Source organism: Oncorhynchus keta, chromosome 7 (genome assembly GCF_023373465.1).
Source record: "Oncorhynchus keta strain PuntledgeMale-10-30-2019 chromosome 7, Oket_V2, whole genome shotgun sequence".
In the NCBI taxonomy this organism is placed as follows: domain Eukaryota; kingdom Metazoa; phylum Chordata; class Actinopteri; order Salmoniformes; family Salmonidae; genus Oncorhynchus; species Oncorhynchus keta.
This window is the reverse complement of record NC_068427.1, coordinates 25,206,562-25,262,087: the sequence shown is the minus strand read 5'-3', so window position 1 is coordinate 25,262,087 and position 55,526 is coordinate 25,206,562. Positions and strand designations below refer to the sequence as shown.

At 42.4% G+C, this 55,526-nt stretch overlaps 2 protein-coding genes across 5 annotated transcripts; one reads left to right on the top strand and one right to left on the bottom strand.

Moving 5' to 3' along the window:
• Window positions 1-8,861: 8,861 nt before the first annotated feature.
• Window positions 8,862-10,983, top strand: LOC118386202 (gap junction alpha-8 protein-like). The gene is made up of 2 exons (XM_052522349.1): window positions 8,862-10,025; window positions 10,374-10,983. The coding sequence occupies exons 1-2, from the start codon at window positions 8,868-8,870 to the stop codon at window positions 10,509-10,511; spliced, it is 1,296 nt and encodes a 431-aa protein (XP_052378309.1). The 5' UTR covers window positions 8,862-8,867; the 3' UTR covers window positions 10,512-10,983.
• Window positions 10,984-14,235: 3,252 nt separating this feature from the next.
• Window positions 14,236-53,195, bottom strand: LOC118386201 (nectin-1). 4 transcript variants are annotated; one of them, XM_035773732.2, is made up of 10 exons: window positions 53,052-53,195; window positions 36,351-36,437; window positions 35,439-35,786; window positions 31,525-31,830; window positions 27,682-27,784; window positions 19,626-19,774; window positions 15,967-16,069; window positions 15,801-15,843; window positions 15,643-15,703; window positions 14,236-14,740 (listed from the first exon to the last, which is right to left on the bottom strand). In XM_035773732.2, exons 2-9 carry the CDS (start codon window positions 36,424-36,426, stop codon window positions 15,677-15,679), a joined length of 1,155 nt encoding a protein of 384 aa, XP_035629625.1. In that variant the 5' UTR covers window positions 36,427-36,437; window positions 53,052-53,195; the 3' UTR covers window positions 14,236-14,740; window positions 15,643-15,676. The 4 variants fall into 4 exon arrangements, 3 of the variants coding, with proteins under 3 accessions (XP_035629625.1, XP_035629626.1, XP_035629627.1); XM_035773733.2 differs by lacking the exon at window positions 53,052-53,195 and adding an exon at window positions 52,857-53,045; XR_004826164.2 differs by lacking the exon at window positions 19,626-19,774.
• Window positions 53,196-55,526: the final 2,331 nt, after the last annotated feature.

Genomic DNA, 55,526 nt, shown 5'->3' with positions numbered 1-55,526 from the left:
AACGAAAACCGAAACAGCCCTATTTAAAAAAAAAAATTAAAATTAAAAATAATTTATTATCTTCAATACCATTAATTCTTTACAACTCATAATTTACATACATACTCAAATAATGGTATTTTAATTAAATTATTTAAACTAAACATAAACCCAAAACAAAACCTCAAGGGAGCATCTTCCCTCCCCGTCACCCTACAAAATACCTTTCCCTATCTCCCCGTCCCTAATCTATCCTCTTACAAATCTAAATGACACCCAGCCCTAAACCCCCCTTCCACCTCTCCCGAGCAGCATGCTGCCCCCACTTCCTCTCCTCCCTCTTCATCCTCCCCCTCAAATCTCCTTCCACCCTCCTCACTATCCCTTCCACCCCCCAATCTCTCCCTGTCTTCACCATGTTCATTCCTTGCTTCCCACAGCCCCCGTTTAAAGAGACTCATGAGAAGCCAGAGCAGAAACTTGTCCCTATCCGTCCCTCTCGCTCTCCCTACACCCCTCTCTAACCTGGCCCACGTCAATTCAAAATCCCCCTTTACCAAACCTAACAACACCCGTGCCCTAGCCCATACTACTCCGACAAAGGCACAGTCCCAAAAGACATGGCGCACAGTCTCCTCCCTGCCACAAGAGGATCTTGGACAGGTGGGGGATTGCACCAAACTATACCGGTACAAGATGGAACGTACCAGCAAACACTTATGAAGGCTCAACCAATTCAGGTCCTTGAGCCTGTTGTCCAGACCCCGTGCCTGCACTCCCTCCCAGACCACTTCCGAGATGCCCACTACAGGCGCCGGACTCCCTGCCTTTCTGACCTCCTCGTACAGGTGCCTATGATCTAAACCTACTCGGGCAACTTCAACCTCAAGGTGCGCATGCAGCCACTTGGCCGCATGACCAAAGTGCCACGGCAGCTGTTCCGCCCGAGGACCCGTGTTAGACCACACCATTATGCTTCTCGCCTGATACGAGAAAAACACCCGCAGGAGGTAACCGGACGGGTGTATCACTGGCTGAGCAAGCTCCGTTAACAAGAAAGAAACTAAAATTGTGTCCAGCTTGAGGGGGAAATCGCACCTGCCACTCCACATAAACTGAAACACAAGCCTCACTAGAGGCCTCCTCAGACAAGCCGGCAATGGGTAGATGTATGCCAAATACAAAAGAGACGGCAACACATCCACCTTTAGGACCAGGACTTTGCACATAAAAGACAAATACCTAGCTTTCCACATTGCTAGCTTCCTCTGTACCACTGCGATACGCATGTTCCAGTTTAGCGTAGCTGAGCCGGAGGTCTCAAAATGGACCCCGAGAATCCTCAGGGCCCCCTCACAGAGACATAACCCCCCCAGGCACATCCGTTCTACCGCGCCATCTTCCGAAAAACTTGACGGAAGACTTTGCATGGTTCAGAACTGCTCCCGACGCTCGGGTGAAATCCCCAAAGATGGCAAGGGACCTTGTCAGGCACGAGTCCTTGCACAACAGCAAGGAAGTGTCGTCGGCGTACTGCGTCATCTTAACACGCAGCCCACCACTTCCAGGGATCAGCAAGCCTTCTACCCCTGTGTCTGCCCTAATGGCAGCCCCCAGAGGCTCCATGTACAGAACGAAGAGGAGAGCCGAGAGTGGACACCCCTGCCTGACCCCAGACGAGAGGTCAAAAACGTCACCCAAGTGACTATTTACACTAACTCGGCACCCCGCTCCGACATATAATGTACGAATCCATCCTATAAACTTCTCCCCAAATCCTAATCGACCTAACACTCTGAATAAAAAGGATCTATTCACGCGATCGAAGGCTTTCGCCTGATCTAGCTGTGAGGGGAACGGCACCTCAGTACCTCCAGGCTCTGATCAGGCCCTACACCCAAACAAGGGCACTGCGTTCATCCACCTCTGGCCTGCTCGCCTCCCTACCACTGAGGAAGTACAGTTCCCGCTCAGCCCAGTCAAAACTGTTCGCTGCTCTGGCCCCCCAATGGTGGAACAAACTCCCTCACGACGCCAGGACAGCGGAGTCAATCACCACCTTCCGGAGACACCTGAAACCCCACCTCTTTAAGGAATACCTAGGATAGGATAAGTAATCCTTCTCACCCCCCCCCCCTAAAAGATTTAGATGCACTATTGTAAAGTGGCTGTTCCACTGGATGTCATAAGGTGAATGCACCAATTTGTAAGTCGCTCTGGATAAGAGCGTCTGCTAAATGACTTAAATGTAAATGTAAAATCTAGCGCTGCTACCATAAAAGAGAGTCCTCTATCTTCAACCCAAGCGATGGAGTCCCTGATTAACTGTAGGTTCCATCTAATAGAGCGGCCCTCTACCCCGCACGTCTGATCCTCATGAACGACGTAGGGAAGGGCTGTGCGCAACCGGTCTGCTAAAACCTTTGCAAGTAGCTTGTAATTTACACACAGCATGGTCAACGGCCGCCAGTTGCCAAGGTCTGTTACTTCCCCCTTCTTATATAAAAGTGACAGCACACCAACAGCCATTGATCCCCCCGGGACCCCCGTCTCAAGGATGGCCTTCAAGACTTCGAGGACCACTGGTCCAAGTATACCCCAAAACTTGAGATAAAACTCAGCCGGCAGCCCATCCATCCCAGGCACCTTCCCTTTTCCCATCCTTCTAAGAGCGCTCTCAACCTCTTCTAGTGAGATCTGGGCCTCCATCACTTCTCTAATGTCCTCCGGCAACCGCCTGGACAAGTGTTCTAAAAACACATTTCCCTGCTCTACATCTATTTCCCTTTCCTTAAATAAACCTTTGAAATGATCAGTTGTCACCCTGACCATATCCTCTGGTTCTCTAACTATACTACCATTTTCTTCCCTAACACCATGCATTACCTCCCTACTCTGTCTTGCCCTAACCAACTTAAAGAACATAGCAGAACAAGTCTCATTATGTTCTAGAAAGCCACTATGCGCACGCTCCAGGAAAGCTCGAGCCTTCCGCTCCTGCAACTCCCTGAGCTGTGCCTTTAGGGTTGCGGATCTCTCCCAGTCAAACGACCCGCCGAGGTTGCCTGCCTCGTATTCGAGTTCAATTAACCTTTGGATACGATCCACCTCCCTCCTCTCCTCCCTTTTTTCCTCTTGCAATACCCTATTATCTCACCTTAACTAATTCCCACCACTCTAACACCCCCTCGCACATGGACCGGAGGCCCTCAAGCCTCCAAAAGAAACCATAAAACCCGTCAACAAAAGCCTGCTCCTACAGCACATCCCGATCTAGCTTCCAGTACCCCCTATCAAAGAGGCAGACTGGCGACCCCACCTGCAGGAGCACCCCGTCTTGATCCGAAAAGTAAACAGGCAACAGCCGCCCAGACAACTTACCCAAAGACCTGGGTACAAAAATATAGTCGAGCCTCCGCTCAACCCCCCTGGAGTTGCGCCATGTAGGACCGTCCATTTTCGGAGTAGTGTGCAGACCACCATCTACCAGACCATGGCAATCCATTAGCCTAGCAATGGCGCCCGCACTGCTATCCCCCCTCTTCCTAAATCTGTATTAAAATCCACCCCTATCACTAATTTCCTATTTGTGACACACAGGGGCGTCAGACAGTTCACCATCTCCCTCCTGTCTGCCACCACCTGTGGCCCATACACCACCACTAATCTAAATTTACAATCCCTTATCGTGACATCCACCCCGATAACCCTCCCCTGCATTACCACAAAAGAATCCTCCACTTTTACCCCCCTGTGCCCACACAAAATCCCTACCCCCGATGAGTGCACCCCCCCAACACCCCAAACCGACTCCCCCTTGTCCCACTCCTTCTTAAACCTACTAACATGCCCTCCATCCCTCAGGTGAACCTCCTGTAAAAAACAAAAATCAAACCTCACACCCTCCAAATAACTAAAAACCGCCCTCCTCTTAACAAAATCCCTTAAACCCCTTACATTTAAACTAACAAAAGTAAAATTAGACCCCATGAAAAAATAAAAACATGTAATACACTCAAATTCTAAACCCAGACAGAAAAAAAAACAGGAGACTCACCCGATGCTCCCCTGCTACATATCTACCGGTGAGAACACCATCTGTACTCCCGACATCCCCCCCTCTTCCTCCATCACACCATCCCAGGATGCAGGAATAGTGTTTGGCTCCGGGGTGCCCTGCACCCTGGGTCTACCCCCACAATCCTCCCCCTCCCCAGTGTTGCAGCTGGTTTGGAAAAAAATTGTGGAGGCTGAGTCCCCAAACAAAAAACTCCCCACCTCCTCCTGTACCCAGTCCTGAGTCTTGTTAGGTGTGTCCCCACCCAACAGAAGTTGAGGGCCTGGGGAAACCAGCAGTACTCTGGTCATGAGGCGTGCTTCCTTCCCCTCCTTCCCCCATCCCCCGCTCCTGCTCCCCCCCCAGCCGCAGACGCATATGACCTCTGACGGGCCGGGCACCCCCGCCACAGGTGTGCTGACGAGCAACACCCATGGCACGTCTTAGGCTTGTCACAATCCCTCGCCTCGTGATCCTCAGATGCACAGAACCTGCATTTTCTTGTACTGCACGAGGCGAATATGTGACCGTAGGCCATACAGCGCCTGCAAAATTGGGGCTGACGTGCATAAAACAACGTCCCCCTGTCAGCCCCTAGGGAGAACATAGCAGGAGGATGGAGGTAGCCACCATGTCCCTTTGGGTCCTCTCTGAGGAGGGCCTGGAAGCCTCTCCTCCCATTCCAAAACCCAAGGGAGTCTTTGAGGTGCCTTGCTGAGGAGACGTTATCCATGTATCTCCCCAGAAAAGCCCTCACCTCTTCGTCCTTAACGTAAGGGTTGTAAATGTTGACAGTTACAACCCTAAAGTTATTCTTCGCCAGGCTTGTTATTTCGTAGTGGCACATCGGCCTCTCACCTCCCACTGCTCTTGCCCTTCTCAGGATATCATCGTGTTTTTCCTCTGTATATAGTGCCACGTCGTATGCTCCCTCCAACGAGTTGCCTTGGAAACAAAACACGTCCTTCACCGTCAGCTTTAGAATCCCCATCAATATTATCCTTCCAAAAGATTCCCGTCCTAAAGGCTCCAACTCCTTTTCCTTCCAAGCAAACCGAATCGTGTTGGCCAGCCCAATCCCAGGGACCGACCGTGTTGATGTATTTAGCACCATCTCCGCAAGGAGAATGGCGCTCGTTCTCTTCTTCCAAAACAAGTAAAAAAGAAAAACCAAAGTGACCGAGCCTATCTGGTGAAACTCCACAGAGACAGGAACAATCACCCACAAAACACACAGTGAAATCTAGGCTACCTAAATATGGTTCCCAATCAGAGACAACGAGAATCACCTGACTCTGATTGAGAACCGCCTCAGGCAGCCAAGCCTATGCTAGACACCCCTACTCAGCCGCAATCCCAATGCCTACTAAAACCCCAATACGAAACACAACAAAATAAACCCATGTCACACCCTGGCCTGACCAAATAAATAACGAAAACACAAAATACTAAGACCAAGGCGTGACACTATGCCCTAAATGAATAGTTTGTGCATAAATCTCCTATTGAGTACATTAACCAACCCTGGGTCATGAGAATGAGATCGTGGAGGGGAGATTTCAAGTGTAAATCTAAATAACAGTTCTGTATAGGTTGCATAAAACATCACCCATTGACTGCGACACAATTCTTTCCCCTTCCGTTTTAGCACTGCACCAATGGTTTCCTCTGGAGCACAATATTTCAACAGTTTAGTTAACACACAAACAATTCATTTATTCAAATAAACCTTTCCCATGTCTGAGTGTGGTTTGAATGTATCTGCCATCTCAAGTATTGGCTTGGTGAGAAGTAGGACTGTTCAAAGTGCAAATATGCAGGTGTTATATAGTATACAGTAGTCACTCATCTTTTTTGACCGTTTTACATTTATGATCAATATAATGGCACTCAACTGAAAATGCTCATGTTTCTGGCAGTAATATACAGTGGGGAGAACAAGTATTTGATAACTTGCAAAATCGGCAGTGTTTCCTACTGACAGAGCATGTGGAGGTCTGTAATTTTTAAAATCATAGGTACACTTCAACTGTGAGAGACGGAATCTAAAACAAAAATCCAGAAAATCACATTGTATGATTTTTAAGTAATTCATTTGTATTTTATTGCATGACATAAGTATTTGATACATCAGAAAAGCAGAACTTAATATTTGGTACAGAAACCTTTGTTTGCAATTACAGAGACGATACGTCTCCTGTAGTTCTTGACCAGGTTTGCACACACTGCAGCAGGGATTTTGGCCCACTCCTCCATACAGATCTCAAATCAAATCAAATTTATATAGCCCTTCGTACATCAGCTGATATCTCAAAGTGCCGTACAGAAACCCAGCCTAAAACCCCAAACAGCAAGCAATGCAGGTGTAGAAGCACGGTGGCTAGGAAAAACTCCCTAGAAAGGCCAAAACCTAGGAAGAAACCTAGAGAGGAACCAGGCTATGTGGGGTGGCCAGTCCTCTTCTGGCTGTGCCGGGTGGAGATAACAGAACATGGCCAAGATGTTCAAATATTCATAAATGACCAGCATGGTCGAATAATAATAAGGCAGAACAGTTGAAACTGGAGCAGCAGCACAGTCAGGTGGACTGGGGACAGCAAGGAGTCATCAAGTCAGGTAGTCCTGGGGCACGGTCCTAGGACTCAGGTCCTCCGAGAGAGAGAAAGAAAGAGAGAATTAGAGAGAGCATATGTGTGTGATATTGGATTGCTTCTTGTGTAAATATTTTCTGTCTGGATTTTAATGATTTGGGGGGCAATGTGATTTTCTGGATTTTTGTTTTAGATTCCATCTCTCACAGGTTGAAGTGTACCTATGATAAAAAATTACAGACGTCTACATGCTTTGTAAGTAGGAAAACCTGCAAAATTGGCAGTGTATCAAATACTTGTTCTCCCCACTGTACATCTATATTAGCCACAGACAAGTCATGTATTGTATTCCAGACTGTAAGTATGAGAATGTGTGTGTGTGTGTATGACAGGTGATAAACATGCCACTGCGACCGGCTGTGTCACCTCCAGAATGATGAAGCTCTGGCCTCTAACTGCCATCCTGTTCTTGTCTCCTGCTCTAATGCCAGGCTCCTGAATTATGGCCATGTTAACAACAGGGTCAGGGAAACACTGGCATAGAGTGTGAGAAAAGTTGCCTTGTTATATATGAATGATGGGTGTTTGAGTTTGACAGTATGAAGCTCAATGTAATTGTGTATGTATTGTATTTGAATTTCATTTATCTTCCTGTTCCAGGCACTGGGTTGAGGTAAATACAATGTAGAGAATGTTGGAGGGTTTTCAAATGTTATAAACCCTTAATTTGAAGTAATTCATGAAAAAATTTAATTTAATTTGACAAATATGCTACACATCTGTTAAAGTGCTCATATATTTTTTTATTAGCATATAATGTAATTATGTTGTAGATGAGTCTTACTGTAGATAGAAAGATAAAAGCGAGCCATAAAGCGTTGACATTTTTGCCTTACCTGTTCCTGGAAAGATGTTTTCCAAAATAGAGTCCTTGCTACATTTCATTTCAATCAATAGCTGAAATTCTTCACATTCTGGACAGATCATTCAAACCTGGGACACTAACTATGGCATGTATGGAACACACACATGACATGATTCTTACTCAGTTCTTAGTCATAAACTAGTCACCAAAGTAATGTAGATGAAAACTGTGAATTCTCATTACAGTACTGTTGTCTTGCTTACCATCTCGCCTAGTTATCATTTATAGCCTAATCAACCCGAATGCATGACACATATCATATACTGTGAATTGTATGAGAATATGAATTGTTGCAATTTAAGTTATTTACAAAAAAGTACATCTACAGAAAATACTTTCTCTCCGTAGAAGACTATAAAATTAAGCTACCATTCACAATTAATAGCAATGACAATATGACCATGGATGAAATGACAACAACCAAAAACCAAGTGCAGGTCCACGAGGAAATTCACCCCCATCCCCCCACTTCTCATAGTGTTAAAGCCTGACTCGGTCTCTGCAGGCCGATAGTAGGACAGTGGCCAGTCAGCTGCTGTGGTTCGGTCTGTGTGTGTGTGTGTGTGTGTGTGTGTGTGTGTAGGGCTGTATTGAGGAGAGCTGCAGAGGGGATGTACTCGGTGCCCTGGCTCTGTGGTGTCCATGTTGCTTTGGGAGCCTCAGGCCTGCTCCCATACATCCCACTCTGGGTCTGTTGATCCTATTGTCTCCTCCGTCACCACGCATCGCCCGGCGAATAAAGGCTGTCTGGCTCCAAGCTTAAATATTGCAGCAAACTAAAAACCAACCCTCAGAGCCGATTCATTCACATCTGCTCAGTGGGGCAACAAGGACAGGGCTTTAGGTGGGAAAGAGGGCAGAAGTCTACTTTTCCCTGCCGGGTGCCAAGAGAACAGGACAGGACACTGCAACTTCGCCGGAGCCGCATCTGTGGCAAGTTAACTATTTGTTAACATTAAACCAAATATCATACCTTACAGATGTAAATATGTGGGTTATGAATGTGTTATTGCTAGTTTTCATGGAGGGTTGATTTGGTGACTAGTGGAACGGTGCTTTAGTGATAGGCTGTGCAGAGGGACTTTAACTCGACAGATCGCTGTTCTTTCGCCATTATTCAGATTTTGTCATGCAACAGCTTTTTAGCTGAACAAAGACATTGCAATAACCGTGTGGTGAGGGACAGGAATTTTGGAAGTTCTGCTGCTTTCCACGGGGCTGTTTTTAAAACCTCTCTCTGTCTTTCTATTTCCTCCACCCTCTCTATCCCCCTGCGTCCACCACTTCATTCTATCTACAGCGCTACGGACCGATCATGGGTGACTGGAGCTTTCTGGGCAATATTTTAGAGGAAGTGAATGAGCACTCAACGGTGATCGGCCGGGTGTGGCTCACGGTCCTCTTCATCTTCCGCATCCTCATCCTGGGTACGGCGGCAGAGTTTGTGTGGGGCGACGAGCAGTCAGACTACGTTTGCAACACGCAGCAGCCCGGTTGCGAGAATGTGTGTTACGACGAGGCGTTCCCCATCTCCCACATCCGCCTGTGGGTTCTGCAGATCATCTTTGTGTCCACGCCATCTCTGGTGTACGTAGGCCATGCAGTGCACCACGTCCACATGGAGGAGAAACGCAAGGAGCGCGAGGAGGCCGAGCTGAGTCGCCAACAGGAGCTGAGTGAGGAGCGGCTGCCACTAGCGCCTGACCAGGGCAGCGTGCGCACCACCAAGGAGACCAGCACCAAGGGCAGCAAGAAGTTCAGGCTGGAGGGCACCCTGCTGAGGACCTACATCTGCCACATCATCTTCAAGACGCTGTTCGAAGTGGGTTTCGTAGTGGGCCAGTACTTTCTGTACGGCTTCCGCATCCTGCCGCTGTACAAGTGCAGCCGCTGGCCCTGCCCCAACACCGTAGACTGCTTCGTGTCCCGGCCAACAGAGAAGACAGTCTTCATCATTTTCATGTTGGCCGTGGCTTGCGTCTCGCTCTTCCTCAACTTTGTGGAGATCAGCCATCTGGGCTTGAAGAAGATCCGCTTCGTCTTCTGGAAGCCAACCCCGGGGCAAGCCCAGGGTGAAGGCCTGAGCCCCATGCCCCCCCCAGGGGGGATCCTCAAGAGCCTGCCTCCCCTGGCCGTGCCTTCCATCCAGAGGGCCAAAGGCTACAGGCTGCTGGAGGAGGAGAAAGCACCGTCTGTGACCCACCTCTATCCTCTGGCAGAGACGTGCATGGAGGCAGGGAGGTTAACCCCCCTGACCCCACCCTTCCAGTGCATGGAGGAGAAGGCGGAAGAACTGAGGCACACGGAGGACATTTCTAAGGTGTACAATGAGACCCTGCCCTCCTATGCCCAGACCACCGAGATAGGGGAGGACACACTACCACTACACCAAGAGGAGGAGCAGGAGCAGCAGGAGGTGGTGGAGGACAAAGAAGAGGAGGAAGTAGTGGAGGAGGTGGTGGAGCAGGATGTGGTGGATGGAGTGGTGGAGGAGGTGGTGGTTGATGGAGTGGTGGAGGTGGTGTTGGAGAAGGATGTGGTGGATGGTGTGGTGGAAAGGGAGGAAGAGAAAGAAGAAGAGCAGATGGAGGAGGATGAAGGGGAGAGGGAGAAGGAGGTGGTGGAGGAGGTTGTGGTGGAGGAGGATGTGGTGGATGGTGTGGTGGAAAGGGAGGAAGAGAAAGAAGAAGAGCAGAGGGAGGAGGATGAAGAGGAGAGGGAGAAGGAGGTGGTGGAGGAGGAGGTTGTGGTGGAGGAGGTTGTGGTGGAAGAGGATGTGGAGCAGGATGATGCGGTGAAGGAAGTTGTGGTGGTGGAGGAGGCGGTGGTGGTGGACGGGGAAGGGGGACCTCCAACCGAGGCGGAGATGGAGGTGACGGATATGATAGAAGACACCAGACCACTGAGCAGATTGAGCAAAGCCAGCAGCAGGGCCAGGTCAGACGATCTCACCGTATGAACCTGTGAGAGAAAACACACACGCACACCGAACACAGGAGAACATACACCTAACTCTAGACAACACACACTTAAAACAGCAGGGCTTAACCAAGGGAAACACATGTAAATCCAACAGGGATAGATTCAATAACAAGTTACACATTACCCTTATGACGTGGACAACATTCAACAAGGCAAAGGAAGATCTGAGCTTGTTTGTGAGATAAGTGAATATTATAAAAAGTAGTGGGTAACAAGAGGAGGGATAGATTTGTTTTCATTAAGCGTGTTCTTATGTAAAAATGTAGAAAGGGCAAACATGCAGAAAGGGGAAAATATTTTTACTTTAACAATAACCAATGAAAGTTCACTAATGTTTACATATTCTGGTGGGGTTGAATGGGTAGGGGAAGAGATTGAGCATATATTCCTGTCTGCAAGGCAGTAACATTACTGTAGGCAGGCAAGCACTTTCATTCCCATACAGTCGGTGACAGACTGCAATTATGTAGCTGCAAACATGTTGCAGGTGGAAGGGCTCTTATACACCAAGTCCTTGCACAGAAAAATCATGGAACAAAATTTACAAACTTATGACTGACTCTTCAACACTAAGTTGATAGTCATTTTTTGGGATAAAAAATAGCATCATTTTGGCACACATTTCCTAGAGAACAGAGAACTCTGTGTAAGGCCAATATAACCCTCATATCAACTCAATTATGCTTAGATTTACATTTCTTTCAATTGAAGGGAGATTTGCATCTATGTACAAGAACATATCTCTCCCTTTCATGTTTATATGCAGCGTTGTACAGCCAAAAAGCTGGGTAGTGGAGAAAAACAAACCCCAAAAATACCACATGTTGAATGTCTCTTTTCAATGTGATTCTACAGCTCATCTTCTGGATTGCTTATATATTTCGTTGCCTATATAATGCAGAAGTGTGAACTGTTATAATGATGTCTTTTTGTGAAAGAGAGGAGTGCTGGTTTTGCCCGATCACAGACTGGACCATAGTAACAACCTCAGGCCAAATCCTCTCTTTTCGTGCTGTACAAACAGGCTTCAGAGCGATAAAGATCACGCACGATCAGCACAAAGTATTGTGGAGCCACAGACAATAAAAGAAACCACTCTCACATATGAAAAACAAGCTTCCTTGACATTGTTGTGGGGGAAAAATAGTTTTACTTGATTTTATCTGCCCTTGATGTTCCTTGCCCCTGTACAAATATGAAATACTTGTTTACAACATTTTGAAAGAAAAACAATAAATGGTGAATCTCATTGTACATAAACTATCATCCTATCTGATGTCTAATAGCAAACATAATGTTGAGACAGTAAGTTATGATATTATGTCTAGCTAAATTACTAGAAAACAGTCAAGAAACATCATAATGCTGCTCAAGTCACTGATTTGGTAGGGAAAATTAAGTGCTTATCAAAATTGAAATCATTATTTCCATAATTACCAAAGACTTGCTTTGTAGAACTTTGACCTTTCTTATAGCTGTCCCAGAGATGTTTTTATTGTTACATGTTTAAAAAGTTGTTAGAGAGCAGAATTCTCTCTTACAAGTACTTTTTAAATTAAAACAAAAAAACAATTCCCCTTGAAAGGGATGCCTTAAAGTATGACTTCTGTGTATTTAATTTAATATTTCTATATCTTTCTCTCTTTCTCTCTCTGCTTTATTTAGATTGCTTGGCTATTTTGCTTTCCAATGTATAATTGTATGTGCTTTATCTGTAAATTCTCAGATGTCTTTGTAAAGGTTAAGGCACTTCCATTGCTCTGGGAACTATGTGAATGTCATGTCTTAAATTCAACGTTTTTCCCCTTAGCTTTCAAATAATCCTTTGTACATGCAAACAACCCCTTAATTTGTTAGGGAAATGTAAAGTTTGTCTGCAAATAACTGTACTGTGCCTTAAAGCAAAGCATTGGTCAATGCAGCAGTGGGTTTATCCAGTCGCACAGATCAAATGGTGCAGAAAAGCCACAAGCACAAGCACGCACTCACACATGCATACACACGCACACACGTCTGCATGCACACGCACACACACTTCCAGTGTTGGCTTTTGGGGTATGATCAAACGGCTCTAGACAAACTCTGACAGAAAGGCAGCTTTGACCCCTTTGTGACCCCTCGCCACTCATTTGCTTCCCATAAGCCAATGCTTTGACAACATTGTGAATGAGACAACAGGCTTTTCACAAATGCAGAATAGTTTAGCACATTTCAACACTGAAATATATTCCAAAATGTGTTCTGGTTCTCATGTGTGGTAAATTCATATAACTGGTACATGTGTGTTTTGTGTTTCAAACAGTTCCCATTGCTTAATCGTTTGTAAGAACATTTGACTAATCTTTGGAAAGAAAAGATTACTTTTTACTAACTTCTAGTCCTCCTAGTTGTGTGGCTGTATGATCTTTTGGACAGTGAACCAAGGCAATAAAAGGTCACACGTGGGCAAGAAGTGTTGCGTCAGTGTTTCTCTTCAAACTACTCTCTCACCCCCCCACACACACTATACAAACACACTCACAAACATTTTGCTGACATCTGATGCTTTGCAGCCTATTGCCACAGTACATTACTTACCAGAGAATTCTGAATGTACATGGTTAACCGTGTATCAAGTGTTAGTGAGTATTTACTGCCCCCTGTTGGCAAAGATAGTGACTCAGTCATTTACGTTTGAAACAGCTTTACTAATACTAAGCAATAAGCCCTGCCGACTGCTAACTACTGGTTATCAGGTTACTTTGATACATCAGTACAAGAGATTGATTAATATATAAAAAGTGACTGACCACTGACATGTATAGAGCAAACTCACTCCAGGTCTCAGGTTCAATATACACGTTACTTTGTAAGAGTCAATATACAGTGGGGCAAAAAAAGTATATAATGTTTATAATGATATAATGTTTAAATACCCTACATTACTCATCTCATATGTATATACTGTACACTATACCATCTACTGCATTTTGCCATCTTGATATAATTAAATGTATCACTAGCCACTTTAAACAATGCCACTTTATATAATGTTATCATACCCTACATTACTCATCTCATATGTATATACTGTACTCTATACCATCTACTGCATATTGCCTATGCTGTTCGGCCATCACTCATTTACAGTGCCTTGCGAAAGTATTCGGCAGTATTTAAAGCTTGGGAAATCTTTTTGTATCCAAATCCGGCTTGAAACTTCTTCACAACAGTATCTCGGACCTGCCTGGTGTGTTCCTTGTTCTTCATGATGCTCTCTGCGCTTTTAACGGACCTCTGAGACTATCACAGTGCAGGTGCATTTATACGGAGACTTGATTACACACAGGTGGATTGTATTTATCATCATTAGTCATTTAGGTCAACATTGGATCATTCAGAGATCCTCACTGAACTTCTGGAGAGAGTTTGCTGCACTGAAAGTAAAGGGGCTGAATAATTTTGCACGCCCAATTTTTCAGTTTTTGATTTGTTAAAAAAGTTTGAAATATCCAATAAATGTCGTTCCACTTCATGATTGTGTCCCACTTGTTGTTAATTCTTCACAAAAAAATACAGTTTTATATCTTTATGTTTGAAGCCTGAAATGTGGCAAAAGGTCGCAAAGTTCAAGGGGGCCGAATACTTTCGCAAGGCACTGTATATACACATAAAAATATATATACACACACATATTTTTTTACACACACACACACACACACACACACACACACACACACACACACACACACACACACACACACACACACACACACACACACACACACACACACACACACACACAACCATGTTAAAAAAGCAAAAACAGGCGTTTATAATTTTTTTGCAAATGTATTAAAAACAATCTGAAATATCACATTTACATAAGTATTCAGACCCTTTACTCAGTAACTTGTTGAAGTGTAAAAAAAAGGAGTCTTATGGATTTGTATAGAAGCTGTTAAGGAGTCTTTTGGACCTATACTTGTGGTCTGGTACAGCTTGCCGTGCGGTAGCAGAGAGAACATACTATGTCTGGGATGGATGGAGTCTTAGAATTTTTAGGGCCTTCCTCTGACACCGTCTGGTATATCAGTCCTGGATAGGAGAAAGCTTGGGCCCAGTGATGTATTGGTCCGTACGCACTACCCTCTGAAGCGCCTTGCGGTCGTATGCTGAGCAGTAGCCATACCAGTAGGTGATGCTAACATGGAGATGCCTTGAAGCCTAAGAAATGAGAATTGATCATACAACCTTCCCTCATCAACAGGATAAGAGAGAACATTTATAACATCTGAAGGTGTAACCTTGTCAACCCAAAACCACCGACCAATCAAACAATACCAAGTTCACAGTGTAACCTGACCACCAGTGACCAATCTCAACAGGGTGTCACAGCATCTAAGACCAATCTGAGACCAATGTAAATAAGACAGAATTTCTGAGAGGACCACACAACTCTATGCATGGGGGCGGCAGGGTAGCCTGGTGGTTAAAGCATTGGACTAGTAACCAGAAGGTTTGAAGTTCAAATCCCCGAGCTGACAAGGTACAAATCTGTCATTCTGCCCCCTTTAACTAGGCAAATCAGTTAAGAACAAATTCTTATTTTCAATGACGGCCTAGGAACAGTGGTCTGGTACAGTGAACCCACTGTTCCTAGGCCGTCATTGAAAATAAGAATTTGTTCTTAACTGATTTGCCTAGTTAAATAAATAAAAAAATGAAAAGTTAACCCTGTACAGATACAAGTGACCACAAGAGAACATACAGCCACATAGATAACATGAAAGTTATCCTCAGTGAAGAAGTTTTAGATAGAATAATTACATACTATCTATCACACATTCAATAGTCAGTCCTCTGGATACTGTAACAGAGATACATGTTGGACCCTCAAAAGGGGAAGGGCTGACTAGTCCTTGGGAATTGTCCTTTCCTTGTGTTCCTGGACCATTTGACAGAGAACACATAAATTAGGGCCGAGCCTACACGTCTAAGACTGGCATTTGCTCTCAGCCTGTCTGGCGACTTCTTCAAGCTAACACAATAGACCTATACATTTTTTTAGGGGGAATAATATTTCAAATGTGTTTTCAAAAGAAAGAATAAAAGGATATGTACCCTACCTTATGATACTTCTTCCTTATATGCCCTCTTGGTTTACATCTCAGCTTCCTCTTCCTCAACCTTGTCATTAGACATTTTAACAGAATTGTTACAGAGCAAAAAGTGGCTGAGAAAGGTTAGTCACACAACAATGGTGGCCTGTAACATAGTCACATACCTGTGATTGTGCCTCGAACTGGTGATCGCCCATGAATGAACTCCTGGGGTATTATCCAGAAAAAGAGAACATGGATTTGAAAGCAAAATCAATGTATGATAATTCAATATAAATAAATTTTTCACGATGCAAAATGTAGAACTTGATTTTGAGAAGCTGATGTTACCAAAGACATTTTCCATTTTTCCACCGGTACCATACGAGTCCAGCAGCAGCAGCAACAATCAGAAATATAATGACAAGTAGAACCCAACAGGCAGCAGAGGTATCTGTGAGGAGAGGGGGGGATACAGTTAATACAAACAGCCTGCATTTACAACTACAATACATGCCCTAGCAATCATCGTAGCGCTAATGCAAACACTTTCCAGTAAGCAAAGAGATAATGCTAGAAGGTTATATGTGTACATATGTAATAAGCTAAAAGTGTGTACCATGACTAGGGCTGTGGTGGTCATGAAATTTCTTTAGCCTGTGATTGTCAAGCAAATAACTGCTGGTCTCACGATAATTGACGTTAATTGGCATTAACACGTTTAGCATCTCCTGGTTTCCAGGGCATGACCTACAAGCCACTGATGCAGACCTTTGGAACAGCAGCATTTTAAAAAGTCTAATAAATCCATGTAATATAGCCTATACCGTCACAACAATCAAATCAAATGTTATTGGTCACATACACATTGTTAGCAGATTTTAATGTGAGTGTAGCGAAATGCTTGCGCATCTAGTTCCAAGTGTGCAGTAATATCTAACAAGTAATCTAACAGTTCCCCAACAACTACCTAATACACACAAATCTAAAGGGGTGAATGAGAATATGTACATATAAGTATAGGGATGAGCGATGGCCTAGAGGCAATGGCAAGGTGCAGTAGATGGTATAAAATACAGTATATTCACTACCGTTCAAAAGTTTGGAGTCACTTAAGTGTCCTTATTTTTTATCCATTAAAATAACATAAAATTGATCAGAAATACAGTATAGACATTGTTAATGTTGTAAATGACTATTGTAGCCGGAAACGGCAGATTTTTTATGGAATATTGACATAGGCGTACAGGGGCCCATTATCAGCAACCCTCACTCCTGTGTTCCAATGGCTCGTTGTTGTGGCTAATCCAAGTTTATCATTTTAAAAAGCTAATTGATAATTACAAAACCCTTTTCTAATTATGTTAGCACAGCTGACAACGGTTGTTCTGATTGAAGAAGCAATAAAACTGTGCTTCTTTAAACTAGCTGAGTATCTGGAGCATCAGCATTTGTGGGTTTGATCAAATCAAATCAAATGTATGTGTCACATACACATGGTTAGCAGATGTTAATGCGAGTGTAGCGAAATGCTTGTGCTTCGAGTTCCGACAGTGCAGTAATAACCAACGAGTAATCTAACCTAACAATTCCAAAACTACCTTATACACACAAGTGTAAAGGGATAAAGAATATGTACATAAAGATATATGAATGAGTGATGGTACAGAACGGCATAGGCAAGATGCAGTAGATGGTATCGAGTACAGTATATACATGAGATGAGTAATGTAGGGTATGTAAACAAAGTGGCATAGTTTAAAGTGGCTAGTGAAACATGTATTACATAAAGATGCAGTAGATGATATATAGTACAGTATATACATATACATATGAGATGAGTAATGTAGGGTATGTAAACATTATATTAAGTAGCATTGTTTAAAGTGGCTAGTGATATATTTTACATCAATTCCCATTATTAAAGTGGCTGGAGTTGAGTCAGTGTCAGTGTGTTGGCAGCAGCCACTCAATGTTAGTGATGGCTGTTTAACAGTCTGATGGCCTTGAGATAGAAGCTGTTTTTCAGTCTCTCGGTCCCTGCTTTGATGCACCTGTACTGACCTCGCCTTCTGTATGATAGCGGGGTGAACAGGCAGTGGTTCAGGTGGTTGTTGTCCTTGATGATCTTTATGGCCTTCCTGTGACATCGGGTGGTGTAGGTGTCCTGGAGGGCAGGTAGTTTGGTGATGCGTTGTGCAGACCTCACTACCCTCTGGAGAGCCTTACGGTTGTGGGCGGAGCAGTTGCCGTACCAGGTGGTGATACAGCCCGACAGGATGCTCTCGATTGTGCATCTGTAGAAGTTTGTGAGTGCTTTTGGTGACAAGCCGAATTTCTTCAGCCTCCCGAGGTTCAAGAGGCGCTGCTGCACCTTCTTCACGACGATGTCTGTGTGGGCGGCCCGTCAGGAAATCCAGTACCCAGTTGCACAGGGCAGGGTCGAGACCCAGGGTCTCGAGCTTGATGACGAGTTTGGAGGGTACTATGGTGTTAAATGCTAAGCTGTAGTCGATGAACAGCATTCTCACATAGGTATTCCTCTTGTCCAGATGGGTTAGGGCAGTGTGCAGTGTGGTTGAGATTGCATCGTCTGTGGACTTATTTGGGCGGTAAGCAAATTGGAGTTGGTCTAGGGTGTCAGGTAGGGTGGAGGTGATATGGTCCTTGACTAGTCTCTCAAAGCACTTCATGATGACGGAAGTGAGTGCTACGGGGCGGTAGGGTAGCCTACTGGTTAGGGTGTTGGACTAGTAACCGAAAGGTTGCAAGTTCAAATCCCCGAGCTGACAAGGTACAAATCTGTCGTTCTGCCCCTGAACAGGCAGTTAACCCACTGTTAACCCACTGAAAATACGAATTTGTTCTTAATTGACTTGCCTAGTTAAATTTAGGTCAAATAAAAAAATAAAACAAATTATAAGGTGCATTTTTAAGGTGAAAATCTGTATGCCAGTTAGGCTCTACACCAGTTGTAAAGCAGATTAATGTGTTTAATTTTAAGAAGTTATTTTGCCACTTTAGTTGTGATACAAACCTTATCAAAACATATAGGCCTATGGGCCAGGCTACATGAGGTGTGCAACTATGATTTGAAAAAGTCACAAAATGAGTGTCTTACTGCACCCAAGCTGGGAATCATTCACAAATGATAGGCTAATATTGTCACCCATCAGACAATTCTTGATTTAATCTTATCTTTACATATACTAAATCATCTATGAAATTTGTTTTGATTTAGAATGGACCATTATCATGCACCTGTATGGAAACAGGGGCAGGGGGAGAAAAACAGGTCATCTATGCACTTAAATAGCGAAAGGAGGGCGCTTTTCCCGTGATTCATTTTCATGCCAGCCAGGTAGGCTATACTCCTGTAGTAAAGATATGCAAGTTGATACATAAAGAAATATAGTAAGCCTAGCCTATAGAAAGCTGATGGGATCCTCTTTTTAATACAGGCCATCACTGTTTTCTCACGCAATTGCATAGCCAATAGAAATGTCTCGCAACATGAGCTCAAGGGCACTCATGAAGTGTTTGATTCGATTTTTAATTACAATTGCATTGCTGTTTGAGTGATTAGAGGGACAATAGTGCTGAGTACCAGGCAGTTAGCAAGTTTGGTAGGCTAATAATGTCCAGCAGCAGCAGAGCTTGGAGAAGCCTAATTACCGTGACTAAACGGTCACATGGAATTTGATTGCCATCATGACTCGTGACCGCCGTTGTGCCGGTAATACGGTCACCATAACAGTCTTAGTTTTTAAATTTCCCTGTAGAAAAAGATTTGAGGCCATACGTCTGATACTAACACACACGGTGAAATATAAGTGAGCATCTTGCTCAACTTTGGTATACATACATGCTACATAACATTTCACATAATTGTCCCTAATATAACAATTCAAGTATAAGCAGCCAGTAAAGCAACCATCATGAATTGTGTGTGTGTGCCTGCATGGGTGTGTGTGTGTATTTTTTATTTCTTCTCTCTCAGGTGTTCTTACAGGAGGTGACATGCACATATTGAGAGCCAGTCGCTCTTCCGTAAGGATTGGAGGCCTCACAGCTGTAGAGGCCATTCAGCTCAGAGCTGATGAGGTGCAGTGTGTTTCCCTCTACTCTCACTGCAGACTGAGGCCATGGCTGGCCCACTCTGGGGGGGAGAGAGAGAGAGAGAGAGGGTGAGGAGAAGGCCTGACCCTGCTGAAAGAGACAGCAGACAAGCATAGGCTGGTGAGCAGCCTTCGTTGTGTTTTATCTAGTAAAAAGCCTTTGTTTTCACTGGTGACATTCACATTTTAGCCATCTAGCAGACACTCTTATCCAGAGCAACTTAAGTGTATTCATCCTAAAATAGCTCGGTGGGACAACCACATATCACAGTCAAAGTAAGCACATTTTTCCTCAATAAAGTAGCTATCTGTAACGGTTTTCTTGAGTTGAAGGAGAGGCAGACCAAAATGCAGCGTGGTTTCTATTCATGGTTCTTTAATTAAGAAACTACACATGAACAAACTAACAAAACAAGAACTGTGAAAACCCAAACCAGCCCTATCTGGTGCAAACACAGAGACAGGAACAATCACCCACAAAACCCAACACCAAACAGACTACCTAAATATGGTTCCTAATCAGAGACAATGACTAACACCTGCCTCTGATTGAGAACCATATCAGGCCAAACATAGAAATAGACAAACTAGACATGTAACATAGAATGCCCACTCAGATCACACCCTGACCAAACAAAACATAGAAACATACAAAGCAAACTATGGTCAGGGTGTGACACTATCAGTAAACACAGAGCTAGTAAAGGGGTGTCGTGTCTTTGGCATCATTAAACTGAAGATGAATCTTTATCAAATAGATACATACTACCCATGTCTCTGATCATAGGTCCAGTAACAATATTACATTGCGACGGTTTGGGAACTCAAATGCGAAATACCAGGGAAATGGATTCTAAACGGTAACAAGTTACAATTGGCACGACAAAACACTCCTTGCGAGCTCAGAAAACCTCTAGAGAAATTACAGGAGTTAATATTGTGAGTAATTGTTTGTAGCACAGCCATTTTCAGGTCTCTCCAGAGATGTTCGATCAGGTTAAAGTCTGGGCTCTGGCTGGGCCACTCAAAGACATTCAGAGACTTGTCCCGAAGCCACTCCTGCGTTGTCTTGACTGTGTGTTTAGGGTTGTTGTCCTGTTGGAAGGTGAACCTTCACCCCAGTCTGAGGTCCTGTGCGCTCTGGATCAGGTTTTCATCAAGATCTCTCTGTACTTTGCTCCGTTCTTTGCCACAACTCTGACTAGTCTCCCAGTCCCTGATGCTAAAAAACAACCCCACCGCATTATTCTGCCACCACCATGCTTCACCATAGGGATGGTGCCAGATTTCCTCCAGATGTGACTGGAGCTTGGCATTAAGGCCAAAGAGTTCAATCTTGGTTTCACCAGACCAGAGAATGTTGTTTCTCATGGTCTGATGTCTTTAGGTGCCTTTTGGAAAACTCCAAGCGGCCTGTCATGTGCCTTTTACTGAGGAGTAGCTTCCGTCTGGCCACTCTACCATAAAGGCCTGACTGGTGGTGTGCTGCAGAGATGGTTGTCCTTCTGGAAGGTTCTCCCATCTCCCCAGAGAAACTCTGGAGCTCTGTCAGAGTGACCATCGGGCCTAGCAGTAGCAGTTAATGTGTTATGGGTTAGATGGAATGATTTATGTGCAAATATATTTGTGGCCGGAGAGGGCCCATCTCTGAAACTAGTGGACTGCGGCAGGCTGGAAGAATGTGCACTTCCTAATTTCAAGGCTTCTCCTGACTGATAGGAAGACCAGGAAATGTGTGGGGGAGTACCAAAGGTTCTGCACTTGGTCTGAGACAATAACACCACCTGCCTAGCCACAGAGATGGACCATCAAAAGTCGTGCTATAAATTCACAGACAACACAAAGATTCCTTGATGCCCTTCCAGACTCCCTCTGCCTACCCAAGGACGCCAGAGGACAAAAATCAGTTAACCACCTAACTGAGGATCTCGATTTAACCTTGCACAATACCCTAGATGCAGTTGCACCCCTAAAAACTAAAAACATTTCTCATAAGAAACTAGCTCCCTGGTACACAGAAAATACCCGAGCTCTGAAGCAAGCTTCCAGAAAATTTGGAACGGAAATGGCGCCACACCAAACTGGAAGTCTTCCGACTAGCTTGGAAAGACGGTACCGTGCAGTACCGAAGAGCCCTTACTGCTGCTCGATCATCCTATTTTTCTAACTTAATTGAGGAAAATAAGAACAATCCGAAATTCCTTTTTGATACTGTCGCAAAGCTAACTAAAAAGCAGCATTCCCCAAGAGAGGATGACTTTCACTTTAGCAGTGATAAATTCATGAACTTCTTTGAGGAAAAGATTATGATTATTAGAAAGCAAATTACGGACTCCTCTTTAAACCTGCGTATTCCTCCAAACCTCAGTTATCCTGAGTCTGCACAACTCTGCCAGGACCTAGGATCAAGAGAGACGCTCAAGTGTTTTAGTACTACATCTCTTGACACAATGATGAAAATAATCATGGCCTCTAAACCTTCAAGCTGCATTCTGGACCCTATTCCAACTAAACAACTGAAAGAGCTGCTTCCTGTGCTTGGCCCTCCTATGTTGAACATAATAAACGGCTCTCTATCCACTGGATGTGTACCAAACTCACTAAAAGTGGCAGTAATAAAGCCTCTCTTGAAAAAGCCAAACCTTGACCCAGAAAATATAAAAAACTATTGGCCTATATCGAATCTTCCATTCCTCTCAAAAATTTTAGAAAAGGCTGTTGCGCAGCAACTCACTGCCTTCCTGAAGACAAACAATGTATACGAAATGCTTCAGTCTGGTTTTAGACCCCATCATAGCACTGAAGGTGGTAAATGACATTTTAATGGCATCGGACCGAGGCTCTGCATCTGTCCTCGTGCTCCTAGACCTTAGTGCTGCTTTTGATACCATCGATCACCACATTCTTTTGGAGAGATTGGAAACCCAAATTGGTCTACACGGACATGTTCTGGCCTGGTTTAGATCTTATCTGTCGGAAAGATATCAGTTTGTCTCTGTGAATGGTTTGTCCTCTGACAAATGAACTGTACATTTCGGTGTTCCTCAATTTGGCCTCAAGTCCTGCTGTGTCGGGGTCCAGGATTTGAAATTGCGTGGACTGGGCATATTTGTTCTGGTCGGGCATGATTTAAGCCTGTTTTGGTCCAGTCCAGTAGGGTATGGTACTGTCCTCCAGGATGATCAGGACTTGTGTTTTAGGACCACTATTGTTTTCACTATACATTTTACCTCTTGGGGATGTTATTCGAAAACATAATGTTAACTTTCACTGCTATGCGGATGACACACAGCTGTACATTTCAATTTCAAACATGGTGAAGCCCCAAAATTGCCCTCGCTAGAAGCATGTGTTTCAGACATAAGGAAGTGGATGACTGCTAACTTTCTACTATTAAACTCGGACAAAACAGAGATGCTTGTTCTAGGTCCCAAGAAACAAAGAGATCTTCTGTTGAATCTGACAATTCATCTTAATGGTTGTACAGTCGTCTCAAATAAAACTGTGAAGGACCTCGGCGTTACTCTGGACCCCGATCTCCCTTTTGAAGAACATATCAAGACCATTTCGAGGACAGCTTTTTTCCATCTACGTAATATTGCAAAAATCAGAAACTTTCTGTCCAAAAATGCAGAAAAATTAATCCATGCTTTTGTCACTTCTAGGTTAGACTACTGCAATGCTCTACTTTCCGGCTACCCGGATAGAGCACTAAATAAACTTCAGTTAGTGCTAAATACGGCTGCTAGAATCCTGACTAGAACCAAAAAAAATTTGATCATATTACTCCAGTGCTAGCCTCTCTACACTGGCTTCCTGTCAAAGCAAGGGCTGATTTCAAGGTTTTACTGCTAACCTACAAAGCATTACATGGGCTTGCTCCTACCTATCTCTCTGATTTGGTCCTGTCGTACATACCTACACGTACGCTATGGTCACAAGACGCAGGCCTCCTAATTGTCCCTAGAATTTCTAAGCAAACAGCTGGAGGCAGGGCTTTCTCCTATAGAGCTCCATTTTTATGGAACGGTCTGCCTACCCATGTCAGAGACGCAAACTCGGTCTCAACCTTTAAGTCTTTACTGAAGACTCATCTCTTCAGTGGGTCATATGATTGAGTGTAGTCTGGCCCAGGAGTGGGAAGGTGAACGGAAAGGCTCTGGAGCCTCTTTCCACTGGGATTCTCTGCCTCTAACCCTATTACAGGGGCTGAGTCACTGGCTTACTAGGGCTCTCTCATGCCGTCCCTGCAGGGGATGCGTCACCTGAGTGGGTTGATTCACTGTTGTGGTCATCCTGTCTGGGTTGCCCCCCCCCCCGGGTTGTGCAGTGGCGGAGATCTTTGTGGGCTATACTCAGCCTTGTCTCAGGATGGTAAGTTGGTGGTTGAAGATATCCCTCTAGTGGTGTGGGGGCTGTGCTTTGGCAAAGTGGGTGGGGTTATATCCTTCCTATTTGGCCCTGTCTGGGGGTGTCCTCGGATGGGGCCACAGTGTCTCCTGACCCCTCCTGTCTCAGCCTCCAGTATTTATGCTGCAGTAGTTTGTGTCGGGGGGCTACATTTAGGGTCAGTTTGTTATATCTGGAGTACTTCTCCTGTCCTATTCGGTGTCCTGTGTGAATCTAAGTGTGCGTTCTCTAATTCTCTCCTTCTTTCTTTCTGTCTCTCGGAGGACCTGAGCCCTAGGACCATGCCCCAGGACTACCTGACATGATGACTCCTTGCTGTCCCCAGTCCACCTGGCCATGCTGCTGCTCCAGTTTCAACTGACCTGAGCCCTAGGACCATGCCCCAGGACTACCTGACAGGATGACTCCTTGCTGTCCCCAGTCCACCTGGCCATGCTGCTGCTCCAGTTTCAACTGTTCTGCCTTGTTATTATTCGACCATGCTGGTCATTTATGAACATTTGAACATCTTGGCCATGTTCTGTTATAATCTCCACCCGGCACAGCCAGAAGAGGACTGGCCACCCCACATATGCTCTCTCTAATTCTCTTTTTCTTTCTCTCTCTCTCTCTCTCGGAGGACCTGAGCCCAAGGACCGTGCCCCAGGACGACCTGACATGATGACTCCTTGCTGTCCCCAGTCCACCTGACTGTGCTGCTGCTCCAGTTTCAACTGTTCTACCTTGTTATTATTCGACCATGCTGGTCATTTATGAAGATTTGAACATCTTGGCCATGTTCTGTTATAATCTCCACCCGGCACAGCCAGAAGAGGACTGGCCACCCCACACATAGCCTGGTTCCTCTCTAGGTTTCTTCCTAGGTTTTGGCCTTTCTAGGGAGTTTTTCCTAGCCACCGTGCTTCTACACCTGCATTGCTTGCTGTTTGGGGTTTTAGGCTGGGTTTCTGTACAGCACTTTGCGATATCAGCTGATGTACGAAGGGCTATATAAATAAAATTAGATTTTGATTTGAGTTGAGAGATGCATTGCACATCTTAGACTCAGGAGGGGGAAGGGTTTGTATTAGTATTATATTAGTCGACTGCACATAGCACGCAAATAGAGGGCGAAGTGAGGGTGATATGGCGTGGGAACACCTGCTAACTGACGGGGAAGACTGGATGATGTGATTTTATTTTAGGGCTTTCATTTTTGTGGACCCCAGCAGAACAGTATCCCGAAGGTATAGAGTCAGGCTAAGGAAGGTGGGCATCGTCATGGTATCACACTTCGGTTTTTGCTATATATGAATATGCATAGTTTAAGGCATCACTAATACTTGTCATATTTTGTGTTTTCTTGTTCATTTCAAGACTTTTGCTATCACTCTATTATAAACCCGAAGGAAGAGAAAGGCAAGCTCCAACCGAAATTCATAAATCAGTTGTACAACAGGAAGGGTAATGGCAGATAGGGGGGTGGGGGGTAAGAGTGTGTTTAGTGTGATTCTAAGTTTGAGACCAGGGCCTTAAGCCATGGAAGAATATTACATAGTCAGAGGCCATAAGTCTTGGAGGTGTAAACATACAAATCCATTGAGAATATTACTCATGTTGTTTTCTCTTCTGTTCATTTATAAGTAATTTCAAAGTTTATATAATTTTGAACAGTATGGAGCTACTATTCAAAAAAGAGGGACGGTTGTATTCTAGCTTGAAATATACTTCTTCATGTTATCATACTAAAACTTATTGATTACTTTACATGTATAAGGAATATGTCGGGGTCAATGAATAACAACTTTAATATGTACATACTCAAAAACAGCAGCTCCTTGCTGTATTCGTTGAGTCTCTCTCTAGTCATGGGTTTAAAAGTTTTCAAATCTCACATGATCAATTCTGCTGTGCGTTCGAGGCTTCTTTTTACACTCTAAGGCGTGACAAAACTGCAGACACAGTGATCTGAATGGTCAGCGGTACGCCTATAGGTGCAATTGATTTGCTCTTTGGACTTGCTTGGTAGGCAGAGTTTTACCTTCAAACATATGAAATAGTTCAAAATGGGAACACTTTGCCTTCTCAACGCTCGGGCCACTAAATCAAATGCACTTATCACCAACAGCATGAAATGAAAAAATAAACATTGGATTGCAAGAGTGTGCAAAGCTGTCACCAAGGCAAAGGGTGGCTACTTTGAAGAACCTCATCTAAAATATATTTTGATTTGTTTAACACTTATTTGGTTACTACACAACTCCATATGTGTTTTGTCATAGTTTTGATGTCTTCACTATTATTCGACAATGCAGAACATAGTAAAAATAAAGAAAAACCCTGGAATGAGTATGTGTCCAAACTTTTGACTGACACTGTATGTACAGTATATATATACACACATATAAAAAAATATATATATGGGGGTTTGAAAACTTTTTGACAATTATATTGATGGAAGCTTCAATTTAACTTCAATATTAAAGATGATCTATCCCCCCCACCATTTATTGATATATTTTTTTAAAGATACAGGTGTCCTTCCTAACTTCGTTGCTGGAGAGTGAGGAAACCGCTCAAGGATTTCATCATGAGGACAATGGGGACTTTACAACAGTTACATAGCTTAATGTCTGTGATAGGAGATGGATGGATGGATCAACAACATTATAGTTACTCCACAATACAAACCTAATTGACAGAGTGAAAAGAAGGAAGTCTATACAGAATACAAATATTCCAAAACATGCATCCTGTTTGCAATAAGGCACTAAAGTAATACCTAAAAAAATGTGGCAAAGCAATTCACTTTTTGTCCTGTATACAAAGTGTTATTGGATTTGCCCCAAACATACAACACATTACTGAGTACCACTCTCCGTATTTTTAAGCAGAGTTGTGGCTGCATCATGTTATGAGTATGCTTGTAATCGTTAAGGACTGGATAAAAAAGAAACCGAATGGAGCTAAGCACAGGCTAAATCCTAGAGGTAAAAACCTGGTTCAGTCTGCTTTCTACCAAACACTGGGAGATTAATTAATCTTTCAGCAGCACAATTACCTCAAACACAAGGAAAATCTACACTAGAGTTACTTACCAAGAAGACAAGCTAAGTTAAAGGTTTGACTTAAATCTACTTGAAAATCTATGGCCAGAATGTGAAAATAGTTGTCTAGCAATGATAAATAACCAATTTGAGCTTAAACAATTTATAAACAATAATGGGCAAATGCTGCAAGATCCAGGTGTGAAAAGCTCTTAGATACTTAACCCAGAAAGACTCACAGCTTTAATTACTGCCGAGGTGATTCTAACATGTAATTCTAACACTAAGGGGTGGAAAAACTTAAATAAGATATTTATGCATTTAATGTTCAATACATTTGCAAAAATTACTAAATACATGTTTTCACTTTATCATTATGGGGTATTGTGTGCAGAAGAACATAAATACATTTAATCCATTTTGAATTCATGCTGTAACAACAAGATGTGGAATAAGTCAAGGCTTCTGAATACCTTCTAAAGGCACTGTAGGTGTGTGAAAGCATAGGCTACCTGGTCCAGGTGTAGATGGCTTTTGGGTTGCTGTCTGCTACACATAGGAACACTGTGGCTGGGCTGGCCTCACTAAGAGTAATGTTCACTGTCTGAGGTGGATCTATGGAGAGGGAGAGAGAGAGGCATGAGTGTATGTTATGCAAATTGATGGAAAGTGGTGTTGGGGGAAAAAACATACAACATTACAAAACCCATGTACACAAACAAGTGCGCATTTAAAATTGGCAACACACACATTTCTTTCCACAGGAACGTGGGAGGAGACAGGGATGCCTTATTTACAGTTGAAAATTTACATACACCTTAGACAAATACATTTAAACTGAGTTTTTCACAATTCCTGACATTTAATCCTAGTAAAAATTCCCTGTCTTAGGTCAATTAGGATCACCACATTATTTTAAGAATGTGAAATGTCAGAATAATAGTAGAGAGAAAGATTTCTTTCATCACATTCCCAATGGGTCAGACGTTTACATACACTCAATTAGTATTTGGTAGCATTGCCTTTAAATTGTTTAACTTCTCCCTCATGATGCCATCTATTGTGTGAAGTGCACCAGTCCCTCCTGCAGCAAAGCACCCCCACAACATGATGCAGCCACCCATGTGCTTCATGGTTGGGATGGTGTTCTTCGGCTTGCAATCATCCCCCTTTATCTTACCAACATTACGATGGTCATTATGGCCAAACAATTCTATTTTGTTTCATCAGACGAGAGGACATTGCCCCAAAAAGTACGATATTTGTCCCCATGTGCAGTTGCAAACCGTAGTCTGGCTTTTTAATGGCGGTTTTGGAGCAGTGGCTTCTTCCTTGCTAAGCGGCCTTTCAGGTTATGTCGATATAGGACTCGTATTACTGTGGATATAGATACTTTTGTACCCGTTTCCTCCAGCATCTTCACAAGGTCCTTTGCTGTTGTTCTGGGATTGATTTGAACTTTCCTCACCAAAGTATGTTCATGTCTAGGAGACAGAACACGTCTCCTTCCTGAGCGGTATAACGGCTGCGTGGTCCCATGGTGTTTATACTTGCGTACTATTGTTTGTACAGATGAACGTGGTTCCTTCAGGCGTTTGGAAAATGCTCCCAAAGATGAACCAGACTTGTGGAGGTCTACAATTATTTTTCTGAGGTCTTGGCTGATTTCTTTTGATTTTCCCATGATGTCAAGCAAAGAGGCACTGAGTTTGAAGGTAGGCCTTGAAATACATCCACATCCACAGGTACACCTCAAATGATGTTGTAAACTTCCAATTTCAACTGTACATAAGTATTCAGACCCTTTGCTATGAGACTCGAAATTGAGCTCAGGAGCATCCTTGTTCCATTGATCATCCTTGAGATGTTTCTACAACTTGATTGGAGTCCACCTGTGGTAAATCCAATTGATTGGACATGATTTGTTAAGGCACATCCCTGTCTATATAAGGTCCCACAGTTGACAGTGCAAGTCAGAGCAAAAACCAAGCCATGACGTCGAAGGAATTATCCGTTGAGCTCCGAGACAGGACTGTGTCGAGGCACAGATCTGGGGAGGGGCAAAAAAAATGCCTGCTGTATTGAAGGTCTGCAAGAACACAGTGGTCTCCATAGTTCTTAAATAGAAGGAATTTGAAACCACCAAGACTCTTTGTAGAGCTGGCCACCCAGCCAAACTGAGCAATTGGGGGAGAAGGGCCTTGGTCAGGGAGGTGACCAAGAACCCGATGGTCACTCTTACAGAGCTCTAGAGTTCCTCTGTGGAGATGTTAGAACCTTCCAGAAGGACAACCATCAGCACTCCACCAATCAGGCCTTTATGGTAGAGTGGCCAAACAGAAGCCACTCATCAGTGAAAGGCACATGACAGCCCACTTGGAGTCTTCCAAAAGACACCTAGAGGACTCTCAGACCATGAGAAACAAGATTCTGAACTCTTTGGCTTGAATGTCAAGCATCACGTCTGGAGGAACCTGGCACCATCCCTATGGTTAAGCATGGTGGTGGCAGCATTATGATGGGGGGATGACTAGTCAGGATCGGAAGAAAGATGAAGGGAGCAAAGTAGAGGGATCCTTGATGAAAACCTGCCCCAGAGCGCTCGGGACCTGAGATTGGGGCGAAGGTTCGCCTTCCTACAGGACAACAACCCTAAGAAAACAGCCAAAACAACGCAGGAGTGGCTTTGGGACAAGTCTCTGAATGTCATTGAGTGGCCAAGCCAGAGCCCGGACTTGAACCCGATCTAACATCTCTGGAGACACCTGAAAATAGCTGTGCAGTGACTCTTCCCCATCCAACCTGACAGCTTGAGAGGGTCTGCAGAGAAGAATGGGAGTAACTCCAAAATACACGTGTGCCAAGGTTGTATACCAAAGGTACTTCAATAATTGGGGCGGCAGCGTAGCCTAGTGGTTAGAGCGTTGAACTAGTAACCGGAAGGTTGTGAGTTCAAACCCCCGAGCTGACAACGACAAATCTGTCGTTCTGCCCCTGAACAGGCAGTTAACCCACTGTTCCCAGGCCATCATTGAAAATAAGAATATGTTCTTAACTGACTTGCCTGGTTAAATAAAGGTAAAATTAAAATTAATTAAAAAGAAAGTACTGAGTAAAGGATCTGAATACTTAAGTAAATGTGATATTTAATTATTTTTGTATATTTGCAAACATTTCTAAAAACCTGTTTTTCCTTTTTCATTATGGGGTATTGTGTATAGATTAATTAGGGGAAAAATGTATACATTATAGAATAAGGCTGTAACGTAACAAAATGTGGAAAAAGTAACAGGGTCTGAATACTTTCCGAATGCACTGTGTATATCAAGGAATTGGTGAGGACACTAGAACAGTCTGCAGCACCCGGGCTCACCCTACTAGAATCTGAAGTTAAATGTCTACTGTTTGCTGATGATCTGGTGCTTTTGTCCACAACCAAGGATGGCCTAGAGCATCACCTATATGTTCTGCACAGATTCTGTCAGACCTGGGCCCTGACAGTGAATCTCAGTAAGACAAAAAGAATGTTCCAGTTGCCAGGACCACAAATACAGACACCACAATCTATACACACACCTAAAAAAACTATACATACCTCGGCTTAAACATTACCGCCACAAGTAACTCCCACAAAGCTGTGAACGATCTGAGAGACAAGGCAAGAAGGGCCATCTATGCCATCAAAAGGAACATAAAATTCGACATCCCAATTAGGAACTGGCTAAAAATACTTGAATCAGTTGTAGAACCCATTGCTTCATGGTTGTGAGATCTGTGGTCCGCTCACCAACCAAGAATTCACAAAACACCAAATTGAGAATCTGCATGCAGAATCCTGCAAAAATATCCTCAGTGTACAACATAAAACACCAACTATGCCTGCAGAGCAGAATTAGGACGATATCCGCTAAATATCTAAATCCAAAAAAGCAACACAATTAAATCATGAGAAAACTAAAAGAAAGTTCTTTCCAATGTGTCAAGAAGTTAACAAAATAACAGAGCAAACTAGAATGATATTTGGCCCTAAACAAGAAGTACACAGTGACAGAATACCTGACCACTGTGACTGACCCCAAATTAGCGAAAGCCTTGACTATGTACAGACTCAGTGAGCATAGCCTTGCTATTGAAAAAGGCAGCCGTAGGCAGACCTGGCTCTCAAGAGAAGACACTGCCCACAAAAAGAGGTAGAAACTGAGTTGCACTTCCTAACCTCCTGCCAAATGTGGTCAGGGCAGAAGCCACAGAACAGGCTCCATGGGTAGAGTAGAGGCCTACCACCCACACCCACCTACACACATTAGAGGTGCTACTAGGCCCACAGCCAGTGAAGGCAGAGAGTTCATACTTACAGTTGATGTTGATTGTGTAGGCCAGGGTCCTCTCTGTTGCCAGGGCAGACTGGTTGACCACACACGGAACCTGCTGCTGATTGGCTGCTCTGGTTGGCACCCCGAGCAGGTGGCTGACAACCGTGGTGGTGCCGTTGGCGTGCTGGGTGGAGTTGGTCACCGTCCTCACCAAACTGCCGAATGCATCAGTGTTCCACCTCACTTCTGCCTGTGGCTTGGCACCAGCAGCCAAACAGGATGCCAAGACAACCTCATTCTCTCCAATGACAGGAGGGACATCGACTGTAACACTCATCACTGGAGGTACTATGACCAGCAAACAAACAAATAGAGAACAGAAAATATGAACTAGTTGTACATTTCAGTGAAAAAACAAACACACAGCCAGTCATGTGAAACTTATTCAAATGCTCATGTTGCAATAAGCATCATTAGTATCTACACATTTACTGTACAGCAAATCCTGTTTAAACTCACCGTCTGGTGTGAGGTACCGGCACCGGAAATATTAAGTTTCACAGGGTGGTGAAAGTGCAAGGTGATGAGCTTGATGCTGCTTTCTAACAAATATCAAGGATCTTATTCTGGTGAAATGATAATCGATGCTTGTCTGCCTTTTTACAAATATTCCAGCTCTTATCCATAATAATCTCATCATGCACACTAGACATCCCTCACAATATCTGCGAGCTAGAGCACAAATGTTAAGACCAGAGTAGGTACATTTTAACAACAGTTTTCTGACAAAACTATCAGTAGAGTTGAAAATGCGATGGAAACAAATGTAACTTTTGATGTTTATTCGACACATGAAAATTTAAGCGAAAAAGTACATTTTGTGTGCACTGTCATCATCATGCACTGATTTGTATTTGCAACATGCAAATTTGGTGGAAACACACCACTGGTGGGAAAATGTGCATATTTTATAGGGATTCTAAAATATTCACATGAAAATCTGTCGCCAATTGGATGGAAACCTTAAACTACAGAGACACAAAAAGCATGTTTCATTTCCACAGAAAAGTACAAAACACTAAACCTGTAACACATTCTTCTTCTGAGAAATGAAGGCTATTCCATGCAAGAAATTGCCAAGAAACTGAAGATCTCTTACAACGCTGTGTACTACTCCCTTCTCAGAACAGCACAAACTGGCCCTAACCAGAATAGAAAGAGGAGTGGGAGGCCTGAGCAAGAGGACAAGTACATTAGAGTGTCTAGGTTGAGGAACAGACGCCTCACAAGTCCTCAACAAGCAGCTTCATTAAATTAGTACCCATAAAACACCAGTCCAAATGTCAACAGTGAAGAGGTGACTCTGGGATGCTGGGGTTCTAATTTACTTGTCCTCTTGCTCAGTTCTGCACCAGGGCCTCCCACTCCTCTTTCTATGCTGGTTAGCTTCTGATAGGCTTATTGACATCATTTGAGTCAATTGATTTCAAGGCCTACCTTCAAACTCAGTGCCTCTTTGCTTGACATTATGAGAAAATCAAAAGAAATTAGCCAAGACCGCACAATTTTTTTCGTAGACCTCCACAAGTCTGGTTCATCCTTGGGAGCAATTTCCAAGGTACCACGTTCATCTGTACAAACAATAGTATGCAAGTATACACACCATGGGACCACGCAGCCATCATACCGCTCAGGAAGGAGACGATGCTGGCCCAATTGCGCGCCGCCCTATGGGACTCCCAATCACAGCCGGATGGGATTCAGCCTGGATTCGAACCAGGGACTGTGGTGTCGCCTCTTGCACTGAGATGCAGTGCCTTAGACCGCTGCGCCACTCGGGAGTAAAAGGTACTCTTATGTAAAAGGTACTCTTATGTAAATGTGAAATTTCCGTTGTGTGTAAATTGATGAGGGAGAAAAAAACTATTGAATCCATTTTAGAATAAGGCTGTAACTTAACAAAATGTGGAAAAATTAAAGGGGTCTGAATACTTTCCAAATGCACTTTATATGCACATATTGGTCTCAATGACCTCATACTCCTGCACATCAACTCGGTACTGGTGCCCCGTGAATATAGCCAAGTTATTGTTACTCATTGTGTATTTATCATTATTACGTGTTACCACTTTTCTATTATTTATCTATTTTATTTGTATCTGTATTGTTGGGAAGGGCCCGTAAGTAAGCATTTCACTGTTACTTCATAACCAACAGGTGTAGACTGTGTCAAATAAAATAGGATCTTATCTAAAAGTATAGCAATTCTATACCTAAACTGACCTTTCTACAATTTTGATTCAGTAGGTATCAGTTTTGAACTGATGGATTCAGTCATAGTTAAATGTCAAGTCATTTCAAAAGTAAGTGAAAGCAGATACTTATACTTGAAAATGTATTCTAAGTGAAAGAGTGATTTGGTGCAGTGAACAAATTATTTTGTGTATTTGTTTGTCAATTAAAAATAGACTTTTGCAACATAAGCCAACATAATTTGATGATTAAAAAAAATCTGTTTAGATTTTTTTGCTAATAGTTTATACCTGAAAATTGCACCAAAGTGATAGAAAGAAATTGGTATGCAAATTCGGTTTTGGATGACAGGTTAGTCAAATACTGTATTGAATATTATATTTACTATCTACTATTCAGCACTTCAAAAATAACAGTTTTGTAATGTGTATCTTGTATCTTTTGCAGTGAGCCTATCATTATCTGTTGTATTGGTGACAAAACAAAATGTTCCCATGGTATTTCATAGAAAACTTAAGATTTTGCATGAATGACTCGGGGGTAAAAGTTGTGTTCAATAAAAATAAATAAAAAGGTTCTGATCATAAGATAGGGAGCATTACAAGTGTCATCACCTTACAGTTTTGAACTTAAGACTTTTGAAGAAATACTACTTACATCTGAAAATTGTATATTAATATATGCTGTTTAGTAGACACTTTTATCCAAAGTGACTGACAGTCAAGCAAAAATGGTTTACTCCTAAGATTAAGTTAACGTGGCCGTGGCTTGCTACATAAACGCAGGCAGACAGGCGTCGAGGCATTCAGTCACTGTTCGATTGAACGTTAGAATGGGCAAAACGAGTGACCTAAGCAACTTTGAGGATGGTATGATCGGCGGTGCCAGGAACGCCGGTTCCAATATCTCAGAAACTGCTGGCCTCCTGGGCTTTTCACACAAGACAGTGTCTAGGGTTTACCGAGAATGGTGCAACCAACAAAAAACATCCAGCCCATAGCAGTCCAGTGGGAGAAAACAGCTCATTGATGAGAGGTCGAAGGAGAATGGCAAGAATCCTACAAGCTAACAGGCGGGCCACAAACAGGCAAATAACGGCGCAGTACAACGCACCACTCATCCATCGGTCCTTGTTACGGATGGGGTACTGTAGCAGACGACCACACCCGACACACCAACACACCAACACCCGACACACCAACACTTGACAATTGAGGAGTGGAAAAATATCACCTGGTCTGACGAATCCCGGTTCCTATTGCATCATGCTGATGGCAGAGTCAGAATTTGGTGTAAGCAGCATGAGTCCATGGCCCCATCCTGCCTGGTTTCAACGGTACAGGCTGGTGTCGGTGGTGTAATGGTGTGGGGCATTTTTTGATACCAATTGAGAAACGTTTCCATTCCCCGAATACTTCAGGCTGTTTTGGAGGCAAAGGGTGGTTCGACCAGGTACTAGATGGATGTACCTAATAAACTGACCACTGAGTATATTGAGAGTTGATGTGCTCTCGTTACAACGTCGGTGGTACGTAAGAGGATATTGGTTAAAAAAAAACAAAGAACAGAAATGTGTAGATGAGGTCTCTGCTCTTACTTCACTTTAATAATGAACCCCTACCCACTTTCTGGTATTGATATTTCACACTCTTTCTACAATGTCAAAAGTAGAAACAGTGAGGCAAAGAAGGAAGTGTTCTTACCTAGCACAGTAAGAGGTATCTCTATACTGTATACTCCACTTGGGAAAACACTGAAGACGCATGTGAAGGTGCCTTCATCCAACAGTCTGGCAGCAGTTATTCGAATAGAACCAATGTTTTCTGTCTGGTTCCCAAAAAACTGGACTCTATTTTCCAATCCATTCGGTGAAATAAAGTCAGTAACCCCACTGGGATAAATAAGCAAGAAATTATGGTTCTCTGGTTCTTCCAGAGTCCTTTTCTGCCATGTTATCTGTTCAAGCTCCTCATCTGTCTCTAGCAGTCTGCAGGATAAGTCCACGTCCTCTCCCTGTACCACAGTCCTGCTTCCTCCAATCACCTGTATACCTTGAGAAAACATAGGTTCAAAAAACATTCAAAAATCTACCTGTAGAATAGATGTTTAAACTAAAAAATATCAATAATAATTTACAGAAATGGTACCTAAACATACACAAATAAGAATTGTTACTATATAGCTGTGCTTGTGAAATATGATCTCCTATTGATGCAGACATTTGTGTACGACTATTGCAAAAACGTATTGGACCTTAATCCCATTTGGGCAGCCCTAGTCAGAGATGGCCAAAGCATATTCAGATCTGTGCCCAGTACAGGCTGAAGCTACGTAGTGAATATAGTATTCGAATAATAAGCTAAAAACATTTGACTCTGTTCATACCGTTATTCAAGAGTAAGATATTCAAGACATTCCAGATGTTTGTGCATGTTCATCACGTCTCAAAACATAGTGAACATACTGAGCTGGTGTGTGTGTCTTGTTGTTTCCTAAAAGGACAAGGTCTAGAATGATGGGAGTGTGTGTTTGGTGTGTTATTGCCTGCCCAGTGTCAAAAATAAAAAACTTGAGATCAATAGTGTGAGATTTTATGACATAAATCGGAAACCTACTTTCTGAATTCCTGTGGATTACGAGTAGAATCACACAGCATAGAACAGCTTCCGTGACATGCTTTGCTCTTCTCATTGCAACGGTCACTAGGAAAAATGGAATTATAGAATTATATTACATTCTGATGTAATGTTGTTGCAATTGTTGATAACTAACTGTTGTGCTCTACTACACCCCCTTCCACTTTTCACATTTTGCTGCCTTCCATTTTTTCCAACATTTGAGGGAAATAATTATCCTACAGATCTACACAACCTACTCCACATTTTGAAAGTGAAAGAAAGTATAGAAAATGTCCCCCCCACCCCCACAAAAAAATGAAATATCATACATACTTTGCACAACTCTAAGGGCAACATGCTGTATAAACGTGCCTTCAGAAATGATTCACAACCCTGGACTTTTTCCACATTTTGTTGTGTTACCACCTGAATTTAAAATTGATAAAATGCCAATGTTTTTTGTCACTGGCCTACAAGCAATACCCCATAATGTCAAAGTGGAATTGTGTTTAGACAGTTTTACAAATTAATTAAAAATGAAAAGCTGAAATGTCTGAAGTCAATAAGTATTGTTATGGCAAGCCTAAATAAATTCAGGAGTAAAAATGTGCTTAACAAGTTACATACAGTGCATTTGTTAAGTATTTAGACCCCTTCACTTTTTCAAAATTGTGTTACAGCCTTATCCTAAAATGTAATAAATATCCCCCCAATCTACACACAATACGAATAATGACAAAGGGAAAGCAGGTTGAGAAATGTTTGCTAATTTATTAAAAATAAAAAACAGAATAATTTTACATTAGTATTCAGACCCTGTTTCTACAGTTGGAGAACCATCTCAAGGATGATCAATGGAAACTGGATGCACCTGAGCTTATTTTTGAGTCTCATAGCAAAGGGTTGCTATGAGACTCAAAAATAAGCTCAGGTGCATCCAGTTTCCATTGATCATCCTTGAGATGGTTCTACAACTGTAGAAACATGTTCTACAACAGAGGTGGGCAAACTTTTTGACTCGCGGGCCACAATGGGTTCTAAAATTTGACAGAGGGGCCGGGCCAGGAGCATTTGGAGGGAGTGTTTGGGCCGGATATACTAAAGCATTAAATGTAGTGTGTGCAAACCTCATAGCACAGTAAGAACACTACAACCCAATTTATTAACTGTCTTTCAAATGTGAAAAATAGCCCTTATCAGTTAATAAATTTGTCTCAAGGAATATGCAAGATATGGCATTTACATACTATTTCGCAGATACTGGGAGGAGGAAATGTAAATAGATTAAAATAACATACGCACTGTGATTTATCAAGATTGCGTCTGTTTTTAATACGTTTCAATCGAAGGTGCACAGTTAAAGAAATCAACATTTATTGAAAAATGGAATCACTTTCAACATTCAAAACATATTATTACACAACGAAATACTCAAGCTCAATAATATCTACTTGTGTTAAACTCCGCAAAATCATGGATGGATTGTCCTGACCGCGCGCTCTACAAACTCGCCACGGACGCCCTCGCCTTCACGCGCAAACAGTACACGTGTATCGTTGCCAAGCACACAGACATAGGCTGTATTAAATATCCTACCTGCAGCTGAAAATTTAAATTAAGAGCGATGTGCGGCGTGTTAATTAAGCTACTGTACCGCTGCTGTGCGTAAATGCGCATTGCTCTTAATTAAAAGACGCACTTCCAAACTTTCCATATGCATTTTTTCATTACACAGCAGAAAAACTCACCATTTCAGTGGGAACAGTGTTGTTGGTCTCCCTTTTTTGCCAGTGCATCAAAGTCTGGAGTTAGTTTTGTTGTGGCAATTCTCAGGACAGATCTGAGGTGTTGGTCAGTTAACTTGGATCTGTGATGGGCTTTTGTTGAGTCAAGTTCTGTTGACTCTGTAAATTAGCTTCCAACCTCTGAGCAGTAGCCGCCCGTTCTTGTGTTGACTGCTTGCTAGCATAGTTTGCATGCTTCGTGGCAAAGTGACGGCTGATATTGTACTCTTTGAAAACCGCAACAGCTTCTTGGCATATCAGACATACAGCCGTTGATCGGACTTCAGTGAATAAGTATTTTGTTGTCCACTCCTTATTAAACACTCGGCATTCGCTGTCCACTTTCCTTCTCTTTGGTCCGCTCATTTTCACAGAAGGGCTTAATGGTGACGTGAAACGAAGTGAAAATTAAAGTGAAATAAAGAGAAATACGCGCCACTCCAACAACGGTCAATGTGTTTTGAGTGCGCCGTCTATTGGGGAAACGTGGGCATTGCAGGGAAAGGGGAAAAAAGGAGGTTTTTACTATAATTTGGACAAATTCGGCGGGCCGGATTAAAAAGCCTAACGGGCCGTATGTGGCCCGCGGGCCGTAGTTTGCCCATGTCTGTTCTACAACATCCTTGAGATGAGTCCACCTGTGGTAAATTCAATTGATTGAACAGGATTGGGAAAGGCACACACCTGTCTATGTAAGGTGCCACAGTTGACAGTGCATGTCAGAGCAAAAACCAAGCCCTGAGGTCAAAGGAATTGTCCGTAGAGCTCCAAGATAAGATTGTGTCATGGCACAGATCTGGGGAGGGTACCAAAACGTTTCTGCTACACTGAAGGTCCCCAAGAACACAGTGGCCTCCATCATTCTTAAATGGAAGGAATTTGGAATCACCAAGACTCTTCTAAGAGCTGGCCCACCGACCAAACTGAGCAATCGCAGAAGAAGGGTCTTGGTCAAGGAGGTGACCAAGAACCCGATGGTCACTCTGACAGAGCTCCAGAGTTCCTCTGTGGAGATAGGAGAACCTTCCAGAAGGACAACCATCTCTGCAGCATTCCACCAATCAGGACTTTATGGTAGAGAGCCAGATGGATGCCACTCCTCAGTAAAAGGCAAATAACAGCCCGCTTGCAGTTTGCTAAAAGGCAAACCATCAGACCATGAGAAACAAGATTCTCTGGTATAATGAAAACAAGATTAATACCTATGTGAGAATGCTGTTCATTGACTACAGCTCAGCATTTAACACCATAGTAACCTCCAAAATCATCATCCACTTTAATAATGGAAATTGATGTAATCAATTTATCACTAGCCACTTGATTTAACGTTTAAATACCCTACATTACTCATCTCATATGTATATACTGTACTCTATACCATCTACTGCATCTTGCCATCTTGATGTAATTAAATGTATCACTAGCCACTTTAAACAATGCCACTTTATATAATGTTATCATACCCTACATTACTCATTTCATATGTATATACTGTACTCTATACCATCTACTGCATCTTGCCTATGCTGTTCGGCCATCACTAATTTATATATTTTTATGTACATATTCGTATTCATTCCTTTACACTTGTGTGTGTATAAGTTAGTTGTTGTGGAATTGTTATGTTATATTACTTCTTAGATATTACTGCATGGTTGGAACTAGAAGCACAAGCATTTCACTACACTCCCATTAACATCTGCTAACCATGTGTATGTGACAAATACATTTGATTTGATCTGATTGGACGCTGCATACAGGTTGCTGGCTCAGGACTCAGGTCTCTCGGTAGAAGTGGTGCGGACAGGGCCGTATTGAACAACATTTCTTTAGCCGGTTAGAGGGGGTTTGAGGTACACACACTGTTCGGTCCAACTTTCTCTTTCATGCATTAAGACAGATACAGTGGGGCAAAAAAGTATTTAGTCAGCCACCCATTGTGCAAGTTCTCCCACTTAAAACAATGAGAGAGGTCTGTAATTTTCATCACAGGTACACTTCAACTATGAAAGACAAAATGAAAAAAAAAATCCAGAAAATCACATTGTAGGATATTTTATGAATTTATTTGCAAATTATGTTGGAAAATAAGTATTAAGTAATAGTAGTAAACTATTGTGTTATATTCTCCTACATTCAATTCACATTTACACAAACTTCAGAGTGTTTTCTTTCAAATGGTACCAAGAATATGCATATCCTTGGTTAAACCTCTTAGAGCTACCCCCCTACTTTTTTCAACACATAAACATGACCTATTGCCGTTTACCTCAGCTCATTGGCTATCTACCCAGCTAGATTTCAAGACGATCAGTGGTCATTGGGTTAAAATACAGTCAATCAACGAAACAGCGGGCAAATCATTGGTGCACAATGATGTCATGACTTGTTGTCTTCAAATCGGTTTCTTTCAGTCAATACATCCCGCGAAATGACCCATCAGGTTTGATTGTGTTACAAACAATTGTAAGTCGCTCTGGATAACAGCGTCTGCTAAATGACTTAAATGTAAATGTAAATGTGTTACAAACCAACCAGTTGATTGCAGTTAAACCAAACATGACTGGAAAAGTCACGTTCTGTGTGGGTTATTTACCTGGAATCTGTCTTCGAAAATGGAATGAGACGGAATTCACGACACAAGCGGTTCACAAATTGTTTAGTGTTAGGCTATAAAAGCGGATTTTATATCAAACAAAAGATAATTAATTGTGTAACAATGAGCATTGTAATTGCAAACAGACGAAGATCGTCAAAGGTAAATGATTTATTTTAATGCAGTTTGTGATTATGTTACGCCTGTGCTGGTTGATTTTTATTTATTTTTATGGGGCTTTATGCTCAGATAATCGCATCGTATTCTTTCGCAGTAAATCCTTTTTTAAATCTGACAACGCAGTTGGATTAGCAAGATTCTAGGCTTTCGATACATGTGACACTTGTATTTTCATGAATGTTTAATATGACTATTTATGTAGCGATCACCTTACGTTGTGGTATTTCAGCCCGCTACCGGGTTTCGTGCTCAACTCATATCACATTCACACAGTACTGTGCCCAAACACACCAAAATCAATATTTTTATAACCTGCAGGAATATTTTCTTACTTCAATGGGTGGATTTGGTTTATAGCTTTCACATATGTACCTAACTATTTGAAACCATTGCATATAATTAAGTTATGGACAAATAATTTATTTATCATCTCAGGCTCACACAGAGCCTTCATGATCAGCCACACAAGATTGATCAAAAGCTCACACAGAACATTACTAAATAACCACCCACACAGGATTGGTCAGACCACTCACACAGAATTGGTCAGATGTCCACACAGAACATCGTTGAAAGGTTACCCACACAGAGTCAACCTACCGCACCCACACAGAACAGTCTTTGGTCTTTAGTCTTTGGTCTGTTGAGTGTAGAATAGCTATTTTACTGAACTTGCGGGAGACATTGCAAGGCTAGAAATTGTGAAATACAGCATTTGCGACAGCCTTCATCTTTTGATTACTGATGCACGGTTCTGACTGTCTGCCTGGTGGGTGACATGCCTACCTATGTCTGGCTGTGCCACTCCAATCTCCAACTCGCTTTATCTTCGCTGTGAAAAATGTGATAGTTTGTGTTCTCAAAGTAGACTGCGGTAAATATACTGAACAAGTGGATGGGCCTTTCCCCTACCAAGCCCACCTATAGCTGCACCCCTGCCTAGTCATGTGAAATCCATAGAATAGGGTCTAATTAATTTATTTCCTGATATGAACTGTACCTCAGTAAAATAGTTGAAATTGTTGCGTTTATAATTTTTTGTTTAATATAGTTTCTTCCATTGCAAAAATAATGAATCTTATGAGTGGAGGAAGCTTGACCCCCTGAAATGTGAGTCTACCTGCGAGGAATCAATTATTTTGGAGTAGACTCCCCACCACTACTTTTATTTCATCACACTTTGGCAGTAACCTATTTCTGTAAGCTCGCCATTACCTTGTAAATAATTCTGTTGTTATTTTATATCTAGCAAAGAACCAAACATTTAGAAAATAGCTTTGAGTTGCCTGGTTCTCGGTTGACATTTACTGAATTAATTGATTAAAGTAAAAGTATAAATCATTTCAAATTCCTTATATTAAGCAAACCACATGGCACCATTTTCTAGTTTTTATTTATGGTATAGCCCGAGTCTATCGCCAACATATGTGTGTTTAGTGCAGGGGTGGGGGGCTTCCGGCCTATGAGACCGTTTGATCAGGCCCCCGAGCCAATTCATAAAAAAAAAAAAAAAGTAATAATAATAATTATAAATATATATATATATTTTTTATTAAAAAAGTTGTAGACGTTAGTTTCCCACAAAAATATATATTTTTCAATGATGACTTGTGGATGTGTGATTTGGCCTTCAAGGTGGACATAACCAAGTATCTGTCTGACTTAAACATCAAGCTCCAAGGGCCGAACCAGCTTCTCAGCGATCTGCTGTCAAACGTGAAAGTTCGAAGTGAAATTAAAGCTGTGGCAAGTCCAACTAGAAAGGGGTAACACAGTGCATTTTCCTACTCTGCAAGGACAAGAGCCTGAGATTACGTCGGAATATGCAGGTGAGTGTGGAAAGCTCGCGAAGGCATTTTGTGAGCGGTTTAAGGATGTGAAAAGTAAACAACTGGAGTTGAACATATTTGCAACCCCGTTTAACGACGAACCAGCGGATGTACCGAATGGCCTACAACACAAAGTAATTGACCTGAAAAGCAATGACGAGCTCAAAGCCAGGTACAACAACCTCCCTCTCCTTGAAATCTGTTCGGGACGAACTACTGCTGTGAGCAGTTCTTTTCCAAACTCGATTCCGCTCAAGACTGACTGGAACCTGGGAAAACCTGGAAAACCAGCTGCGAGTAGCGTCATCTTCACTGCCAGCTGACATCAAGCGCCTCGTCAAAGATAAGCAGTTTGAGCCATCGCATTAGAGGTGTGTTTGAACAAGTGATCATAACATGATTTACAATACTAATATTTATTTAAATAGGACTAGCACTTTTCTAAATACTCAAGGACACAAGAAACATAAGTCACATTTAAACTATAAAACCAATGGTCAGTGATTAAAGTCACATTAAAACATGAATAAAGCAGAAAATAGTCCATTCTAATTCATTTATAAATATCCAAATGGCCCTTGATGGCAAAAAGGTTCCCCACCCCTGGTTTAGTGAGTCTGCCAGACACTGCTAAGCATTCAAAATGTAACGAGCACTTGTGGGGAAATTGTATGGAGTAAAAAGTACATACATTATTTTATAAATGTAGTTAAAGTACACATTGTCAAAAATATAAATTGTAATGTACAGATACATTAAAAAAAATATTTATGTAAAAATACTTTAAAGTATTTTACACCGCTGGATTTAATAAATAGGCTATATTATAACTTCAGTTTGAAGTTGTAGCCTTGTCTTATTATGCAATTATTAAATGGCCATGTCTAGATTAGGCTGCAGGTAAAAACACTGGCTGTTGATGACAAACATAGGCCTATTCAGTTCATAGCCCTATTCAGTTCATATGCATATTATTAATATTTGATTCAGTGATTGAAATTATGACTTCATCCTCAGTAACGTTAGCCTATTCCAGCAGGCTATTGGGCAACGGAAGCACTTCTTACCTTGAAATTGTCCCGTTAGTCATGTTGATTAAATGAGTCTGTCAATTTGAACTAATAAGCAAACTGCTAAATAGTTCATCTTGCCAAGGCTACACTGCCCCCCCCCATGCAAAAGGCAGTATCTGCTCATTTGGTCGAAAATTAGTTAATGTAATTTTTGTTACATTAAACGCATGCTTAATAATGTGGACAAGTATCCTGCCTCTATTGTATTGTGTTTGGAGAAAATGGGGGTTGTATTAGCAGTAACTGCAAAAAGTTACTGTGAAACCAAGGTAAATGAACTTACTGCCTTTTAGCTTGGTTTCAACCTGCCCTTGGCTGCAGTTACTGTGTTTTACCTTGGTTTCATATAATTTTATTCTGATAGTGATACAATCGAACCTGTATGACACTGACTTACAGCTACACACATATACATTGCTAATCTAGGGATACAACACCATGGCACAGCATTCCCAGGGGAAAATGGTTGAACTTGCTCTGAAACGCCAACATCCAGACACTGGTAAGAACTAGCTAGCTAAGAAGATCTGAGATCAAAATTAATTACCTAACGAGCTAAACTAGCTAACTAGCTAGCGAGCATAGACTAACAATGCTACCTGCTCTCATAAGAGGAGATCTGCAATTGACACTAACTTTATTAGCCATATAATGAATTATATTCAGAAATGTCATCGGATGGTTTCTTTGAATCAGTACACCATACACACGATTTCTAGCCAGTGACAGCCACCTAGGTAAAACTGAAGCGCCCCTACCTAGCTAGCAATAGATTTGTGCTACATGGTCCCATAAGAGACGGCCAGCAGTTTATACTAGCTTTAATTTATTATACCTAGAATTAACTGAATCCCTATAGTTATATTCGGACATTCCATGGGTTATTTGAATCAGCAACATTACACCACACACACAATCTCTAGCCAGCTGACGGTCAGTTGGACATGCACCCAATACTGAATTGTAGAAAGCCATGCACACTCGTTTTCCGGATGAGCACACACGAAGCATGGTTAGCTCATTAACAATATATCTCAATCAAATCAAATGTATTTGTCACATACACATGGTTAGCAGATGTTAATGCGAGTGTAGCGAAATGCTTGTGCTTCTAGTTCCGACCATGCAGTAAAATCTAACAAGTAATATGACCTAACAATTTCACAACAACTACCTTATACACACAAGTGTAAAGGAATGTACACACAAGTGTAAAGGAATGTACATAGAAATATATGAATGAGTGATGCCCGAACAGCATAGGCAAGATGCAGTAGATGGTATAGAGTACAGTATATATATATATATATATATATATATATATATATATAAGATGAGTAATGTAGGGTATGTAAGCCTTATATAAAAGTGGCTAGTGATGTATTGATTACATACACTGCTCAAAATAATAAAGGGAACACTTAAACAACACAATGTAACTCCAAGTCAATCACACTTCTGTGAAATCAAACTGACCACTTAGGAAGCAACACCGATTGACAATACCTTTCACATGCTATTGTGCAAATGGAATAGACAACAGGTGGAAATTATAGGCAATTAGCAAGACACCCCCAATAAAGGAGTGGTTCTGCAGGTGATAACCACAGACCACTTAGTTCCTATGCTTCCTGGCTGATGTTTTGGTCACTTTTGAATGCTGGCGGTGCTTTCACTCTAGTGGTAGCATGAGACGGAGTCTACAACCCACACAAGTGGCTCAGGTAGTGCAGCTCATCCAGGATGGCACATCAATGCGAGCTGTGGCAAGAAGGTTTGCTGTGTCTGTCAGCGTAGTGTCCAGAGCATGGAGGCGCTACCAGGAGACAGGCCAGTACATCAGGAGACGTGGAGGAGGCCGTAGGAGGGCAACAACCCAGCAGCTGGACCGCTATCACCGCCTTTGTGCAAGGAGGAGCATGAGGAGCACTGCCAGAGCCTTGCAAAATGACCTCCAGCAGGCCACAAATGTGCATGTGTCTGCTCAAACGGTCAGAAACTCCATGAGGGTGGTATGAGGGCTTACAGCCCAACACCGTGCAGGACATTTGGCATTTGCCAGAGAACACCAAGATTGGCAAATTCGCCACTGGCGCCCTGTGCTCTTCACAGATGAAATCAGGTTCACACTGAGCACATGTGACAGACGTGACAATCTGGAGACGCCGTGGAGAACGTTCTGCTGCCTGCAACATCCTCCAGCATGACCGGGTTGGCGGGGGGTCAGTCATTGTGTGGGGTGGCATTTCTTTGGGGGGCCGCACAGCCCTCCATGTGCTCGCCAGAGGTAGCCTGACTGCCATTAGGTACCGAGATGAGATCCTCAGACCCCTTGAGACCATATGCTGGTGCGGTTGGCCCTGGGTTCCTCCTAATGCAAGACAATGCTAGACCTCATGTTGTATTATTCGCCTACCTCCTCATGCCTTTTGCACACATTGTATATAGACTGCCCATTTTTTTCTACTGTGTTATTGACTTGCTAAATTGTTTACTCCATGTGTAACTCTGTGTTGTCTGTTCACACTGCTATGCTTTATCTTGGCCAGGTCGCAGTTGCAAATGAGAACTTGTTCTCAACTAGCCTACCTGGTTAAATAAAGGTGAAATAAAATAAAATAAAAATAAATAAATAAAATGTGGCTGGAGTGTGTCAGCAGTTCCTGCAAGAGAAAGGCATTGATGCTATGGACTGGTCCGCCCGTTCCCCAGACCTAAATCCAATTGAGCACATCTGAGACATCATATCTCGCTCCATCCACCAACAGACTGTCCAGGAGTTGGCGGATGCTTTAGTCCAGGTCTGGGAGGAGATCCCTCAGGAGACCACCGCCACCTCATCAGGAGCATGCCCAGGCGTTGTAGGGAGGTCATACAGGTACGTGGAGGCCACACACACTACTGAGCCTCATTTTGACTTGTTTTAAGGACATTACATCAAAGTTGGATAAGCCTGTAGTGTGGTTTTCCACTTTAATTTTGAGTGTGACTCCAAATCCAGGCCTCCATGGGTTGATACATTTGATTTCCATTGATAATTTTTGTGTGGTTTTGTTGTCAGCACATTCAACTATGTAAAGAAAAAAGTATTTAATAAGAATATATCATTCATTCAGATCTAGGATGTGTTATTTTAGTGTTCCCTTTATTTTTTTGAGCAGTGTATATTTATCCATTATTAAAGTGGCTAGAGTTGAGTCAGTATGTTGGCAGCAGCCACTCAATGTTAGTGATGGCTGTTTAACAGTCTGATGGCCTTGAGATAGAAGCTGTTTTTCAGTCTCTCTGTCCGCGCTTTGATGCACCTGTACTGATCTCGACTTCTAGATGTAAGCGGGGTGAACAGGCAGTGGATCGGGTTGTTGTTGTCTTTGATGATCTTTTTGGCCTTCCTGTGACATCGGGTGGTGTAGGTGTCCTGGAGGGCAGGCAGTTTGCACCCGGTGATGCGTTGCGCAGACCTCACTACCCTCTGGAGAGCCTTACGGTTATGGGCGGAGCAGCTGCCGTGCCAGGCGGAGATACAGCATCTGTAAAGGTTTGTGAGTGTTTATGGTGACAAACCTAATTTTTTCAGCCTCCTGAGGATGAAGAGGCGCTGCTGCGCCTTCTTCATAACGCTGTCTGTGTGGGTGGACCATTTCAGTTTGTCCGTGATGTGTACGCCAAGGAACTTTAAACTTTCCACCTTCTCCACTACTGTCCCGTCGATATAGATAGCAGAGGGAGCAGTCCCGTTTCCTGAAGTCCACAATCATTTCCTTTGTTTTTTTTACATTGACTGGGAGGTTATTTTCCTGACACCACACTCCGAGGGCCCTCACCTCCTCCCTGTAGGCTGTCTCGTCGTTGTTGGTAATCAAGCCTACCACTGTAGTGTCGACTGCAAACTTGATGATTGAGTTAGAGGCGTGCATGGCCATGCAGTCGTGGGTGAACAGGGAGTACAGGAGAGGGATGAGAACGAACACTTGGGGGGGCCCCAGTGTTGAGGATCAGCGGGGTGGAGATGTTGTTGTCTAACCTCACCACCTGGGGGCGGCCCGTCAGGAAGTCCAGGACCAGTTGCACAGGGCGGGGCCGAGACCCAGGGTCTCGAGCTTAATGACGAGTTTGGAGGGTATTATGGTGTTAAATGCTGAGCTGTAATCGATGAACAGCATTCTTACATAGGTATTCCTCTTGTCCAGCTGGGTTAGGGCAGTGTGCAGTGTGATGGCGATTGGCGATGTGTCTGCTTGGGGGGGAATATACACAACTGTGATTATGATCGAAGAGAATTCTCTTGGTAGATAATGCGGTCAGCATTTGATTGTGAGGAATAATTCTAAGTCAGGTGAACAAAAATACTTGAGTTCCTGTATGTTGTTATGATCACACCACGTCTCGTTAATCATAAGGCATACACCCCGCCCTTCTTCTTACCAGAAAGATGCTTGTTTCTGTCAGCGCGATGCGTGAAGAAACCAGGTGGCTCGACCGACTCGGATATAGTCTCGAGTGAGCCATGTTTCCGTGAAACAAATAACTTTACAGTCTCTGATGTCTCTCTAGAATGCTACCCGTGCTCAGATTTCGTCTACCTTGTTGTTGAGAGATTGGACATTGGCGAGTAGTATGTTCGAGAGCGGTGCGCGATGTGCCCGTCTACGGAGCCTGACCAGAAGACCACTCCGTCTGCCCCTTCTACGGCGCTGTTGTTTTGGGTCGCCGGCTGGGATCCGATCCATTGTTCTCGGTGGTAGGCCAAACAGAGGATGCGCTTCGGGAAAGTCGTATTCCTGGTCGTAATGTTGGCGAGTTGATGTTGCTCTTATATGCAATAGTTCCTCCCGACTGTATGTAATAAAAAATAAAATAAAAGATTTCTACTGCGTAGTTTCCTAGGAACGCGAATCGAGGCAGCCATCTCTGTCTGCGCCCGAAGTTAAGTGACAACCATCTACTCACATGTTCAGGGTTTCTGGTTTTCTTTTATATTCCAGTATTGCTTGACTGTCCCGGTAAGGAAAGTTAAAATCCCAAATTGTATCCATCACCTTTGTTGGTGGAGTATGTAATTAATACAACAAGCTTTGACATGCCCAATGTGTGCTCTGTGTCTGCTTTAGTACCATCATTACATGAATGCGGAAAAAAAAGTTTTGCATGACTTCCACCAATCCCTGTGGTCTAGATTATTAGTATCTACGCAGATCAAAGTTGCCATGTCCTAAGTTATAGTATAACTGAGAAGGATTATGATCAAATGTTTGCACACCACAAAATGTCAGTATTAATTATTATCATCCATGACAGAATAGAATCATTAGGATGCATGTCCCTGATTATTTGCTCTATTTATTTCAGTTGAGTTTTAGGGCCACATTCCAACAAACATTCCTGATCTACCCCCTTTAACTGAAGTCACAGTTTCAACACTATTTGAAGAAATAGAGAACCAGTGGGTGGTCTCTGACTCCTTAGACTGATTTATATCAGATGAGAAATCAATTGCCAATGATGATGATGATGAAGATTATTATCCACCTTCAGGGTAGGATGTTCCAGCACAAGTGGCAGCTGAGCCCGTGGACACAACTCCAGACAACTTATCAAACAAGAAATCCAAGATTCCACAATGGGTAAGCCATGTGGTATCAAATGCAAGAGGCAATGTACTCAGAATATTTCAGAGGGTAGGCAAACGTATTGGGAGATTAAGTATAAGGAGAAGAAAAATGGGTCTTCCACATGGTGGCACAGCAATCTAAGAAAAATATCACCTTTGGCGCTGACAGTCTGCAGGTCGTTTCTGTACCATCTTCCAAACCAGAGCGGTTCTGCACAACAGGTGTGCAAAGTGTTTTTTCTGACAACATTGGGCTACCACCTCAAAAATGACAGGCTGATTGTCACAATGATGGGCAAGTCAATCACCACCAAACTGATTCCACCAAAGGATCAGAGTGGAAAGAAAGCTTCAGCGAGCAAATTGAACATGAATCCAATCCTGCAACTCATTGAGTCCTTCCATCCCAAAATCAGTCACATCAGACGAGAGCATGCCCCACATCGCCTCTACCTCCCTAGTGACGTCAATATTCGGTTCATGCATAATGACTACAAGGAGAAGAACAAAGATGCCAGCTGCGGTTACGAAACCTATCGCAAGGCGGTAAAGGGAAGGAACATCAGCTTTGTAAAGCTTGGAGAGGAGGAGTGCAAGCTCTGTTTGGTGCAGGGTCATCATCTGAAGATGGAGCACAGGGAGAATGAGGCCATGGAAACCCAAGCCTGCCAAGACAACAGCCATGCAGCACCTGAATTCACCATCCCCAACCCCGACTGCATGCAATGTAGGAAATATGAGGAACATAAGAAGTCTGCAGGGCAGAGTAGAAGCCATTACCAGGCTGATGCACAGAAAGATTGGCCTGAGGACTGGTCTGTGAGGAGCGTTGATATGCAAAAAGTCATCATGCTCCCTCGCATGCCAGGTGTGAAAACAGCATTGTTCACAAGAAGAATTGTTGCCTGTCACGAGACATTCGCCACCATTGGAAAGAAGTCTCAAAAGAAGAAGAAAACAATCTCAGTGGTATGGCATGAAGGAACAGCTGGTCGGAAGGCAGAGGAGATGACTTCATCTTACGTAACAGCAATGGAGAGGGAGAGATGACAAGCATGCAGTGTATTGGGTGCATAACTGCACTTCTCAAAACAAAAACTGGTGACTCCTAACATCACTGGTGAGTGTTGTCAATGGTCATCGCCCTCAAGTTCTTCGAGCCAGGACACACTTTAATGAGCGCAGACACAGTTTCCACCATGGCGTGGAAGAGGAAATGAAAGGTCGACCTGGAGGTGTGGTGTACGACTTCGGGGACTTCCTCCTACAAAGTCTCCCATGAAGAAAAGGACTTCACAGAGCTTGACTTCATCATGAAGAAAGTCACGTTAGAGACACCCTCAACACTATGTACACATAATAGAGGGATAGAAGAGTCCAAGAAGATGGACATAATCACCAAGCTGTGTCCTCTGATGCCTGCACATCGAAGGCAGTTCTGGAATGCCTTAGCTGTGAATAGCATTGCTGAGGATAAGGAGTGATATGGAAGAGCACTGAATAAGTTTTACTTAAAAATGAAATGTTACTTAAAAATGAAATGTAACTATTCAGCATTTTATCAATTGTAGCTAAATGTCATTTGGGTCCTCTTATGAATATAAATATGTAAATATGTTTAAAATGTATTCTTAATGTTGTTATTTATTTATTAATTCATTCAAAAGTGTAATTTGAAAAAATACAAATAAAATGTTTTGATTAACAATCTCATGGTAATTTGTATTACCCTATGTCAAACTCATGTTCCATCATTATATATTACAAGAGGGGTAATCATTTCATGTAATTCAAACAATTGCAATGCTGCTTTTCACATGTATTCTTATAACAAGACATGGGCTACTTGTCAAACACAGAATGTAATGAGACTGACGCGTTACCTACATCTCTATGTAAATGCAACTGGTATCTTAGTGAAAGACACGCAACGGATGCAGTTTCAACTCTGTTACACTGTCAGTAATTACACTGCTCTTTTATTAATATCATAAATGAGAAGTATAGTAAACTAACAAATGAAAATGGCAGATACTGCTCTTTGCTTTGGTTTTACCCTGCAATTTATAACATATCATGCCAAGGAAGAAGGCAATAACTGTCATTTAAGGGGTCAAATGTCATGCCAGAGGTCAGGGTCAACATGAATAAAAAAATGTAAAAAATGTACTCATAGTAAGGCAACAGATCATTACTTCTCCAATGATCTCCCTAGAATTCATTTGGCTGGACAATTAAACTTTGAAGCCATTTTTCTCAGTTCCACTCTATGAGCAGTTACTGCTTTTTTGCTTGGGCGGGCAATACTGTAGCCTATCTGAACAGTGATGCCAATTTAGCAATTTTGCTGCTAAATTTAGCAACTTTTTTTCAAACAGCACCTAGCAACAAATTTAGCTACATTTAAAATGTATTTGGACATTTGAGCAACTTTTAAAAAGTGACTCAAACGCTAAAATGCAGCACTTTCCCTCTAAATGACATACAAAATAATTTTCTCGGTCACAACATAAGCGCCTGGCAGCAAAAGTGCATTGTGAGTGACGTCAGCAGCAGGCGCTCAACTCGTGCACAGGCAGCAGCAGGCCAGCAGCAATTTCAGCAAATTGCAAATCATTGTTGGCTGACTGCAGCTGCAGCACGGGTTCGACGAGCCAGAATGTTTGATCTTGAACAGAACTTACATGTCTCAATCCAAATTGTACAGCCAGAAATACACAAAAGAGTGGGAATCTGTACCTGAACAAATGTGAAATCATATTTTTCGCCGAGATGGCCAGTCAATTTGAGTAACGTTATTGTGTATTCTACGTAATGAGGCAGTTTTACGTTATCACGCAATGACATCACAACGTAATTTAGCAACTTTTAGCAACAATTGAACCTGCCTCTAACAACTTACCCTGCAAATTAGTTGGCAACGAGAGGGGCTATATGCTACCTTCAGATAGCTAACCAAACCACGGTAACGTTGAATTACAAATACACACAAAAAAATAGTTTAGTCATTATGTCTAGCCTATGCCTATTGAAAGGAAAAGTCAATCTCGCAAATATGCCATTTATAACGGTTTGTAGTCTTACCATCTGCCACATAACGGGACAATTGCCAATTTAGCCTAACGTTTTTTATGTTTAATAATGGCGTTTTTAATTATTATCTTGCAACATATCATTTGAGTCACATTAGCTCACAATAATTATTATTTTGATGGGAAGTTATGGCGATATGCCTTCCTAAATCGCCTGACAACGTTATATAAAAATGGTTTATTGGCTAAATGTGGCAACTCTATTGCTGCGACAAAATCAAATGGCGTTATCAGACATGTTGTTGGTCATGGCAAAGTTAAATATGATGATGATGTTGGACGACAGATCGCAGCACGATCTATTCACCTAACTAGAAGCCGAATAGGCATCAACTTACCTCGAAGTTTATTTGTAATGTTTGTCCATAGCAAAAACAATTATTCTTCTTCAAGGTCTCGTAAATGTTGTTTTGGGTGGGTATAATTTGTGGAACGTTCCAACAGGAATCCGTTGCCAACAAACAACGCATACAGAGTCGTATAACAGTAGAATGAGATACCTAGTGAGCTATGTAATTACGTTTTTCACTCACCACGTTTATTCGGAAAAAAATGTCTCTTCGTTCTGGTAGCTTACACCATTTCTCATTCGTTGGTTTAGTTATTATTTCCGGTGTTCCTGCATTTGCGGGTTGAACTCTGTTGCCCCTCAATTGGGAAATCGCTGTGGTTGAAATGGAACTAATGACCGCAAGTCCCAGTATTTTATTAACTAGGTGGCTTGTACACAATTGTTACAGATGATACTGTATATACCTACTCGTACTACAGAAGCATGCATTGTATTTTGCCAAGTTCTCTCTGTGTTAATCCTTTTCCCCAAATATAGCAGGTAACTTGTGTCTATGTCGATGTTGTTAAGGTCATCTTGCCTAGTTAAATAAAGATTAAATAAATTAGAACATTTAAAATATATACTTTGACCTATTTCAGGTAACCCCAAGATGCTTGATTCACTACAGCTGCTTTTGAATAGCTTTCCAGTCGTTTTTGCTTTACATTCCAACTTTTGAACGTCTGTTTATTGTACATATATATTAGTGTCTAATAAAAAAGAGCAACTTATGTAAAGCATCCCATCTGTTTTAAGGTTAAAAGTGTGTGTGTATATATGTGTGTAGTGTAGGTCTTCTTGATGTCCACTAGGTGTCCGCACAGCTTCGAAAATGTCACACCAGGTTCACAACATGTTTTCATGTGTAACAAATCAAATTGTATTTGTCACATGCGCCGAATACTACATGTGTAGACCTGAAATGAAATGCTGAAATTAAGCCCTTAACCAACAACTTAGTTGTAAGAAAAATGTGTTAAGTAAAAAATAAGAAATAAAAAGTAACAAATAATTAAAGATCAGCAGTCAAATAAAAATAGCAAGGCTATATACATGGGGTACCCGTGTTCCATTCAAGTCCAGTGGTGTAAATTACTTAACAAAAATGCATTTAAACTACTCCACTACATTCTGTTTATATCTGTTTTTTTTTGTATCTGTACTTTTACTCTTTCTGTTTCTTTACAACATTAAATTTTACTTCGCCACATTTTTGAAGAAAATAATATATATTTTACTCCAGGGGCGGCAGGGTAGCCTAGTGGTTAGAGCGTTGGACTAGTAACCGGAAGGTTGCAAGTTCAAATCCCCGAGCTGATAAGGTACAGATCTGTCGTTCTGCCCCTGAACAGGCAGTTCCACTGTTCCTAGGCCGCCATTGAAAATAAGAATTTGTTCTTAACTGACTTGCCTGGTTAAATAAAGGTAAAAAAAATACAGTTTCCCTGGCACCCACAAGTGCATTTTGAATGCTAAGCCGGACAGGAAAATGGTCCAATTCACACACTTATCAAGAGAACATCCCTACTGCCTCTGATCTAGCGGACTCACTAAACACATGCTTCGTTTGTAAATTATGTGTGAGTGTTCCCATGGCTATTTCTTAAATAAAAATACAAGAGAATTGTGCTGTCTGGTTTGCTTAATATATGGAAGGTCAAATAATTTATACTTTTACCACTGATACTTAAGTATCTTTTTAGCAATGATGTTTACTTAGTATTTTACTGGGTGACTTTCACTTTTACTTGAGACATTTTCTATTAACATATTTACTTTTACTCAAGTATGACAATTGGGTACTTTTTCAACTACTGCTCAATACATTTAGCACCCAATACCCAACATTCACTTGGTGGCTTGAAGTAGGAGTGCTGAACTAGGATCTGTTTACCATTTGTGAGTAGAATGAATAACATTACTTTGACGGGGGGTGGGGGGTACTGATTCTAGTTCAGCATTCTTAGCCTGAGACATTTATAAATGCGTACAGAGGAGCACTTTTCTACGATCAGCTTTGCCTAGATCATACTGAATCAGTTGTCTCTGGAATAAGATTATATGGACAGGGGTGGGTTTGTTCATAGATCAGCACTCCTTCTCAACACTAGTTGCTGTACCCTAACATTTTATAATCCAATTTCCCTTGCTGTCTAATGTCCTTCCGGAACCCCACCTCAACATTGTTCTGTCAAGGCAACAAAAGCAAGTTGGCATGCTCTTGAAAGGAATTTAACTCACAACCTCTCCTTTGGGAATTCACCACCATAACTACTACTACAACACATTTTTAAACTATCTTAACATGTGGTTTTCTTCAGGGGGACTAAGACTAGGAACACCTTTGAATGGTCTACAAAGAATGGCCCCAGGTAAAAGTTGGCTTTTGCAGAGTATGGTTGTATTGTTACTCCACAGCAGAGTATGCTATCACAACTCTATTGAAATGACATTTGAAACAAGGTGTCACTTCATTCTTGCTATTTGATGGGAACTAGCCCCTTTTCCCCTACATACCTCTTGTTTACTCTTTCAGGCCCACAAAGGCAACAAGAAAGAAGTTGCTACATTAACTGTTTCTCTGGGATTTGAACTAGGGGGTACATACCTCAAGTTAGCTCTTTCATGCCAACAAAAGGCAACATCAAAAATGGCTCTCTAAAAATTGCTCTCC

Coding starts and splice junctions, on each gene's coding strand:
- LOC118386201 (XM_035773732.2), bottom strand. CDS start 36,426: ATGAGAAGAGCAAAGCATGTCACGGAAGCTGTTCTATGCTGTGTGATT. Junction 27,785..31,524: donor CTACACAATCAACATCAACT/GTAAGTATGAAC, acceptor CCCTCTCCATAG/ATCCACCTCAGACAGTGAAC. Junction 19,775..27,681: donor GCCATCTACACCTGGACCAG/GTAGCCTATGCT, acceptor TCTCCCCCCCAG/AGTGGGCCAGCCATGGCCTC.
- LOC118386202 (XM_052522349.1), top strand. CDS start 8,868: ATGGGTGACTGGAGCTTTCTGGGCAATATTTTAGAGGAAGTGAATGAG. Junction 10,026..10,373: donor AGGTGGTGGAGCAGGATGTG/GTGGATGGAGTG, acceptor GTGGTGGAGGAG/GCGGTGGTGGTGGACGGGGA.